This window comes from Chlorocebus sabaeus, chromosome 12, assembly GCF_047675955.1.
Source record: "Chlorocebus sabaeus isolate Y175 chromosome 12, mChlSab1.0.hap1, whole genome shotgun sequence".
Classification (NCBI taxonomy): domain Eukaryota; kingdom Metazoa; phylum Chordata; class Mammalia; order Primates; family Cercopithecidae; genus Chlorocebus; species Chlorocebus sabaeus.
The window spans coordinates 31,981,941-32,038,667 of NC_132915.1; the positions used below are offsets into that span (position 1 = coordinate 31,981,941).

Below are 56,727 nucleotides of genomic sequence, written 5' to 3' on the forward strand. Positions count from 1 at the left end.
GATACTCAAATTCTTAACAGGATCATCTGTACACAGAACAACCCCCCTTCCCCATAAGTTTCTCATGAGCCTCAAAACCTCATTATATGAAGAAGTTCTGGATCTTGTTCTCTTACTAGAGAACTCTGCCCTTAAATGGTAGTGTCTGTATTACAAAAATCACTTATCAATGTTTCTGCAACTCTTGCAAAATAACTTAATGGTACCTTAAGTTCTCTTCAACTGATAAAATCTGAAATGAGCAGTTTAGTCTCAGCAGTGCAGATGCTCCCCAACCTATAATCGGGCTACATATGGATAAGGCCATCATAAGTAAAAAAAAAATCTTAAGTTGACAGCACATTCTAGACTTGTATTTTTAATTTACCATGGGCTTATTGGGACATAATCCCATCTTAAGTCAAGGAGACTAGTGAAAACATATCTCTTTTGCACCATCATTAAGTTGAAAAATCATGAGTCCAACCATCATAGGTTGAGGACCTTCTGTACTTCAAAACAGAAAAGTTCTTGATACCCTAAGTATTCAACAAGGAAGAGTTTGTGCACTTATTGGAGAAAAATGCTGTTTTTATGTCCATAAACAAGGAATTGTACCCCCAGAATCTGCAGACCTAAAAGATAAAATCCAAGTATTCCACCTAATTGGGAAAGCCCAATCAGTTTATCTGTTAATGGTTAAAACTTGACTCTGCGGGACCTTGGCTTTGGGGTATTTCTCAAACTCCTGGTATTACCCTCCTATTAGTCATACTAACAATATCCTCTGTATTCTTTCAAGAGGCTTACATGCTTGTCAGCAGCCACTACATCATTGGATGATCTCCATGAGAATTGAAGGACAGAAACTGTATGCACTCAAATCATAAGAAAATAACCTATAATTTCAGTATGCAATCTTTAGATGATCATGGGAGAAGAAAGCAATATGTGGTGATTGAGAGTAACACTTAATAGTTGGCCACACTCCCAGTTAACTGAGAGCACGACCAAAGAGGCAAAAATGTTAAAGATATATATTTTTAGAGGCCACAGTTTGATTATCCACCTAAAGCAGACATCCATAGCCACTTGCGTGAAAACTAAAACTGTCCTGATTCCCCTGTAATACTAGCTGTAACCATAAACACAATTCAAGCTTTCCCAGGTCAGCGTGACCTTACAATTTCCAGCCAATTAGCTATCAACAGGTAAGCTAACAGAGCACAGCAGTCTGAAGTTTCAAGTAGCCCACCATGATAGGGAATAACGTTCTTCCTCATTCACACTTTATAAACTGTGCTGTAACTGCTGTGGGCTGAGCTTCTTAATGCTTTCAGTTTGAAGTTCACCAGATCCTGGCCTGTACTTCAAAAGCTTTTAAATTGTTCCAATTTGATCTGGTTTTATTTGCCAAACTGAAAAGTACAGGTTAGAGCCAGGTTTAGGCACAAGGAAGCTGGACTCAAATGATGTCACAAAGACTTTCTCCCCGGGTTACTCGGTTCTGCTTTCCTCCATGTTGGCTTCCTTCAGTAGTAATTCAAGGCTTTTATCATATCAACAGTTGCAACCCCAATAGCTTAAGCAAAAGATCCAGTCACTTTGGTGACAGGGGACTAGAACACTGATTGTTTAGTCCTGGGTTATTATTTCTATCTCTGGGTATAGAGACTGAGGGTAGAAAAGTGCTGGCCAAGGAAAAACCATGATGCAGTTACCAGGAGAAAGAGAAATCAATGCTGGGCACCCAAAGACAACACACACCCACTAACACACACCCAAGTGCATTACCTGATCTGTGAAAGACAGTGAGGAATTCTAATTCACATCAAAAAAGTGTAATCTTAGGATCACTGAATTAATGAACATCGAATATCAAATTATGAAATGTACGGCTAAAACAGTTTAACTACTCTTGTAGTATTGTATACGGTACTTGACATTTTACTTTACAGGGGACATTAAATATTCAAGAGAAAGCAGAGGAGGTTTTCCTAAAAACATCTATGTAGAAAGATTTACAAAACATAGTTGAAGAAACCAGGAAATGTTTGTTTTGGAGAAAAGAAGGCTTAGGGGATACAGGATCTCTGTCTCCAAACATTTAAAGCCCTTACTTCTGACAGAGGATGTCCTGTGTGGTTCTAGAGGGTACAATCACAGGATCAGGTGGAAGATTTAGGTTCCAGATAAGAAACCACCCTCTAACAATGAAGGCTGCCCAACAATAAGATGGGTTGACTCTTAAATCTGGGAGGACTTCTTGTCATTAGAAATGTTCAAACAGGGTTTGGATAATCAAACTTCTGGAAGGCTATTAAAGTCTGCTGGGGATATTGCATAGTGGAACAGCATTTTACTTCAAAGTTAGGCTCTAAAGTCAGTGAGGCAAAAATCATATATGCCAAAACTGCCTTGAAAATTACCTGTAAAGTATGGTATATGAATCATGGTTTTAGGACATGTGATATAGATGTCCAAATGTATTATATATTTAATAATGCACAATATGATAAATAATGCAATTTTTTAAACACTGGCATCACAAAACCCTGTGAGAGGTTTTACAGATGTGTGGGAACTAAATAAAACAACCACTGCAATCACTGATTCAAGTATCCTATTTCACATTCACTTTAGGGCACACACTGATGGGGTATACAGTAGGTGCATTGCTGTAAACACCTCACTCTTTGCTCTCACTAACAAACAAGCATATTTAGTTGAATCATCCTCTTGTATAATAAAGAATTTGGCTAGCTTTTGTCCCTGGTTCCTGGGAGGGAGACTAAATCCTTAGAGTTTCCCAATTAATAGCAGTGTCTTTGTTATTCATGAATCTCTTGGATCACACCTGAGTTTTTGGTAAGAGATGAGATGACTCAGGATGGGGGTTGGTCACCAGAAAAACCTACTGTATGAGGAGAGCTTTGGGACTTTGAGCCAGCTTGACCTCCAGAGGGGCTAGAGATCAAGCCAATCCACGGTCAGTGATTCAATCAATCATGCCTACACAGTGAGACCCCAACAAAAACTCTGAACATTGAGCTGAGTGGGGGAAACTTCCCGGTTTTTGAGCCCATCAGTGGCCCAGAGGGTGGTGCACGCTGGTTCTACAGGAATAGGACACAGAAGCTTTGCATTCAGGACCCTCCCAGACCTTGCCCTATCATCTATTTGGCTGGTTTATATCTTTTATAAAACTGTAATTGTACATACAGTGCTTTCCCGAGTTTTGTAAGTTGTTTTAGTGAATTATCAAACTTAAGGGTGTTGGAATCTCTGAATTTGTAGCTAGTGGTCATAAGTGTGGGTGGGCTGGGGACCCCTGAGGTATGGCTGGCATTTGAAGTAAAAGCAGTCTTGTTGGTGACTATGCCCTTAAACCTGCAAATTCTGACACCAACTCTGGGTGATTAGCATCGAAATTGCTTGGCAGTACATCAGTTGGTGTCAGAGCATGTCTTAAAGAAATACAGAAGGTGGTTGCACAGTACCTCCAAAGAGCCTTGTCATTCTAAGATTCTATTTTTTTTTAAGGCAAAGAACCAAACAAAATTAATAATTTTATTCTGGTCCATATAGAAGTGATTAGGCAATTGTCTGTTTCACTATCTTGCTTTATGAAATTTGTGTTCAAAAAACACAAGAAAAATGGAATGTAGGAGTCTTTAACTCATGAAATCTTAGCTTAAAGAAGATAAGGTCTAATGATAGAACAACAGCTTGTCCACAGTGAGGCTACGCCAATCAGGAAGAGAAGGCAGAGCCCATTTCTAAATCAGAATATGGCCTGGAAGACACTAACATTCTAATAACAAGATGAGCATTCCCACAGCCTAATGGCTTACGGGTTGCCAAGATTTTTATTTTCTTCTCTTTCAGAGAAATGTGAGTCAAAAATACCTACGGCTAATATTAATGTAGGGGGAGGGAAAATCTATTTGCAAGGTCTTTTGGGGCCAGAAGGACAATGCATTATTTTCCCAGTCCCTTTAGTCAGAGACTAACAGCAGCAGTATTCATCTCAAACACATCTATTCAAATCCCTTATGATGAGCCAGAGACGCTGCCCTGTTCCCTTGGCACAGAAGGGCAGAGAACGAATTCCCAGAGAGCAGAATTGGGAACAAGGGTGGAAGTTACAGGGGACCTTCTCAGCTGACTGTAAAGAACTTTCTGGTGGAGGAGTATCCTCAGGAGATAGAGAACAAACACCGTGTTGCCAGCAGGGTCTAAACTTAGGGCCACAGCCGTATCCTGGGGACGAGTGGATGAGGATGCACACAGAGAAGGAGCAAAGACACCAAATGATATCTAGATCCCTGTAGTTCTGACAGTCTAGTTCTAACCTGACTGCAGATTCAAAGAAAAACCAGGGAAAATATTCTCATAAGGAGTTTTCTCAGCTGTGTTCTTACCACAAATATTCTTCAATAATAAATCCCACTAGAATACCTAGTGGCACATTATTTAGTGCAGTTAAGGGAGATTTTAGAATTACTGCAATGCTGTTTAAATTATCAAATGCTAATTAAAATGATCTGTTTTGCTGTCACCAAGGAAAATCTTGTTAGGGAAACTGATGAGGTGCAGCGAGCTCTCTGGTACTGACAGCAGATGTGTGCTTAACAACATCATACATCTTGTGCCATTGACAATTAAGACAGAGAGAGAATTAACCTGGCAGTACACCCTGCCTCAGGCAGGTTTGGGGGCCAGCCAGGCATCTAAAGAGCACTCGACTACACAGCAGACCCGCCTGTGACCCTCTCTGCCAGTCACCTTGGGGCAGTCACCTCACCTCTTTGGGTTGGGTTAGATCAGTGGTTTTAAATCCTGATGCACTTTAGAATCGCCGAGGGAATTTTTAATCCAGATTCCCCACCTAAACCAATTAAATAAGAATCCCTGGAGGTAGGACCCAGGCATAAGGATTTTAAAGCTCCTCAGGTGATTCCAATGTGAAGGTGGGGTCGATTACTACTGCATTTGATGGTCCCTAAGAACCATGCCCATTTCCAGACTAATTGAGAGATGAAAAATCTTTGGCTTACTTCAACACTCCCTTGCAGACATTGGTTATTAGGAGTTTGACTCAACTTAGTATTCCACGTGGGTATCAGCTAGGCAGTAACCGCTGTTAAACCATGGTCCATGTCTTGGTTATTTTTGTAAATGCCTAGCATATCCTAGGCGCTCAGTACTCATTTGATAAATGAATAGTTCAGAGGGCAACAATTCAATTTTCAGTTCACCCTTTTGGCTTCATTTTGGGTGGCAAAATGAGTTACAAGAGTTACAAATTTTAAATAACGTATTAAATTCATCTTTAATAACAGAACAGCACAAAACAGCAGTAGCTTAAACAAAAGTTTATTTCTCTAACACATAAAACACTGGCTTTCAAAATATGGTCCTTGAACCAGGATGATCCAAATCACCTGGGAAGTTAGAAATGTAAACTCTTGGGCTCCAAACCAGACCTACTAAAATAAAAACTGTGGGGTGTGGCACAGAAATCTGTTTTAATAAGCCCTCCAGGTGATTTAAGAACCACTGCCATAAAAGAATTTGAGAGGTAGGCAGTGCAAGGCTAGTATACCAATTCCATGAAGTTGGGACCTACACTCTCTGCTCACCATTCCTTCACTCCTAAGGCACAAACCTTGTCCACATGATATGATATGGCTGCTGGAGTTCCAGCCATCATATCCAAGCTCAAAGGAGAAGGATGGAGAAAAACCTAGAGAAGAGCACTCACTCTTCTTTCACATGAGTTCCTGTCTGAGAGGATTTCTTGTCCTCTTAGATCTCATTGGCACAAAAACTTTTCTGTGAAGAAAACTAGAAAATGTTATCTTTTAGCTGGGCACATGACCACCGACTAAAAATTAAGGTTCTATTACTGAGGTGCTAAGACAGTAATCTAGTTGTTTCTGCTTTAAATAATTACTCAACAGCGGTAATAAAATTAAAACTTAAGTGCTAATACGTCCAGGTATTGTGTTAAATTCCTTATGACAGTATCTTATTTAACCTTCATAACTCTATGTGGAATTGTTTTTCTCATCTTGTACAGTAAAAAAACAAACAGAAAACAAACAAATGGGTTTTTGGAGATTGGTTAATGTGTTTGATGTCACATAACTAGGAAGTGATAAAGCAGAATTTCAACCTAGGTGGTTTATCTGCAAAGCATGCATTCTTAGCTTCTAAGATATGCTACTCTGATAAAAAGTTTTGGTGGAGATGAAAAATGAGTAATAAATGACATTTTATATGTGTTCCTCATTAGCAGGAATAATATAACATTGGTTTTGCCATCATTTGATTAGGTTGAGCTTACAAAGCAACTCCCATCCCCACTCCAAATGGCTGATATGTTCTAAGACTATGTTTTCAGGTCACTTAGGACAGGTCTGCAGTGGTGTCTGCACATTAAGCATTGGGGCTAACACTAGGGAGAATCCAGGGCTCATGGGACCTGAGGCTTGTACAACTTAGGATCCCCTATTAAGAAAAAAACCATTAAATTGTGAATACACAATTAGGTAGTGGGCTTTGGAATGCCCAGCAAGTGAGGGGCAGTGATACTTAAGCCTCATTGACTTCATGGGAAATCTACCTCCAGCCTAATATTTCCTTTCCCAGCACTGCTTGCCTGTAGCACGGAGGATACAACGCAGATCACTGCAATCAAGCAATCACCAACTGTAGAAGAAATACTGGAGATGACATTGATCAGTGGTCTTCTAACTTTGGTTTGTTTGTTATTAATGGCAGAACCCTGTTACAAAAAGAAATCTCACTCTGAATCTGAACACATTGAACAGATACAAGTGTGGCTGCTCTGGCTGGAGACCAGGTGGTAGTAGGTTAAAAGTCCCATCTGTTCTTGCCCATAGTGTAATCTCCCAGTGAGTTAGTCTTCCTCCTGAACAGATAAATCCAATTCACTGAGAGAGCATTATGGCAGTAAAGAAGGAGTTTAATTAATGCAAGGCCGGCCAAGAGGAAGGACTGGAGTTATTACTCAAATCAGTCTCCCTGAGAATTTGGAGGCAAGGGTTTTATAGATAATTTGACGGGCAAGGGGCTAGGGAATGGGTGCTGCTGATTGGTTGGGGATGAAATCATGTGGGAAATGGCCCTTGTGTGCTGAGTCCACCTCGGGGTGGAGGCCACATGACTGGTTGAGTCATGTTTCATGGGTCCAGGTGGGGTCAGTTAATTGCCAGGATGCAAAAATCTGAAAAACATCTCAAACGACCACTCTTACTTAGGTTCTACAATAGTGATGTTATCTACTGGAGCACTTGGGGGAAGTCACAAACCTTGTGTGACCTCTGGCCACATAACTGCTGAGCAGTAAGGAGTTATAGAAAGTACAACTACGTTTTAGCAGAATTCAGGCCCCTTCCATAATCCTAATCTTACGGCCTTTCATTAGTTTTACACAGACAGTTTCAGTCCCTGAATAAGGAGGAGGGGGCCGTTTTAGGGAGGGACTATTATCATCCTTGCTTTAAAGCTAAACTATAAACTAAATTCCTCCCATAGTTAGTGTGATGGTTAATAATGAGTATCAACTTGATTGAAGGATACAAAGTACTGATCCTGTGTGTGTCTGTGAGGGTGTTGTCAAAGGAGATTAACATTTGAGTCAGCGGGCTAAGAAAGGCAAACCCACCCTTAATCTGAGTGGGCACAATTTAATCAGCTGTCAGCACAGCTAGAATATAAGCAGGCAGAAAAATGTTAAAGGAGACTCTGGCCTAGCTTCCCAGACTGTATCTTTCTCCTGTGCTGGATGCTTCCTGCCCTTGAACATTGGACTCCAATTTCTTCAGTTGTGTGACTCAGACTGCCTCTCCTTGCTCCTCAGGCTACAGATGGCCTATTGTGTGACCTTGTGATCATGTGAGTTAATATTGAATAAACTCCCCTTTATATATATACACACACACGTATATATACACACATGTATATACGTATATATACGTATATGTGTGTATGTATATATACGTATATACATATATACGTATATATGTGTATAATATGTATATATACGTGTGTGTATATATATACTAAATTCCTCCCATGGTTAGTGTGATGGTTAATGAGTATCAGCTTGATTGAAGGACACAAAGTATATATATATAACTCATTCATGAGAAAACTATATATATATAATTTGGGGTGCCCTGGGGCCTCAAGGAACCTATCTGAAAAATCACCTGATGTATTCTAAGCCCCTCTTCTTATGGGGGAGAGAACAAAGACCCAGGAAGACTAAATAACTCAGCCTAGGTCATCACCTGGTTACTGGCAGGGTGGGAACCACAACTGTTATCTATCCACAGATCTTTTCACTATACCATAATAATCCTTTGATTTCTAGGCCAGCCTTCAAAAGCCTTTTATTGAGCTGTCTCTTGCCCTATCCCAAATGTAGTATTTGTAGTATATGACAGAATCAAACCACAAGGTATTATCCATTTCTATGGGAAAAGTCAGAAAATGTCTCCCCAGCTGCAGCACTAGTAGAGAAGGGGTGGGTACTCGCTCAGCTTAAGTCACTAGAGGTTATTCCCCTGAACTGCTGTTCTTCTTTCACCCTGCATCACTAGCCAAGTCCCTGGCACACCCCAGGGAAGGCAAGAGGCAGAGAATGGAATCAGTGGGTAGCATTTGTACCACTGACAGGGAAAAAGCAAGAATCCCCTGGGTCACAGGGACATAAAATTTATAAGTTGTGTATAGAGAGAAGCTACCTTCTTGTATAAAAAAAGGAAACCAACATGCAATGAAATATTACACATAGGCACATGGCTATTTTCTTTTCCATCTTTGATTTTGATTGCTGACTGACTTAAATATGGGCTGCAAATTTAATCCTCCTCACTTGCTGGAATTTCATTTTTTTTTCTGACTATGCTTCTGGTCCTGGCAAAACTTTGCCTTACGGAATCTCTCCAGAGATATTTTAACTTGATGCTCATTTTCATGGAAGTATCACTGATTTTTGCCCACCTAGGTCTTACAATCAACTTTCTCATCGGGTTGTTTGCTTTTTCTTCTTTTCACAGCTTTCTTTTTCACAGCTTTCCTTGATTCAAACAATTCTCAAGTTGTTAGTGGGCAAAATTACTTCATTTAGGTCTTCTAATTAGAAAGGAAAAATTCTTCCATCAGTCCCATGCTTTCCTCAATTATAAAATTTCACTTAAAAATCTCAAACTGGTAAGAAGGCTTAATGTTATTCACTAACTAAAATTATAAATCTCTAAAGCTTTCTTTAAAACAAAAGAAACCTAAAATGCAATCTGAATGTAACAGAATCGTTTCCACAGAATAGTCACATCATGACCACAGCTGACAATAAATGGTAACTGGAAACAGTTTGTTCTTCTAGTTGGGAAGTGGGCATCAACGGGCCAACTTTTAAAAGAAGTGAATATATCTCTTAGGTTTTGTTTTGTATCAGTCCGTTTTTACACCGCTGTAAAGACAGTACCTAAGACTAGGTGATTTATAAAGGAAAGAGGTTTGACTCACAGTTCTGCATGGCTCGGGAGGCCTCAGGAAACTTATAATCATGGCAGAAGGGGAAGTAGGCATGTCTTACACAGCGGTAGGAGAGAGAGAAGAAAGCAAAAGGGGAAGAGCCGCTTATAAAACCATCAGATCTCATGAGAATTCACTCACTATCGTAAGAACAGCATGGGGGAAACCACCCCCATGATCCAATCCCTCCTTCAACACGTGGGGACCACAGGTCCCCTACTCCACACGTGAGGATTACAATTTGAGCTGAGATGTGGGTGGGGACACAAAGCCAAACCATATCAGTTGTACAAAAAGGCGGCAAAATAACAATTACCTCTAAAGTGAAATAAAGAAACAAACGGCTACTTTGTGATGTTAGAATATTAAAAACATGGTTCTCACAAAAATATATGTCAAATATTTACGTAACTCATTCATGAGAAAACAAGCAGGTAAAACTAGTTCAAAGGAGGATACAGTGGACTGTGTTATATATGTACATTTTTCTGTATGTCCATTTCAAGAAAAGTCTACTGGAATAAGATTGCAGTTAGATTAACACCAGGTAATAAATAGGGCAATACTGTAATTTCTGGTGTTGTCTCTACTATTGGGCAGAAATCATTTGCAATTTACTGATATTCTACTCAGCATTATCCTCCTTCCCAGAGTCTGGGCCCTAACAGAATAGCAAGTCAAACAAAATCACACCCCTCCAGAAAGTCAAACAGCCCTGTGGTTTTGCAGACCATGCCTTAGCATGTCTTTAAATGGGACACATCTTTTTGCTTTATTTCTAGGCTTTGGTTTACTTAATGGTAGTAGAGCTTTTTTGTTTTTGTCTGTTTTTTTTTTTTTTTTTTCCTTTATAATCTGTAAACTACAACCCCGTGACTTGGGAACCAAAAAAGGCAAGGAATATTTGGATCTATCTGGGGAGTCATAAACAGTGTTTTTACAAGGCATCTTCACATACGGTCTTATTTGATTCTGACCCCAGCCTCCTGAGATGTTCAGGTATCATCCCTATTTTCACAAATAAGAAAATAGAGGTTCCTAAAGATTGTGACCAGCCCACATTCCTGGTCAGAACCAGGGTCAATCTGCAAAGCCAGATCTTCTGATAACAAACACCAAGGGCTTTCACTGTGGTGCTGCTCTCAACAACCCCTCACACTGTAGAGAAGCTTATGGTTTAAAAAACTCTTGGCAAACTGAGGGCGCACGAAGCAGGTGGTTTTGTTTCATAGATGGGGAAACTGAGGACCATGATCAGCTGCCTAGCAAGTGACAGAAGCCAAATCATGTCCAAGTTGCCCCAAACAAGTCAAAGGCTAGTTCCTCCACAAAACGATCACCTGGAGTTAATCCACTTTGTCCCTTGGCGCTGACCCAAATTTCATCTCTGGATGCCAAGACCACCAAACAACTTGAAGCCCCCATTTCTCTGCTGTACCTTCACCTAATAGGCCAGGTATGTGAGTTCAGTTCACCCCTTTCTCCTGCCCCAAGAACCAAACTCCCTTGTTAACCTCTCTGCCATCTACCTCAGCAAGTTGACAGACTTCACAGGAAGGCGTTAATGACAGGCAACAGCTAGTGGTGCTATTCCACCAGGGTTATTTGTATTTTAAAAGAAGCCCATTTTGGTTTAAGTACTTTCCCCTTTTGCTTCCTAATCTATATTGGCAGAAATGATTACAAGGAGCCTGCAAACCCAACTTTAGCCCAAGCACCAGCTGCCAAGGGAATGAAGGCTCATGTTTTGACTACTTTTCAAATGTATAGTGCTGATGTTTAAAATTGTAAATAATATATTTTAAAGTGGTAATGAATTTGTGGGTATTCTTATATGACTTCTTAGCAAATATATGTTTAAAAATATAACTGTAACTATGTGTAGGGGCAGAAGCTGCTGAAATGTTTTACAGGAAAAACTCGAGGGGAACCTAACCCTCACAAAGACACAGCGAAGTGTGATTATCTTCATTTTAAAAATGATGAAAATGAAGCAGCGCGGGTATGTAACTTACAAAGATCACCCAGCTATAGAGCCAGGCTTCAAATGTGGTTCCAGGCCTGTGCTCCCAGCCACTACTTTATATTGCCTTTAATTTTACCTGATTTTCATTTTCCAAAAGGGTGTGACCTACGTGGCAGAAATCACCTCATCCTAACGCTGATCATCTGTCGGAGGGTCCAGCAATAAAGAAAACTTTTGAGGGGTGAAAAGCTACTACAGAAAAGCAAACTAGGCTTGTGGAGACTGAGAAACATTTGAGAGAGGAAAAGATGGAACTGTATTTTACCAACTGTAACACTTTGACTCTAAGACGTAACACTATTTTGTCACTCAGAAAAAAAGCTGCCTATCAATGGTCATGCGAATATGCCACTGACTGTAAGTGACGTCCTGAAAGATTTGTTAAACGCAAAATAAAAATGTAGAATTGATGAAATATAGTAACACGCAAGCAGCCCAGGTCATAGTCTAAGTTTGAGATCCCAGAATAAAGGAGAGCATCTTTCACATTTTTCTTCCAGAAACTGACTTGATTCAACAGTGTTTTAGCCAGAGAACTGTAAGTGCTCTGGTTTTAGTCTCATGCCAGATCCTGATATGGTGCTACTGTTAGTATTAAGAGTACAGGCTGTCCCTGATTTATAATAGATCAACTTACGATTTTGTTTTCTTCTGAGACAGAGTCTTGTTCTGTCACCCAGGCTGAAGTGCAGGGGTGCGATCTCAGCTCACTGCAACCTCTGCCTCCCAGGTTCAAGCGATTCTCCTGCCTCAGCCTCCTGAGTAGCTGAGACTATGGGTGCTTGCCACCACGCCCAGCTGATTTTTGTATTTTTGGTAGAGATGGGATTTCACTGTGTTCGCCAGATTGGTTTTGAACTCCTGACCTCAAATGATCCGCCCACCTCGGGCTCCCAAAGTGCTGGGATTACAGGTGTGAGCCGCTGTGCCTGGCCTACTTACGACTTTTCAACTGTGCAGAAGTCAAAATGATGAAGCAAAGTGATACAAATTCAGAATGCTCTTCAACTTACCATGGGACACGTATACTTCATTAATTAATCACGGTGGCCAAGGGAGTGTTGTGGTTCAGAGGCCAGAGTCACATGCCACTGGTCGAGGCAAATCATAATTCCACTCCAACCAAAAAGGCCACTGAAATGTAGGAGGAGGGGAACCTCCAGAAAGGTGCCAGGCAGGGTATTATCACCAAAAGAGCAGATTCCAAGATATTTAGAACTAGACTTAGATATCGAGTAAATACAATGGGGCCAAATAATTGATCTGGTAAGAACAACCGAACCCATGTCTTGTCTGTTTCTTCAAAAGGATATTCCTGCTATTACAGGTCTTTAAGATTCACAGTTTTTCTATCACTGCCTACTGCTAAATGTGATAACATCAAGTCAGTACGTGCTTACTGGTAGATATAGCAGTAAGAACCTAAGTTTTAAATGCAAGAAGATTTTCAGCTAAAAGGAAAGTCTGTTGTCAAGCATCTGGAAGTCATTTTAAGATATCTAAATTAGTAATTATGTTTAATTATAGTCATCAGGAGCGTAAAGTCAGATGATTCCCATGACCTTACCAGACTCCTCTCACCTTTCCCTCAAGTAGTTATCACATATCAAGCACAACGAAGAGCTAATCATTTCCTCCCAAGGTACAATTAACTCCCTAAAAACAAGGGCGCATAGACCAAAATGTCTCATTCCCACAATTTTGCAGCTTTATCTGTTCACTTACATTCAGCCATGGGCATGAGCCCATGTTTAAAAACTGGATAAAACATTTTGATGAAAAATATTCCAAACACTGTTCTTTTATAGGGTGTTATCCATGGTGCATCCAGGGCACTGTCATGGGTACAAACATGCATAGCAACCAGTGTTTGTCTGCACACTCTGGAATGCAGAGCAGCCATTTAGTTACTATTCATAAAAGACACTCAATCCAAAGAGCATACTGTATCTCTTGGTTAAGGCCATTCATTAAAAAATTTACTAACGCATTTGGGGAAGTAAGGAGACTTGGGGCACTTTGGTGGTGGTGTTTTTAGGTTTAGAAAAGATGAGGACGATCATAAACTCAGTTTCCTTAGGTTAAGCACTATCAAAAGGTAAGACAAGAGCTCAAGTCTCAAATTTTTATGTTTGTTTAGGTCATTAATTTTGGCCTAGAAATAGTTTGATTACGGGCTCCATACTAACTGCTGCTGCTTTGTGATCTTGCGTTCTCTTAACCATTATTCTAAATACATATATCCATAAATTTGCCAGACTTAATCTTACAAGTGATTAATCTGCTAAAACTAATATGTAACTTTTTCAGATTTTCACTGAAATAGGAATAGAAGTGCCATCTCATGTTTTCAAGAGCCAGTCCTTTGAGTTTGGTCAGGTAGGAAGCCATTTCCTCTAAGAGGCCTTTATTCTGTTATGCAAATGCTTATTACACCAGACTTCAAGGGAAAATGGGGTTCTCCTTCCTTCTAACAGCAGCTGATTCCTAGGAAAAGCAAGGTTTGATGCAAACTGAAAATACAATAAGCTGACATTCTCAGATCTGCTAAGTTCATCCATGGAAAAGAAGACCACCATGAAGCCAGGTAGGTTGTTTTCAATCTGTTTAAAGCCATTTGTGGATTTCTGCTTAAAAATGGTGCATTGTTGAGTTTATCTCTGTTCCTTCCAGAAAGAGTAAGATAAGACTAGAAAAATAAAATTGTATAAACTCACAGGAACAAAGTAAACAGAGGAGAAGCCACAGTGGGTGAGAGATAGCACCAAGTATCTGGAAGAACAGGAAGCAGCAGAGAAGGCAGCAGAACCATGGACGTGGAATACCTAGCGCATGGAGAGGAGTGAGTCCATTCTCACCAAGATAGACCAGAAAATTCCAGTAGCACATTTCCTCCTATGAGCTGAACTTACCTGAGTGGCTTTCAAACAAAATCTAGCATGGAACCTAATCCATAAGACAGCTAGGAAGGCAGCTGTGGACCCCCCACTTCCCCGGTACTCATTAAATTCCACTTTACCGTGCCCACGACTCCCCCTGGCTCTTCTTTTCCACATCCTGCCTTCCTTTGACAAGATGAACGTCTTCTCAAGTCCCACCTTCTCCAGGAAGCCTTCTGAGACTATGCTCACTGAAGATGTCTTCTCCCCTGAATCAACTCGCTCAACTACACTTTATATATTTGGTTGGTCCCACCACATATGATTGGTAAACCTTCCACATTAATTGCCTCACACATTGATATGCTTACTACTCGATGTAACAGAGGAGACAGCTGAGATTTTTGAAAAAGACCATTTTAAAAAACAATTTATATAAATAGATTCGTATACAAAGAAGAAACACATATACAGAGCACCCCAATTACCAGTATGGTGGATCCTACCCCTTCTTTTCTGCATTGGGAAACAGAACAGAGAACAGAAAAAAATGATTCCATCTTGCTTTTAACTCTTTCCACCTATGTGCTCAGTTTTTCAAGTAGAGTTTCTATTCCTTTGCTGGTGCTTTTGTTTTTTTCCAATGTAGGAATCAAGCTTTTCAGTGCAGCGCTGACTTTGTTTGCAACTTCTAGGTCACAACTCTGAAGGAGGCTGAAGAGAGGAAAAAAATTAAATTTCATAAGAACTCCTACATCATCTCCAATACTACCTGTACCAATAGTATAAAAGACTTGGTTAACTGTGAGACAAGCCTTGTAACTATATACACATTATTTTTCATTCAAAGGATGAATGATGAGGACCAGTAGCTTATATTATAAAACCATGGAAAAAAATGTTTTAGAATCTTGCTGGTGGAGTCACCCAAGCAAAGACATTTGCAGGACCAACAGCATTCCATACAGAGTTGGCTCTACCTTCACATTATCTTAGGACTTACTTACATCCGTCTTAAAATGATTCTACATGTATTCTATCTTCCCTTCCCCATCTCAGGATTATAAGCTCAAGAGCAGGAACCATATTTTATTTACTTCATGATGCTACATTTATAGAGCAGACAGCCAAAAAATGCCCACCACATGGCTGAATGAAAATGTGTGAAGAGAGGCACAGAGAGGTCAGAGTTAGCAGCCTTCTCACTGAACTCCACAGCACTAACGTTTAGTGAAGGGGCGAAGAGCTTCATTGTGGAGCTTCACTGCTTGGGTGTGAAACCTGCCTCTACCACTCAGTAACTGTACAACCAAGAGCACGCTATTTAAACTCTCTTAAGACTCAGTTTCCCGACTGTAGAATGGGATTCACAGCAGAGTCCGCCTTCTACCTCACAGAGTTGTTTTCTGAGGTTCAAATGGCCTTGTATCTAAAGCTCCCAGCCAGAGCCTGACACTTAGTAAGCACTCAATAAACGTTAGCCATTCAACAAAATAACCCCAGCCTCTGCTTTCTGAAACCCTGCCAGAGTACCCTATGAAAAGTGAAGGGAGCCCTAGACGCTGGTAACAGCAGGCCCATTTCTCTGTGAATAGGACGTACAGCTCTGACTGCAGAGCACCAGGCCTGAATTTCCTGTTCTCTTCTTTTTCAGGACCATATGTAAATACGGACCTCTGAAACACATTCTAGAAATGAGGTACTTGGTATTTTCCAAAGTCCCTGCTCCCAGTAACTTCCATTATGTCAATAAAGAGGAGGATAAATGATCAGCACCAAGCAGTATTCTACTGCTTCTGGAAGACAAGCAACAAATTCAGCTTGCCACCTATGACGCTAAAAAGTAAAGTTCCCTTGTAATGAATTTGTGACTCACTAGGTGTTTTAATTTCATGCATCTTGGCTAAACACACAGTTATATAACACATAATAGTTATTGCTTACTAAGTATATGCCACATATTAGACATAATACTAGGCATTTTATATGCATCATTCCAATCTAGTTTTCATAACCACTATAGGGTTATGATTAATCTCATTTTTTTGCCACCAAGAAAATTAAGGCCCAGGAAAGCGAAAGCTGAATTTTCCCAAGGCTATGCACTAAGCTGGAACCCAGGCAGTCTGTCAAGAGCCAGTACTCCCAAATGTTAGAGAATTCTGCTTCTCTGAATTACTTTTCAGCCAACATACAAGGCTGATTTTCTTTTCACCTAAAATTTACAAAAACAATTTTTTGTATTATTGTTATATATAGCTCAACTTCCATCTAGAACTTCAAATATTTCCTGTGCTCCTGTTCCAATTCTAAGTAGTGCTCCATAATAAACCTATAGTATCCTTCCTATGTTTGAAATTCACCTAATGGGAGTTCTGATTGATGAACATCCTTTATAAATTAATTTCATGGCATTGCTGAAATTTCCAGATAATTGAGTGTAAAGAAAGAATGTGTCAGTAGATGTTAATACTCCAAATGCCTGGTAAAAGAATGTGTAACAAAAAAGTTCATGTATCAGCTAATGAATTCTGACCATTTGACATCAACTGGAAAATTAACTAATTTTAAGCAGAAATGAACAAAATGATCTGTAACACTTACATATTGGGAGACACTGACATACCTGAAGATATGAACGCTCCTGCGTGTGTTTGTGAGTATATGTGTACCAGATCAGGTATATGTTAAAGAAACATTTAAAATAACACTTGCAAACAATATAAATTAAGTTGCATAGCATGTTGCAAGTGAAATATCTTGAGAAATTCAAACTAGAGTTGGTATCTGTTTTCCCAAACCTTAATAACACAGAAGGGGAAAAATCAACAGTAATTGCTTCAAGGCAACATACAAATCTTTTTTTAAATGAACGCTCTTAACAGAAGGTTTTCATCTGCACATGGAATGTTTGGAAAATTTCAATGACTTGTGGATTGATTATAAACTCAACTAAGTTCAGTGAATAATACAAAACAGGCCACAGTTCATCACTGTTTTTTTCTCATTTTAAGTCAGATATCAACAATTAGCATACAGACTTCAGTAGCAAATGCTCTTCCAATCCTTTTAGAATCTTTTAAAACAATGAAGGAAATTACATGTAGAATTAGGCATGACTTAAGAACCAACATTGTCACAGTTTTCACAGAGACATAAGTTATTCATTAAAAAAAATACAAGCTGGGCATGGTGGCTCACGCCTATAATCCCAGCACTTTGGGAGGCCAAGGTGGGCGGATCACGAGGTCAGGAGATTGAGACCATCCTGGCTAACACAGGGAAACCATGTCTCTACTAAAAATATAAAAAATTAGCCTGGCATAGTGGCGGGCACCTGCAGTGCCAGCTACTTGGGAGGCTGAGGCAAGAGAATGGCATGAACCCAGGAGGCAGAGCTGGTAGTGAGCCGAGATCGCACCACTGCACTCCAGCTTGGGCGACAGTGCGAGACTCCGTCTCAAAAAAAAAAAAAAATTATGTTTTTGTCAAAACCATAAACATGGTGAAGCCACCTGATATCTTGTGAATGTTATAATTTGTCAAAAAGATGGTAGTTAAAAAATCCTAAGGGCCAGGCACAATGGCTCATGCCTGTAATCCCAGCACTTTGGAAGATGAAAATGGGAGGATTGCTTGAGCCTAAGAGTCTGAGATCAGCCCAGGCAACATGGGGAGATCCCCATCTCTACAAAAAATAAAAAAATAAAAAAATAGCTGGGTGTGGTGGCATGCGCCTGTAGTCTCAGCTACACAGGAGGCTGAGGTGGGAGGAAAACTTGAGCCCAGGAGGTTGAGGCTGCAGTGAGCTGAGATTGTGACATTGTACTCCAGCCTGGGTGACAGAGTGAGATGGCGTCTCAAAAAAAAAAAAAAAAAAAAAAAAAAAAAAAAAAAAAAAAATTCTAAGGACTGACTGAAAGAGTTACATTTGCTTTCTAATATTTGGTATGCTTGTCTAGACCATGACTGACTGGAAGTAATACTAGACAACTGAGAACAAATATTAGAACTGAGAAATCAATGTGAAGGAAGTATGTCTTCTGCATGACCAGGCCCTGCTCAGAGAAGGGCACACGATATACATACCTAGAAAGAATAATGGCACCTCGATTTACACTAGCCCAGGACTTCAGGTTCTTCATACCAACATGCTCTACAAGAGTTTTTGCAAAACAACCTGTAAAATATAGTGAAACTTAGTGAACATCATATAATAAGATTTATACTCCCTAACCCCTTCTCTACTGCCCTCAAACCTGCAAATATTTTTAAATAAAAAAGCTAATAAAAGTAGCTTTCACCCAGTCTCCCTTTCAACACTAAAAATTCCAGTGCAGGTTTATCTAACGCATTTTCAAAAGAGCGATTTCTTTTAACTCTGATCCAAAACCTAGGCTATGTTTAGCAGTAATTACTCAAGATAAACAATGAATTCTAATAAAACACTGAGTTATGTCCGCATTTCTTTGTTCTATTTAACGATTTAACTTTGACCTGAAAGCTATTCAGTAAATAAATGTTTCACAGTAGCACCTCATGGTTGGTTGAAATCAAGTTCTTCCTCGTGGAGAAATGCTTCACTCAGAAGGTGCCATAAACATAACACAGTGTTCACGTGTTCAACAGTGGTTGATAAATGATGGTTCTAGCTTACACTTGGCATTTCTCTTTACAAAGCTTACATACTCACAAACCAAAAATACCATTTGTCTCCTGTTATTCTGGTACTTCTGATTCCCAAGGTCTTGGTATTATCTTTTTCACTGTGCAATTAATGCTTGGACACAGGAGAAATTCTGATAGCTAAGATTTAGTGTAGATGGAGGTAGGGACAACCTATCTTGACGGCAAACATCATAGTCAGGTAGCATGTACTACATAATTCATTCAGATACCTAAATGTAAGGACTCTTTAAAAGTCAAGAGGCCTATGGCTATTCAGCCTTTCATGGTACCTGCTAAGAGGGACAGAGTTCACCTAGTGAGGCAAACTGTTTTCCAAAGCTGACAACAATAATATCTCCTGTCCTGTGTGCTCTTCTAGAATGCAGCCACTCCCCCATCTACAGGGGGAATCCATGTCTTCTTTTGAATCACGGGGGCCCTCTGTGATTGACTTGACCAAAACAGTATGATGAAAGTGGCATTAAATAACTGCTAAGGATAAATCATGGAAGTGCCAGGCATTTACTTTGTTCTCTCAGGATGCTCACTCTTAAAAAAGCAACCACTATCTCGTGAAGGAGCCCAAGCAGCCTAGGAAGGGAAACTGAAGCTGTTGGTCCCCAGTCAACAGTCAGTACTCACTTGCCAGTCATGTGATTCAGTTTCCAAAAAGTGGACACTCCAGCCACAAACCGAGCAGCCTTAGATGACTGACTCTGAGCACAGAGGAGGCAAGCTCCACCAGACCCTGATCAAGTCATTGTTTTGAAAACTACTACGTTTTAAGGTGGCTACTATACAGTAAAAGAGAATCAAAATAGCTAGACATGCAGGAGGACAAACTCATTTGGTGCTATAGGAATACAACATGACAAACACATTAGACCCAAACAGGCAGATTTTAGGGTTCTCAGCACATTTTAATTAAGAGGGAGAAAAACCATTGGACATTAAGCCAGACTACTTTTCTGGCATAAACTCAACTATACATTAACTTTTTAATAATGAAAAAGATGATTCCATATGTTATTTTTTTCTTTAATATTCATCACAAGGCTTCTCTTTTACCAAAAAAATTTTCAGTGAAAAATAGCCCCAGGTCCCCATTCTTAAAGGTAAAGTGAGAAGAGACAGCTCTACTGCTATACTGATTGCCTCACTAGCCATTAGAGCTGCCACTTGCCGTAAGACATGAATTCACGATCTGTCACTTTTTTTTCAGTCATTGTAATGAAAAGCCCAAACTGTTTTCATTCACTAGGGGAAAAACATCTCTCCAGTGGTTTAAATACCAGATGCAATTTGGATTTCCTAAGTGAAGGTCTGGTTGGAGATAGGACTGAGAGGGGAATGGCATGCAAATGCTAATGCTGTCCTTCTCTAGAGAGCTGAGTTTCTACAGAGCAGCTGTAAGGCTTACAAAAAAACAGAAAGCGCCAAAGACTGGCTTACTCTTTGGTCACATGTATTTCAATACCAAATAAACAGGCACTAGTCCAAAATTCTCTTACGAGGATAATCTTCCTCTGCTTATTCTTTCTTCAAACACAGAGATAAATATCATGCCTTTCTACTGAGGTAATGATACTCAACAATTGGGGCCCCCTGCCCCCCTCACCATCCTCCTTAGAATGGCATTTTAAGGCAGTGACCAAGCCAGGTTAGAAGCCTGCAGCAGCAGAGGAAGGAGAACAAGGGGGGGAGGGGGGGGGGGTGGAAAAAAGAAAGAAAATTAAAGAGTTCTCGGGAACAAATTTCTAGGGGAAAAAGCATTACCAGCAACCACTGAATAATTTCTTATTCACAGACATCATTTCTAAACACTCAACAAACTTCATTTGAGCCTAAATGGCCGGTATAAAGTTCAGGGATGCCAGGAATTACTGGAATTCCACATAAGATACAAGAAAAGGTCAAATTTCATAGCCTACCTTCTCTCCCATTGTCTTTCATCTTTTTATCTTGCTCTATTAACCACTTCAGAACTAGATGTCCTGCAGGATGTTCTGCAATGTGAAGCTATGAGGGGTCAAGAACAGTTAATCTTAAAAGCTGTTTTCATTCATGCAAATACATTTGAATGAACACATACAATTTATGTCACCACATACTAATAAGGACTCAGCCACTTTTAAAGTTCCACAGGCTTAAGAGGTCTTTATCTAGAACAACCATCATACTTGGGGGGACCAGAGATCTATTCTAATCCCCAGACCAAAAGACGGTTATGTCAGATAACACAGCCACTGCACAGCACTTTAGTCTCAGCTTCATGAAATGTGCTCTGAACAGTAGCAGCACAAGGCTCATCTTAATGCCAATCATGTCTTAGACTGAAATATGCCATTCTCAGACACAAATAAACCTACAGGACAGAACACTAGAGCAGAAACATCAAAACCCAATGCTGCATGCTGTTTAAGTACACCTGACTAACGATTATCTGATGAGCAACTCAAGAAAGCATCTCTTCAGCTCAACCTTACTCCTTTTCAAGAGCAATAGCAATCGTTCCCAGTTACTTGGGTTTCTCCTTAGCAAGTATGGGAGGCAACCGGCTCAGTCTCCTTATAGCGAAACTTTCAAGCTGCATTCATCTTTCCCATTTGTTAATATGGTCAGGAGGAGCCAGGGCTTCTCTAAGATCCATGGCCCACTTCTCTTCCCCAATCTCAGGTGTCAGAAGCACCTTGGGCATTCAATACTTGGCAATGATTTCATTCATAACCAAATACACGTCTGCAAAACATTCCCAAGTGCCAAGCTTTGACCCAGATGGTTATAGAAAATTAAAGATGAATGTAATTGCTGCTGTGGGAGGTTCTTTGTTTGTTTATTCAACAGGCATCTCCCTCCCCAGTTTCCTTACTGACACCCCGCATCCTCCAAAAATGAAGTTTTTGTGGCCTTTGCAGCTTTCCTGCCTGGCCTTTAACGGCACATTACCTCACCGTCCTTGCCACCAGGATGTAGTTCTGTTGCTGCCAAGCTGGCAATGGCATTCATGGCAGGCTGAACGTCTCCAGTGGCAGATCCCAGAATGTCAGACACCAACACACACGCAGACTTATCTAACACCACTTCTTGGGCGTGTTCTTGCAGGTAGCTTAACAAAGCTGGAGAAATGGATTCTAGGAGCTCCCGTCTGCGGACCTCTGTATCTTTCTTACTGTTGAATATGGTATTAAGGTAAGATAAATCACAAAGGAAATGTGATCTTATTATCACAAAAACCTCTAAGAGCTTATCACAGACTGTATCACACTCTATTATTATTGTCTATCTTTCTGTTAAGCATGTAGACAATGAGTGATTTGAGTATGTGTTCTGTTTTTAAAAATATTTCTGTCCCGCGATCTGAATAATGCCTGCCACAGAACAAGCACTCAATAAAGGGAGTCTGGCTTGTGTAATACCAAAAAAAAAAAAAAAATCCAAAAACCAAACAACATACCCACAAAACAACACGTTTACACTGCTGTATGGACACCATACTCTAGGGTAGTCAAATATGTGGTATCGGTAGCTTTGAAAAGAAAGCAAAACAAAAGTCAAACCACACACCTGAATGCCTACTACGTGCCAAGGGCTCAGAGGTATTCTTTTGGCATGACACTTTTGTTTCCTTTTCAAGATAAAAGCTTTAAGAATCTGTCAAAAATACAGGCTTGAAAATGGAATTCACCTTTTCAGCAATTTTAGAGAGAGGGTATGGATGCGTAAGTGGATTTCTGGATGCATGCACTATTCAACATTAGCAGACAACCAGAGCAGAAGAATAAAGAAGTCAAGCCATTCTACTTGTTTTTACCTGTGTGCATTTCCATCTCCTTTTTGCAGAACTTCAATGATTTCTCGTACTGTATGTGCAGGATCTCTGGGGCTTAGTAAGTACAATAGGACCTTCCTTCCATATTTGTCATTTACTATGCCAGGCAACGAACTGATAATTTCCTATAACATTATAAACAAAAAGAATAATCAATATCTGCATTCTTAAAAAAGTACCACAGGACCTTCCTTCCATATTTGTCATTTACTATGCTAAACAAGGAACTGATAATTTCCTATAAAATTATGGTGTATGTGCCGCCGAAGTGAGCACAATGTCCTATAAAATTATAAACAACAACAACAACAACAAAAAGAATTGATATCTACAGTCTTAAAGTCTGCCTGGAATTTCAATGGTGAAGGACATACTTAACTATTTTTCCCAGCGTACTTCATGGAAAATGTGGAGCTAGTTCTGAAATTGTCTCATTAAAGCACACAGAGATTTACACTTAGAACACAGAATCAATTCTCTTTTGTGACTAGCATTACTGAACAACTCATTTATATTAACTGACCAAGCCCAAGGACTTAAAAAATATTTAAAGGTGTTATCTTCATTCATTATGGCCAGTATTTCTTGGGCCACTATTACGAGGGACATCACTTGCTGAGGTCACTGAGTAGAGACAGTTAATTTGCAGCTGCATTTAAATGTAGCATCGGCATGAATGAAGAACATTTCTATTAGAATTTCCCTGCTGGGATGTATGTGAAAGGAGATAAAGAAACTCTGTTAAATCGAACAAGTGGATAAAGGCTTTTAAAGTTAGGTTGCTTATTCATGGCAAATGAAGGCTGTTTAGCTACTGCAATGAAAAACAAAAACAGAGGAGGAGGGGAAACCAAATCCAGAAAGCCTCAACTAAGCAGTTACAAAGTTACACTGTATGACATTTCCAATCAACATACCCAAGAACAGTAACCTCCTTTTCTAGTTGTTCGAATTTAAGGGACAAAAGCAATGTCATCCCCACCCTAACTAAACTCCTGTGTAAATCTGATGCTTTCAAAGACAGAGAAGTCACTTGAAAATTTTTAAAAATTCCTTTATTCTTAACAGAGAAGATGCAACAGAAGAGTCATCAATTTGTTTCCCCACCTCTGACACTCCTATTTCTTGTAACAAACTTTACAAGTATTCAATGCATGTTTGAGCACCCCATATTCTTTAGAACTGGCTGGGCCTCGGAAAGAGTTCTGTCCAACTGGCCAGGTTTACAGATGAGGCATCCAGAAAGAGGAGAGGAGCTGCCAGAGGACTCACAGTGGCAGTGTCCTGGTTCTCCAACTCCAAATCCAGTCTCTTTCAAACATAAAACCTCCTCTTAAGGAAAGGGATTCTCTCTGAGATGACACATTCAGATCTGCTCTTCCTAAAAGGGCCTATTTATTATGATGAGATTAGCAATTTCAGTGTAAGGAACCGAGCTCAAAATCAAGTCAGCCATCAACCATGGGACCATGAATCTCGCTGTGTCATGATCCTAGTGCTGATGATGCTGCTCCAGGTTCCAAACACCATGTTTCTCTTTTTAAAATCCCAACCTTCCCTCATTTTTTGCACAAAAGTATAGCATGCTTCTGATAACAGTAGCTAACACTCGTTAAGTGCTTACTAGGAGTCAAGCACTACTGAGAGCTGTGCAGTGAGCATCTAACATAATCTTCTGACCACTATGTCCTGTTTCTAGCAGTCCGATCCTCATTATGCTCTCCTAATTACTTCTGAAGTCTAAGATTACAGTATAAAGATTTCCATGTAAAACATAAAAGTTTTCAGAGAACTGAAAATTCAATAGGTCTAACCACCTCAAAATGAATATATAATTTCAAGCACCCAGGGAAAATGAACATAAAATTTCAGTAATAAATGGGAAAACACACACAAAAAAAATACACAGAACTTGTTACAAGGTAGGGAACTCTTTCAAGGCAAACAAGCTCCAATGTGAATTCAATCTATGTTTTTTTTTTTTGAGACGGAATCTCACTGTTGTCCAGGCTGGAGTGCAGTGGTGTGATCTTGGCTCACTGCCACCTCTGCCTCCTGGGTTCAAGCAATTCTCCTGCCTCAGCCTCCGGAGTAGCTGGGACTACAGGATGCACCATGACACTCAGCTAAGTTTTGTGTTTTTAGTAGAGACGGGGTTTCACCATGTTGGCCAGGCTGGTCTCAAACTCCTGACCTTAGGTGATCCACCCACCTCAGCCTCCCAAACTGCTGGGATTACAGGCATGAGCCACCGCACCCGGACAATCTATGTGTTGTTGATAACGAAGTGTTTAGCGCCCCAAATATGGCGTAACTTGAGTGTGCCTTTAGTGTGCCTTAAGTGTGCCTTGAGTGTGCCTTAAGCTTTAACCAACTCATAAAAGAGGACAAACGCTTTAATTTCTTATATATTTTGTTAATTTGTTGAAAGAAAGAGGTGAGAATAATACATAGGCTGGGCCAATTTCTACAGTTAAAAAAAAAAAAAAAATTAAACAAAACTTCGCGGCCCTTAACAAAATGATTCTGAAATATAACATTGTTAAAAATGTTTTTGTTTTTTTTTTTGAGAAAAAACAAAAACTGTATGTAGTGAACAACTATAATGGCTACTCTTCACTTTTATTTAACATTTTTTTCCCTTGGTATAGGGAGGAGGCATGATGCTGGCAATGTATTCCTCAATATAGCGAGCTTTCTCCACAGCTTCCACGCTTAGGGACTAATCTGACACATATGGCTTGGGCAGAAATTGTTTTATAAAATGAGAGACTGGGACTTCATGATACGCATAAAACCTGTGCTCAAATACTACTCAGACCAGTCCTCAAATTCATTGAACTTCACTCCCTTTTGGTTTGTAATTAAGGAATTTAGAATCTAAATTCATATTTAATTAAGGCTTTTAAAAGAATGCCAATGTTTATAAATAGCAATTTTACAAAAAACTAAAAAACATTTACTTCAAAATGTAATATTTTTCAACCCACCTTATTCATCAGAAAAAAAAAAAAAAATGTAGTATCATTTAATCCTTCCCCAGATCACCCTCATTCCAGCTTTCCCCTACCATCAAAAACACACATCTTTGAAAGAGTACTTATACACTTCACTTCTCTTTAACTTGGGTTACAGAGAAAATGGGGAAGTTCTGGATTATCACACAGTGTGTACTAACAATTCCAGTAACATGTATAAATAGGTAAGAGACAGCTAAGGCATAGTTAATTTTGTGCAGAATTTAGTCTCTCGGGTCTTGAGTTCAAGCTGTGTAGCCTTTGGCAAATCCATTAACCTCTTTGCATATTAATTCCCTTATATTTAAAAGGAAATGATAGACCTGCCTAACGCATGGGCTATTACTAGGAGCAAATCAGAAAAAGTCACACTGCAAAGTGAAAGCTGTCACAAAATAATTATTTCATATGAAGAACATACCTCTCAATATGTATATCCTCCTTAACTATGGAGATTAAATAAAGCTAGCTGAGTCATGAGTTTTCACTCTCAAGAGAAAGAATAGCAAAAATTGTTTAATTTGAAAGGTTCTGGCTTAGCTTACTCCTAACAAGAGTTAACTTACAGAAAATTCACAAAGGCCCATTTATTGTGACTTCTTCTTAAGCTCTAAAGTAGGTAAGTAAACAAAGAAAGCATGGGAATTACAAAGACTTTCCTTCTGAAGACATCTTTGGCCAGTTCTGACCGCCTTGTGCTGACCTCTAGCTAGATACCTTGGCACTCTTGTTTTGCCAATGCTCTTTTAAAGAGGAAGGGTAAAGGTCAAAATAAAAGATGCACACATGTGTATGCATTTTTGGCCAAGGTTAGAAATGTAAAAATCAACCCATCCATGGAGCTGAAAACTGAGCCTGTGGTGTCCTCTTACGGTAGTTTGCTGTGGGGACAAAAAGAAATGCAGACTACTGTATGGAACCTAAAATCTAGTGAAGAGGGAAGACAGTTAATAAAAAGTTAAAACTAAGAGATTTAACTAATGGCTAACAGAACTATAGAGGGCAGGTTAGATCATCAGGCAGCTCCCCGAGTGTTTTGTTCTGAAAACAGGGTGACTATTTGCAAAAGTCTACCTTTTCAGCTGCACTAAAAAAACTGGAAGGTCTAGTTTAGTGGGTACAGTGCCTCATTCAGTTTGCAAAATAAAAAATGTCCTGGAGATTGCCTAACAATGAGCATATTTAATACTACTTAACTGTAAACTTCAAAATGGTTAACATGGTAAATTTTGTTATGTGTAGTTTACCTCAATTAAAAAGAAAACAAATGTGAAGATCTATTGCCATGGAGCTCACATGCCAGGGACTGGAGCTGAATGGCGCCCACCACCTTCGAGAGGGCGTGTGCTCTCGCCATTTCCTACAGTCCCTCCCACATCTCCTTGTCTCACACCTGGCCTGGCCACTCATTTACCTATCTGGTCAATGAAGGTTTTGCAGGTTTGGGAGCCCTGGGTGAGATCATGATTAACTGCTCAAGGAAAGGATGGCAAAGAAAAAGACTACAGTAGTTGAGTGGGTGGGGAGACCACATCTGACTAGAAGATCACTATCTGGTGATTACATTAGAGCTTAGTCTTAACAGAAAACAAGCAGTGATTATCGGGCTATGATTTCAACTTGACATTTTGGGAAATCTAGTTACTCTAAATGGAATGCTTAGCAACACACTAAGCTTTCTTGGCTATTTTAAAAAGCAATGCGTAATGCAATGGTTTTGTAGTGGCTGAGTGGGAAATAGGAACACATGACTCTCTATATAAACACATGCAGCAAAACTGGCAGTCCAGAGATTCTGCTAAGTGCCTTAGAGAAACTTAACATGTCCCAAGGAGACATACACAAGAATGTTCATGGATGTGGATTAGCAAAAATTAAGAATTAAAGTTAGTTTTTAAAATTGTAAACAATCTAAACATCCATCACCAGAAAAACAGAAAATAAATTGCAGTATAGTCACATGTAATAGAATACTATTTGGCAGCGAAAAATAAATGATTTAGAATATGGATGGGTAAACTATGGCACATTGGTCAAATCCAGCCTATAGCCTGTTTTTGTCCATCTTGCAAGCTAATAATGGTTTTTACATTTCAAAAGGGTTTTAAAAAACAAAAACAAAATGAACAAGAATACGTGATAGGACCATATAGACCCCACAAAGGCTAAAATAATTATTAACTGGTCCTTTATAAAAAAGGCATGCTGACTCGATGCTAAATCTCACAAACATGACAAAAGAAAAAAAAGCAAGATGCAGAAGAATACATGTAAGACATCATTTATACAGAACTTGTAAACATGTGAAATAAAATTAGATACGTTTTACAAAATAAAAAACGTCTACATATAGTGAAAGGATAAGGAAATGCATATGAATAATAAATACCAAATTTATCACAGTAGATACGGGGCGATGACAGGATACCAGGGATAGGTACACAAAGGGCTTAAATTTGAACTGTATTTGTCAAGTTCTATTTTATGCCAGGTGGTGGGAGGCTAGGTGTTCACTGTATTATTCATACCTTTCTGTATATTTTAAAGACAATGCCTTTAAAAATATGCATCAATATTTATTCACCCTCAAACAGCAATTAGCTAGTGTACTTATTTACTTTCCAACGAACATTGCTGTCAAACCGCCTGTGTATCAATGACTACAAAAGTAAACTGGATGAAACTTTATGTTTATTTAGGAAAGTAAAGTAGTTAGAAAGAGCTCGTATCCATTTTGAAAGGTGAAAGGCTCAGCTGACCAGGCTGTGATTTCAACCTGACATTTTTGGGAAGTCTGGGTGCCCTGAACAGAGTGCTTAGCAACACTAAGCTTTCCTGTTTATTTTTTAAAAGCACTGCATACTGCAACTGTTTTTGTCGTAGATGAGGGGTGGGAAAAATTCAAGGGCAATTAGCATTCCAGAATTTTATCACAAGCTACACAGTTTAATAATACACAGAACCTGTTGAACATTTGTCAGTTACAGACAAGAGATCGGCAAATCAGGCCATGCGGGGAAAGCTGCCCTCAGTATGATAAAGTCATTAAGAATGTGGGTTAAGCAGTTGTGGGAATCAAAGTGATATAAGGAATTAAAACTGTTTCAACAGCAACTTTAAGTGGCATACATCTTTGGAAAAAAATTAACAGACAATTCTGGCAAATTGTGAAGGAAATTTGGTTTCTCTTGAAATCCATTTGGAACAGTTATGCAAATTTTAGTTGTCGTGAAAATATTAAACAAAAGCAAACTTTCAATATCCCAGCCTGTTTCCATTTCTGTGAAACGACTTTATTCATTAGCCAATTCTATGGCCTCACATCTCTGTCACAGGAATGAAAAACAATCATTATTGATTGGAGTCAAAAGGGTAATAAAGTCACAAGGAACATGTCAAAATACTCAGTTCGTAACGTTGAAGTCTTGCCAACTTGTTTCTTCCCACAATCCTATCCCAAAGAAAGTCATCACAATCTTAAAATAGTCAAGGGTAAAGTTGGAAAATGACAGCAAGGGCATGAGAAATTCACACACACTGGGACCTACAGCTGGCATCTAAGAAAACAATCTTCCCCTCCACTAGCTGGTATACTTTTTCTACTACACTCAGCTCTACTGATCCCGAGGGGCTACAAAGAGAGACCACAGCACCACCACCTGACAACAGGTAAATTCTCTTTTTGAATCATCCACATTCTTCTTTCTCGCAGATGTGAAAGTACCACTGGTCATCACTAAGATTTCTCTAAGGGTCCCATTCATGTATATCAAACAGAAAGGCTTGTGTAATTTTCAGACAAATAACCTATGTCTATACAGATTATGTGGTTTTCAAGACGTTTCCAAGTTTGGTCACTACTATTAAGCTAGTATTTTCTTATCCCCACCCTGCTGCAACCTCTACCATATACTCAACACCACTCATACAATAAAAATAGAAGAAAAGACAATCGTAGAATCAGAAAAAGAGGCTATTGATACAGAATGAAGAAAACAAATAGTTTAGAATGCAATTTTTACTTTGGAGTACTTCCCCTAAGAGGACAATTAGTTTTTCTGAAGGCAAGTTTAGGGACAAATACACTACATACATGTATTACCACTTTATGGTCATTACACTGGACTAGAAGGAATTGCTGAAATATAAAAAGGAAGCTAGAGTTTTAATTTTAGTAATAACTTTTAATTTGACCCTCCAAAAGCTCTAAGAAGCATCACAACTGAGTGAGTGTTGTACATTTTTCTTCTCCATCAGCTCAATCCAGCACAGATGTAATGATTAACTTGGTAACTGTGCAGAGGTAATTATTTCTCCACAGGGAGAGAGAGAATTTAATAGGTCACAGATATTCTCTGCTTGTATTTGAGTTCTGGAATAACTGAGGAATTACTATGCTAATTTCTGATCATATCTAAATATTACGTTGTTAACTTTCCATAGTTTAGAATCGCATATAGTCTAAAGTACCATGTTATCCTAATCCAAAATAAAAGTGTTAAATCTTAATTTGACCAGTCTTAAATATTTAAAACAGTATTAATATCAAGTTACAAGGTTAGGATTTATACAGGAATAAAACCTCCAAAATAAAACATAATTAACTTAAAAGTAAGCAAAAATATTGATAGAAGGCACAGCTGCAAGTCTTTATACATGCATGGTGAAATCAAGCTTACACATCCACAACTGGTTTATCGATGCAACTTAAATTCAAGACCATCAGAATTACTTACTGATATGATTATCTGCTTCACAAGCTTAGTATCATCAATACAATCAAATGCCGCCAGTAAAACCAAATGGGAGTATTGGCCCTGCAAGAATTGGAAGCCAGTAAAGGTTAAAAACGAGTGCATAGATTTTCCCTCTTATTCCACACACAGAATATCTTCATAAAGGTTACCTACATTGACAACTTGTCTAACATAATATAAACAAGATGAATAAAAGCCATTCTACTGAACTTTCTCTCTTATCACGACCTCATTAATTATATTCTAGAGGTAAGGTTGATTTTTTTTAAAGCACATTATTCATTACCAAATAGTCTAAAACTAATACCTACGTAAACAGGTATACTGTTAATGAATAGCTACTTGAAAATTATACTTAAAAGTTCAAGTTATACGATTAGGTTCAAAAAACCTACATATATAAACACATATATAAGATACTCCAATCATGAAAAAGAAAATACAAACTCACACAATTTTACACACACACAAACACACGATATACATAATACACGTACACAGAAAATCCTGGAAGGCAAGGTATTGTAATAGTCATCTCTGGGTTATACAAATAATTTTTAATTTTCTTTTCTATATTGCTCAATTTCTTTAACGTGATCTCACAAAATTAGAATATAAACATGAAAAAAATAAACTAGAAGAGTATAATTATACACTGCATGAGAATGATATAAAAATCATTACTTTAAAAAAGTATAGCTGCATGAGATCACAGAAATACACATGTGGCTTTCACAACACTTATCTTTTGAAATAAAATTATTTCCATGATGCTAATACTGTTCCAAACATTTAAAGAACACCTACTTTATGTTAAGAACAAAAACAAAACTAAACTAAAACCTGTTTCCAGAGCTTGTCACACGAGTATCCTGGATGTTGATATAATTGTTTTAAACTTTGATAGGAATTTGATTTTTGATAACAGTCCACAATCATTCAGAGCCAGATCTGATGAATATCACAGATAATAATACAATTTCAATCAGAAACAATAACGGAGTTGCTAATTGTAAAGTCAAAAAGACAAACTGAAGATAAACAACAAAGGTCTAACACCCTTACTATACAAAGACCAACAACCAACTAAAAATGGGCAAAGAACATGAAGAGTCAGATCACAAAAAACAGAAGTACAAATGTCTTTAAATGTATGAAATAATGCTTTAGGAACTAATTAAGGACAATAATTAAAACAATGAAATGCCATTTATCCTATAAGCGATGGTGAAAACCTCTGACAATAGACTAATTTATCAAAGGTTTAGGAAAAAGCAGGCACACTTTTATGTTGATGAGAATGTAAAGTCGTTCAACTTCTTTGAAGAGCAACTGACAACACCTATACAAATTTAAAATGCAAGTATGACCTGATCCAGCAATTCTAGTTCTAGGGATTTATCTTGCAGACGTGCTTCCATGTAAGTACAAAGACTTACATACGAGTATATTCACGGAAATACTAATTGTAATTTTAAAAATTCTAGAAACTAACAAAATGCCCTTCAGTAGGGGCTGGTTAAATAAATTATGGTACAGGCATATGATGAAATGTTATAGTCACTAAGAAAAGTGAGGTAGACAGATGTATGTATGTTGAAATAAAATGACCCGTAATATGAATTAAGTGAAGGAAACAAAATGGAGAACAATGTGCCTACTACAAAATCACTGGTTTCAGTTCTCTTAACTCAGACACACATAAGCATAACAAAGCATAAAATATTTCTGGATGAATACAACAGAAGCTGGTACAGAATTGAATATAAGTGAGAAATAGACAAATCCAAAAGTATAGTTAGAAATTTTTTTTTTTTTTTTTTTTTTTTTTTGAGACGGAGTCTCGCTCTGTCGCCCAGGCTGGAGTGCAGTGGCGCGATCTCGGCTCACTGCAAGCTCCGCCTCCCGGGTTCACGCCATTCTCCTGCCTCAGCCTCCCGAGTAGCTGGGACTACAGGCGCCCGCCACTGCGCCCGGCTAATTTTTTTCTATTTTTTAGTAGAGACGGGGTTTCACCATGGTCTCGATCTCCTGACCTTGTGATCCGCCCGCCTCGGCCTCCCAAAGTGCTGGGATTACAGGCGTGAGCCACCGCGCCCGGCTAGTTAGAAATTTTAACATGTTTCTCTCAGCAACTGATAGAACTAGAAAATAAAAAGCCAGTAAAAACATTGATGGTATGAACACTATCAACTACTTTGATCTAATTGACAAATATAGAATACCCCACCAAACAACTCTACAATATATTATTTTCAAAATACGTAGACCATATGTTAGGCCATAAAATAGGTCTCAATAAATTTAAAAGGAACAAAATATAGAGTATATCAAGAAACCCCCAATATTTGGAAATTAATAATTCTAAATAGCCCATGGATCAAATCCATGGGTAATGTTAGTTTATCATCCCTTTAGAAGTAACTCTTAGAGATTTAAAAAGACATGTATTGCTAATTTCTGTTACCATCATGATGCCATGCTGGGATTAGGTTCTCCAAAAACTTAGTGTTGAATTACCTGACATAACCGAACTATAGAACTAAAACAATCTAATTATTTAAAAATGTCGTACTATTAATACCTTTGTGAATTTTCTATTAACATTCTAGTTTTTATTCATTTTAATGTAAAGTATTCAAATTAGAATGCCATGCATAAAAATTTACTTAACATTGAATTATGAATCATAAAAAAATCACATACACTGGAAAGAACTCATCAGAGAATTCCATATTTCACTTTGTTATAGGAATGTTAGCTGCCTTCTGAATTCTTCTAATCTCTAGCCCAACAGAAGATAACAGTCAAGTATATAATCACACAGCATTAATTTTAACTTGTTTGACTTACTATTTCAAACAAGTTGAAGTATTCACCAGATGCTAGTAGTTCTCACTGGATTTTTTTCAAAGGATAAAGTAGTTGATTACTACATAATTTTAGTTCACCAATACATTAGAACTTTACTGATGAACTGTTATCCATCAAATATATAAAATATAACTCAAAAATTAAAATTGTATTTACTACATATTTTCTAGTTATAGTACTCCATAGTAACAGCATGAAAAATTATTTAATATCTAAAAACATATAAACACTATTTTTGAAGCAACAAATTCCCCAGAAAAAAATTAGGAAAATTGTTACTGCATTTCTAAAGAACTATAAAATTTCACAACTAAAAATTTCCATAACCACACTGCAAATTTATTTTTAAAAAATAAAAAGATACATTTTAATTTCTTTTATGGTTTTGGTCCTAAGGAAAACTAATATCAAGTTTCTGAAGTGCAATCTGGCATCATTCACCCAGAGACTAAAATACGGACATACCGTATCCAGGCAGTAATTCCCATGTTTAATTAACACGACTGGACAAATTCACCAAAAAAGCTACTAAATATCAGGTTTTCAAAGAATATCTAATAAAAGTAGAGAACTATCACAATACAATGTTAAATTAAAAAAGAATGCATGCGGCATGATTTCCATTTTGTGTAGATAAAATATGAAAATACATGTATATGCACAGAAAAATATAATAAAACAATAATTTTCTTCTTGGTAATTTTCTGAATTTTTCCAAATTTTCTGTAATATACATGAATACATCTATTAAAAATAATTTGAAGAAATATGTAGTTTTATTATACTTACATTAGCCACCTTTTCAACGTAAGTCTTCATTGTTTTCACAATCACTTTCCTGTCCTTAAAAAGGAAAGATTGTCTCACTGAACTTTCAGTTATGTAGTAAGGGTATTTTGTAGTTAAACATTTTAATATGATATTTATTAAGTTTTCATTTGAGTGGCATATTTTTTCATTAGTAAAAATAGTTATGCAGCCAGAATGAAAAAACTGTAATATACCAAAGAAGTTCTCTTAGAACTATTACAAGCTTAGATGTGTATGTGACAATCCATTCAGACATAAATATGGAACCATTGAATTGCAAATTGCAAGGCAAACCTAGTGAAGCCACCTTTCACAGTGAGACCAGACAGACCCTTCTTCCAAGGTCTGAACGGTCCTCAAATGCAGAGTCTAGCAAACAGTTAGTACTCATCTACATTTGTTGAACAAAATTAAATCTGCGTTAAAAAAGTAGATATAGTACAACTATCTTTTAAAGGCAGAATTATGCTGACCGAGAAAATAATGATCATTTTTGTTAAACTTTTGTGCCTAACAAGAATCTTTACCTTTTCCCTCAAGTACTTAACACCTATGGGAGCAAATATGTGTGGCCAGCTGTTTGTTAGCCCTTCTCACTTCCCTCTGCCATAGTATGATCATTAAGTGAGGAGGTACCAAAACCTCTATAAACTAAAGCTTAAACACATATTATGTTTACTTGCTTGATAGATCTCTTCCCATCCTTTAACGAAACTTCAAGGTTTCTACTACAGCAGAGAAAAGAAGAAACACTAGGCCTAAAGAAGATGGCCCATTCCCATCAGGCCCTGAGGCACAACTTTTGGAAGATAATGTTGCTATGCACAACAGGGAAAAGACCAAAGGAGATTAAAAGTCTAAGGACAGCTAAGTCAAGCCTGCAGACAAAGCATGGCCCTGACTTGTACAGTTTAAATGCACAAGTGCTGTCACACTTACCTTGGGCGTGCCATGCCACAGGCAGTGCATGGCCACTCTGGCGCCATCGTGTGTGTGTGCCAGGTAGACCACTGCTTCGCGGATGGCTTCAATCATTTCCTAGGGAACAAATGCTGTCAGGAACAGGGCTTTGCTTTATTTTCTTCTTTCTGCTGTTTTACCTGTCTGTCTACAGGGGGCAGTTATGCAGAGAGAAGGAAAGGAAGAGAGTGCCGGGTAGCAAACAATTTCAATTTGTAGGCAATCAAACAGAAACACAACCTCTTTCTAGAAACGTTCTTTTCCGTCAAGAGCAGTAAATACTGCTGGCAGACAATTTCTGTTAAACACAATATCTGACTTTTACCAACGTCCGTTAGAAAAAAAAGTCACAAACTATATGCGTACTATAATATATTCTAATAATTTTCCAAGGAAAAGAAGCCTAGGAGGTGGTGGTGATAAGAAGGGAGCTTTTAACAGAATAAGTGAGATAAAGAAAATGCTCCTCCCTAAAAGAGACCTGTATGTAATAAACAGAATCAAAACACTCATTTTGACTGCAAAAGTTCCCTTTTTAGTTCATAACAGGATTATCTCCAAAAATCATATTCTTTACCATAAACATGCTTATATAATATTTCCTTATGAAAAATTTCTGTACTAACATTTAGACTAAGACCTCACCTACAAATGACCCTTTAGTAAAAAACATTTAATTTCTCACTACGTAGCTTAGCTTAATTTAACCCTTAGCCTTCATTTTCCATGTACACAATTTCTTATTTACATTTTCTTTCTTTTTTTTTTTTGGAGACAGAGTCTCGCTCCGTCACCCAGCTGGAGTGCAATGGTGCGAGCTCGGCTTACTGCAACCTCCACCTCCCGGGTTCAAGCAATTCTCCTGCCTCACCCTCCCGAGTAGCTGGGACTACAGCCGCCCGCCACCACCCCCGGCTAATTTTTGTATTTTTAGTAGAGACAGGGTTTCACCATACTGGCCAGGCTGGTGTTGAACTCCTGACCTTGTGATCTGCCTGCCTCGGGCTCCCAAAGTGCTGGGATTACAGGTGTGAGTCACCGTGCCCAGCCCTATATTTTCAAAGTCTAAGCACATAGAATGTAAATGAGTTCTGGCAACAAACAGCTTCAGAGCCCCATTTTAGTCTATTCCCAATTTAAAAATTTACATTAAATAAATAAATACAAAGCCTCATGCCAGGAAAGAGAGGGTAGGTGCCTAATTTCATTAAGGAACAAACAATTTCACCCTCAAGTATCTTACATCGCTTCCCAAGATGACTCTCAAAAGCAGTTTCAACTAATATACCTGAACTTAGGAATCTCTTCAGAGCTACCCAGATGGAAAGCCAGGCATATATCCCAATTATGCTTCCATTTTCCCCAAAGGTTTTTTTTTTTTTTTAAGTCTCTTTTGAAAATGCCCCCAGTACCAGAAAAGACAATTTGTCTCATTACTTTACATGCATGCTAAGTTACAAAAGATTTTTTGCTGTTACTGAAACATTCAACACTAAAAAGATACTTTCTACCACTGAATATATTCAAATAATCATTGTGTCATTTCTACGCATACAGTCCTGCCTCAGAACCGTGGGATACTGTGTTTTGTAGGAAATAAGAGAAATCTCCGAAAGAGAAGGTGCTGCTATGGTCATCGAACCATAAGCTTAGGTGGGTGGCTACCGTTGGGAAATTATTTTGCATGCCAATTTTAAGAAAGTCAAAACTCCAATGAATGTATAGTCTGGCATATTTGTTAAGTCAGTCTCATTATTTTCATTATCCCTTGTGATTGGAAAATGAGGACAAATGGACAATGAGCTCACTGTACAATGAGGCAAGCAAAGTTCAGGGAAATAAATGATGAATTCTCATTTGTATTCCCATGACTGACTTGAAGGGCAGTGCAATTTACCTTCACTCTCTGTTCTTCTATCATTTAAAGTCCAGGTTTTCATGGTCCATTTAGTTTTACAAACGTATCCTCCTCTAACCTTTTAATGCCAAGCTAATTTTTTTTTTTTTTTTTTGGCACAGTTGAATTTAAAAGTACCCGAATGCTTGATTTCATCCATAATAAGCTCTAATTTTTCTGAGTAGGCTAGTTAGCGGATACTCTACGGATTATAATTAAGGTATAAACATTCAATATGACTAGTAAAGCTAGGGTCAATTCTATTGTTTACTGGAATATCTAAATGGAAATTGCAAACATGTTCAAAGGGAGGTGAGTAAATTATCTTCCCTAAATAGGGAAGCAACTCTAAAATTTCCAAAAGACAATGTACATCAAAGCAGTTTTTCAAATTTCTACACCACTCCTTCTCCATGTTTTAGTTTAAAAACAAAAACCAAGAACTTACTGATCGGAGTTTGGGGGGTGCATAGGTAAAAAAGTCCAAGAATACTTTATGTACCAGTGAGTGCTTAATCACAGCTTCCCTGAAAACAGAAAAAAAAGCAGAAAGACTCATCAGATCTGGCACTAGTCATACCAAGATAGGTAATCTCAGAAGTCCTAAAGTAATCTAAACAAGTGAAATGGTTTTAGTGAATATAATTTGTCATAAAATAGACCACATCTTTCAGAAAAACTAAAACTTAAACAAAAACTTAGATGGTAAAATTGATTTAGTGCCATCTACAACCAAGATCAGTACAAATGTCTAGTATCTACTCAGCAAACATAAAATTAACATTTGAAATATGCTCTGCTCTGTTAAATAAAGACATCTTCATATTTTTCCCCAGCACTGGACATGATGATTAGAAATCCACACGTGGACCTATTTTTTAATAGTTGTTTTATTTCTGTCAACACCCTTCACAATCCATCTGTTTCACAAAATAATTTTAGCAAAATTAAAACTTGAATGAACCAAACATTGTCAGCAATTGCAACAACACCTACTTAATCCAAACCCCCTAGTGTGACACTTGGTGGATCTAGGTGTACAGTGGAGGGTGATGGTCAGGCATCAAAGACCTAAGTTCACAGGCGATATCCAAGTATACGGCAAAAACTAACACTGCCTTTATGGGTAAAACACTGTTCTGAATGTTTTGGAACAACTAACCCATTTAATCTTCATAAAATTCCTATGAAGTCTGTACTATTATTATCCCAGTTTTACAGATATGGTAACTGAGGCACAGACAGGTTAAGTTGCTGAAGGTTACACAGTTAGTGGGGGGAGTGGGGAACCAGGAGTTGTACCCAGGCAATCGGGTCCCAAAAGCTATGCTCAGCCACTCCACTACGGGACAGATGCCATGAAGGACACAGGCACAGGCTTCTGAGTCTTACAATCCATTTGAAAAAAATTGTTTTTTTTTTTTTAGGCAAGGTCTCAATCTGTTGCCTAGGCTGGAATGCGCTGGCACAACCATGGCTCACTGCAGCCTTCACCTCCTGGGCTCAAGTGAGCCTCCTGCCTCTCAGCCTCCCGAGTAGCCAAGACTATAGACACATGCCACAAAGCCTGGCTAATTTTCTTATTTTTTCATAGAGATGGGGTCTTACTATTGCCTCAGCTGGTGTTGAACTCTTGGCCTCAAGTGATACTCCCACCTTGGTCCCTCAAAGTGCTAGGATTATAGGCGTGAGCCACTGCACCTTGCCTACAACCAAATTTGAGTAACAAATCATATCTGTGAAACTGTTTAGTATACATGGCTTCCATGTAACATTTTATTTGGGGAAGAATGTTTCATTGCTTAAAAAAGCTCATAAATCACGAATGCATGCTAGTTCTCATTTTATAGGGTACAATATCAGAAAAAGAAATCTCCTTTTGCACCAAGAATGGTTTCAAACCAATACTTTTGCACTCTTACTTAGGACAGATTAACACTTGTAAGTAGGAAATATCTACCTCTTCTGGGCACCAGTTATGTAAAACCTTCCTCCTTTGAATGTCATTTGTTAAGAAAAAAACAAAAACAACTTTCTTACTTTTGGGCCATTGGAGTTAGAATCTGCTTCATTTCATCCATAATAAGCTCTAATTTTTCTGGCTGTACCTCTAACACTTTGTCCAGAGTTGGGTGATCTGCTGACTGCAACAAAAGAAAAAATCAAACTCCTCTAAATTTAATCCATTTTTTCACTTCAGGACAAAGAAAAGCAATTACAGTCATTTTAAAGTAAGTTTTAACAAATTTAAGATTTCCCACATTTACATAATGAAAGCTCTGCTGTATATCCTTGTGGAGTAACCTGATTAGCTGATTCTCAGTCTGTATATCTATCAATGCATTTAAAGAGCCAGGCTAAACACCAACTAAGTTAACCAGTCAATAGTTACTTGCCAAGCACTTAGCTCTCACCTAATTATGAGATTAAGTAGTCAAGTCACAAATTCTTGCCACCATGTGTTTTCTAATTAGTTGGCTATTCCTATTAAATAAAATGAACTGTTAACAAAATTAGTACAGCAACAAATTCAACCAAAGAATTGAACCTGACTAATGGAGGCAACCCAGGAATCAATCCATATCCCTTCAGAAAAATGTGAGCATTTACGTTCCAAGGTTTGAAATAGATTCTTTAACCAGCTAGTCCCACTGCTCACTATTCTCAAATTCAATCCCTGCACTCTATCCAAGGTTAGGTCTCTCTACTCCCCTTCATCTCTAGATACAATCCAAAGAAGGGCAATGCATGTACATGAGAACACACAGGAGAAGCTAGCAACCAGAGCCCAACACACTTCAGCCAGAGCTGGTTGGGGGTGCTTACACAACTTTGATAACTATTGGGAGTCTTCTCCCTCACTCTGACAGTAAAAATAGAAGTACTGAAGCGCTACACACAGAGCACTTAGGAGAGGAACAAAAGTTGATTTGAAGTGGATTTAAAGCCAATGTTCTGGAGAAAGAGAAGCGTAAGTATGATCACTTGCTTACTACACCAGAGACAAACTAAAGCATGAGGGAAAATCAAGGGCATAAGATGGTCTCTTAAAGAACCAGCCAAGGTAAAAAATAATACATTCTAAAAATAGGGCACTGGAAGTTAAGGAAGAGCATATAGAAAAAGTAAAAATACTAGAAAAAGACTTCTGGAGATGTCACCTTGTAAAGTTGAAATGTGTTCCCATAAAGCTCTTCCGTCAGCATGTTCCTCTGCTCCAAAATGGCTTTGTCATTGTATGCATACTCCACGATGGCTGATGCTTCTGCATGCCGCAGCATCTTCCTCACGTGGCCTTTAAAACTTCTGATTATCTCTGCAATCTGTGGTTTACTTCTAAACGCAACACAATCATGGAAAAAATAAATGATAGAAAGGGAAAGCTGGGTGACAATAAAACACAGCTTACTTCCTCCAAGACCAACTCATCAACCGGTGTTGCTCTGAGGAGTAAATGAGCAAGCATGCACTGAGAAGCTGGGGCTAGCACACAGTAAATGCTCGATAAATGTCAGTTCCTATTAAACTGTTCTGCTTGGAAAAAAAAAAAAGTATGGCAGGAAAAAAGATAAAAGTAAAAGATTCAGGGAAATAGAAAATCATATTCTAAGATTCTTTTTGAAGATGGGACTTAATCACAAGTATTTTAACTATATCCTAAAAGAATCAAATAGCTGGTAACTATAGCTAGGAATATGTTTTTGAAAATTTTGTCAACTGCATATATTACACTTTTTGTTGTTGATTATCATATTCTAGCACATTGTTACACTCAAAAAGATTGGTCAAGACAAGTACTAATTCCACTTAATTTAGGAAATTCTCCCACGTTGACATTTTCTAACCCACTAACCTTGTATCAGTCTACTCACCCACCACCCCCTCCCCACTCTCTACCCTCTTAATACTGGTGGCTAATTACAAGCTAATTATTCTCTCTTCTTCCAGAGGATCAAGATAAACATTCACAAGTCATCCATCATGCAATATTATTTTTACTATGCTACAGTACCAGTCTACTTCAAAAGTGCTTATTTGTTGCTCACTCTGTCTTTGTGACAGAACTGCCTCTTCTTTTGATGGAAGTCCCCACTTGAACTCCCCCTGCATATACTGTGTTTACTGGATGACAAGAAGACAGACATATAGACAGGAACACAGATGGAGAAACAGCCAAAAAGATGGAAACGTGGAGGGGGAGGACTTAGAATGGGGCCCAGCATCTTTTGAATGCCAACAAATCAGAAGGTGAGGGTATACCTTCATCAAAGTCATACATTTCAAGGAGATTTGCAAGACATCTCTCATGTATCTTTTTAGGAATGAAGGCAGTACCATAATTCTACATTAATTTCAATAATTGTATTTAAGATGATACTCTCTAGAAACAACACAAGCATCTGCTGAGAGCCATTACTATTACTTATAAAGACCACAGACTTCCTATTTCACATCTGAGCACAGTTGGAAACTATGCCTTCAAAAGACAAACAAAAAACGTATTTTATAAATAAAACAACTTACCCATACATGAGAAATTTCTTAACAATATTTCTGGAATATTTGGCTTTACTTAATTCAACCAAATCATCTGAAAAACAAAAATACATTACAATGACTTGAGATCTCATTTCAGTTCTCTGGAAACAAAGGGAGGAACTAAATAAATGCACAATCCTGGAAACACAAATAATTCTCAATTTATCCCAGGCAAGGAAAAAATAAAAACAAAAAAGGATCTGGAGAAGACACACCTAAACAAAAATTGTTTTCTAGACAGTCTTGGGTATTTTAAGAGAAAACAAGTGACTTATTGCAAATGATAACATAATCTTCAGTATGTAATAAATACCTCGCAATTCTTCAAAAGCCTGTTTTCTCTGTTCTTCATTACCATACTGAATGTAACACTGGATCACACGAGTTGAATCATGTGCAAATGCCATCTGTAGGAAAAAGTCTGAGTTAGACTAATTCTCTTTTGAAAGTCATGCTTTTCATTAATTTATTGTGACCTCTTCTAGAATTTCTTGTTAGAAAAAAGGTAGTCTTCATGGATAAAATCAAACCTAGATTACTGAGAACTACTTGTTTTAATTACCCAGAACATCATTCTTTTGTTTTGAGGCCTACCATATTTGATAGGTACATTAATAATGACATGGAGGCAAGGATAAATTAAACCATTCTGTAATACTCCTCTCATTATAATTAAAACCAAACCAATCCAACCTATCTGATGATTATACAGACTATAACTTCTCATTTCTTTGATAGTCACTGTCCCTAAAAGGGAAATATTTGTTTAAAAGGTCTATTACCCTATGACTTTTATATAAGTGATCTAAGAATGTTTGGCTTTGACAACCAGAAGTATATCTGTAAGATGAATCTAAACGTCTTCCTAAAGAAATAAATATAACTATATCCATACACACTGGCAATTATAAGCTAATCATTCGTCACATTTTCATGATAATTCCTGCACATATATCCAGTTATATTTCCAGAAGAGTTGCTGTGTTTCGAACCTGATTCTCTAACCCATTCCTCCTCACGACTGCTGGAAGGACCCACTGGTCAATTTTCTAGAGCACCCTCCACAAATCATCCATCACGCAAAATTATTTTTACTATGTTACAGTACCAGTCTACTTCAACAGTGCTTATTTGTTGCTCACTCTGTCTTTAAAAGTTTTTTAATTCCAACAAATCAGAAGGTGAGTGTATACTTCCATCAAAGTCATAAATTTCAAGATTTGTAAGACATCTCTGAATATCTTTTAAAAAATTAAGGCTGTTTTTGTGTATATATTGAGCATCTATTATATAACCAACATAACTGCCTTAAACATAGTGGTCTTATTTATATCTCAAAGCAACCATAAAAATGAGCTGTCATTATTCCCACTTTAGAGATAAGGGGAGCAAAGTTACGAGAAGGAACTCGCTACCTCTGTTACCCCAAGGAAGAATCTTCACTTCTCTGAGTCCCAAATACATCAAATATATAACAGGGATGATGACATATGGTAAATGACACAATGCATGTCCTGGTTAACACAATTCCTAACCTATAGTAAATAATAAATAGGTTATTGTTATTGTTCAAAGGCACACATATTTTAAGCAGCCCAGCCAGGATTTGAACACCAAACTCACTTCTAAGACCATGGTCACACAGCTGTGACCTCAGGGTAGTTGAGAAAGAATCCTGAGTGAAATATTTATAAACTGCTGGAGCTGAGGGGCCAGTTCTATTGTAAAAAGATCCTGCTGAATTTATAAGAGAGCAGCAGCTGATGACTTGCTATTTTCCTTCAAGAGGTAATATAGCATCTGGTTAGACCTATACATCTGACTTGGCAAACGCTGCCCCCCTAGGTGCCGTAAAACTATGAGAATCTGTTGTCTTCCAAGCCATTATGTATTAATCCAAATGCACAAGAGTCACTGGAAATTTATTACAAAACCGGATTAAGCATCAACAATGAAAACTACTTTAGAATTCTCAAATGATTATATTTTAGTTAAAGATCTTTGCAAGATGTTTACAAAAGCATGGAGGAAAAGAAAGAAGTAATATGTTCACATCACAAATATAAAACAGTTGGCAACTGAGAACATACTAAATTATATGGAGTTTAGAACAAGACATTTAAACAAATACTACTGAACTAATAACTTCTCAACATAACTTTAAGAGAACACCGGCTTATTTTAAGAATTATTAAAAAATCACACAGCCAACTAATAATCTTTGCAAAACTCTCCAGCAGTAAGGTCTCTCACTTTTAAATTTTTATGTAGTTCAGTGTTATGGAAGGTATTTAAAACTTTTGGTCAAATACACCAGAAACAACGACAGGATCACCTGTCATGAATGGTCAGCTACTCCTGAGAGAGGCAATTTCAATCGTTTAAAACTGCAACAGTGACTATGTCCTACTTACAGTTTTAATTTTCCCTTGAATCAACTTCTGCAAATCACTCATTAACTTTACTCTTTTTTCTTTGTCACAGTCTTTTCTACAAATGAGAAAAGGAAACAGTTTAAGTAAAGAAGTTATTTTAAACACACAAAATTAAAAACCATACCAGTATATGTTCTCCAAGTTCAGCATGATTTTCTTTTCTACAGCAGCAAACCTCTGACATTAAAATTACTATTCCAGAGCTGCCAGACAAAAGTAATTTTCTCAAAGGCAGAAACTCATCTCAAAAGGTGTAATTTTATGTATCAATCCAAATCTTAACAGCCAGAACTTCAGAAGTAAAAAAAAAATAATGAAACAAATCTAAGATAACAAATACTGAAATATCTCAAAACCTAGCTGATAAGAAATTATCCTTCGTTTTCTCAGAAATCTCTCAGGAAGAATGTCAAATTTATTTCAACCTCATACATTTTCATAAGCATATCCGATGCCATCGTAATGATTCTACACACTTCTGCAATGGGCAGACATCCAAGTACTGATGTCTCTACTGGGGTGTCATGAGGACTCCCTCAATAACCCAAGTGCTACGTCATTTATTTTAGGACATCTCACTATTTACAAGGTACACTGACTTCTCCACTGTCGCAAAGGGACTAACAAAGACATCTTTAAGTAGAATTACCTTCTTAAAATCTCCCAAATCTGCTTTGCCCGAACAACAGTGTCATAGTTGGTTTTATCACTGAGTTGTCTGCTTTGCTTCAGTTCTTTCTTCTTCTTTTTGAAGTCATCCCATTTAGGTTTCTTGGCTGCTGATTCTAGTTATTATAGAAATTATTTTCAATTACATTTAACATTCTAAGTGTCATAAACCAACACAAATTAGGTATAAAGGGCAATCACTAATCAGGATCAATGCTCATTCTGGAAGCTAGAAAGGGGAACACACCATTCCCCATATATACTTTGCTTTCTGAGCAGTTTGTACATTTTACATTTGGTTACATTGAAATCGTTAATTCTTCTAACAGGATACCTATTAAGAGAAAAGGACATTAAAAGAATTACAAAAGTAAAATATTTTAAATATCTTTTTCAATTGTGAAATAAAATTCTACTTTTTAAGATTAAGATCATTGAACTTAGGGTATAATCAACTTTCAATGAAAACAAAAATTAGTCCAAATGAAAACAGGAAAAACAACTTCGAAAATTCACTGTTCTGAGTGCTGTTGTATATTAAGTCACTTATTTCTTAAAACAACTCCAAGAGGTAGGTATTAATATTACCCTCCCTTCCATGGTGGGGAAAAAGAACCAAGCAGTTGAGTTCTCTATCTGAGGCCACACAACCTGCTAGAATTAGGATTCAAACCTAGAAACAGCGCTCTGCTATCTTACTCATGACAATAAACAACCAAAATTTCCAAGTTCGCCACAAACAGTGATACTATTAAAGTCGAATATCTTTCTATCACCACTTTTTTGTCTTCAAAATCCAAGTAACTTACCAATGGAACCAATGATGCCAAACAAAGAATAACTTATTAAAATGGGTATTATTTACATGAGTATCCTGCACGGAATCCTTTGGGGGAATTAGTCACTTCTAACTATCTCCCTTTCTCTTAAAAAACTGGGAAAAATGCAAAAAAGAAAAGAAAAAGCCCTATAAAATCAAAACCTTGTTATAACCACTGATTATTTTCCTCTTACTTTTTCTCCATGCATGTTTTAATCTTTAAAAACTCAGAATGTGGCCGGGCTCATGCCTGTAATCCCAGCACTTTGGAAGGCTGAGGAAGAAGAATCACTTGAGGCCAGGAGTTTGAGACCAGCCTGGGCGAAATAGTGAGACCCCGTCTTCACGAAAAAAATTAAATTAAAAAATTAGCCGATGTGGTGGTACACGCCTGCAGTTCCAGCTACTTGGGAGGCTGAGGCAGGAGGATCACTTGAGTCCAGGAGGTTGAGGACGCAGTGAGCCATCATCATGCCATTGCACTTCACAGTCTGGGCAACAAAATAAGACCCTATCTCAAAAAAGAAAAAAATTCAGAATCTGCCTTCACTTAACATGATTATGTTTTCTCATGAAATTAACATTCCTCAATAACATAATTTCTAATGGCTATCCAATATACTACAATGTATTTATTATTCCCTTATTGTTTACTTATATATTCCCTGCCTGGTAATACAAAAGATTATAGGCAACAGAGGGCGTATTTACCATTATATTAACATGATATCCTCTACTATACAATAGAGGATATTCTGATCCAGGGCTAATTTAATTCCATAAATATTTGAGTACCCTTAACATATGTCATGTTAGGCTGCAATACATTTATCAATGTGGGGGTTGTCTAGTATCCAATCTCTCATCTTATTCTATCAGTCTAGTTACTGATACAAAAATATGAGAAAATGAAATCAAAGAGTCCCATTTTGAGATATCAGGAACATATCTCCCAGAGCAAAAGAAATCACGGCTTTTCTCACATCAATGTGAGAAATTACTGTATATGTGTTTAAAATGCAGGCATCAAAAACTCCACTAGAGAGAAGTAAGATTTGGGATCTGTTAGAGAGGCTAGGTAAGAGAAAGTATAAAAGAGAGCTAGAAGAGAAACTACTGGCAATGGGGGAGGAGGAAGAGAAGGGAGAAAGAAAAAATGAAAAGAGAAGAGCGAGACTGGAGCATGAAAAGATCTTACAGCCCTAATGGCAAACAACGGCACTTCCCCTCCTTCCTCTCTCCCTACCTCCGTCTTAAGGCTGCTGTCCCTCTGGTAAGCAGCCCTTAGGCAGGGTAAAAAGCAAGCACCAGGACTAGGGGATGGCACTGAGAAAACCATCCCCAGTGGTCTCAGCTGGCAACAAAGGAGCAGTGTTAAGACATGCTGTGCTTGAGAAAAAGAGAATAAAAGGCACCAGAAAAATTCTCAGGATGTTGCAAAGGAAGTAATAATATGACAATCCACAAAACCTAGAAACTGCTAGTTTGAGATCAATGCAGGACAATGCACAACAGAGGAATGTTATACAATAGAGAGCAAAGCTCTGGGTTAGAAATGAACACTGAACATCGTCACAGAGACGGGCAGTTTGTTTCAACAGACAAGCAGGAGACCTGCCAATACCTCCAATCAGTGAGCAACGTGTGCTGAACCAATTAAAATCAAATCTGTCATGTGTGCACGACACCTTCTCCGGAACTACTATGGATCTGTGCGATCAGATGGCTTATTGTATTAGTATGGCCTAAGCTCTGTGAAGGCAGGGTCTGTATGTTTCTTGCTCACCAAAGCATCCTTAATCAAGGATGACACTTAGCTGGGGACAGACTGATTCTTTAAAGCCAGATTCTATGATGATTAGTTGGGGCCTGTATCCTTACTGATTGATTTTGTGTGCGTGCGTGTGTGTGTGTGTGTGTGTGTGTTTTGCCCTATCTTCTGGTGCAATGCATAGAAAACTCAAATACTCGTTGAATGAATGAATCAATTTTAGCTTATAGAAAGAAACATTTTATTGAGGTTCCACTGTACAAAGCCATTATAATTCAGCTTAACTTCATGGCTAAGGTAATTCAGAAAAGGGCTAAGAAATAAAAAACTCCAAGCACCAGAGGGAAATTCTGAGCATGAAAGATGCTCTGTTGTTTAAGCCATCTACCTGTCCCAAAACGTTACCTGCCAAGGAATAAGAATGTGAGGTCTCTAATGCACCTCCAGAGTCCCTGTGCACAATGAATGGTTCAGGCACTAGGTCAGGCAGGGCAAGGATCTGCAAAGACCATGCTGAACAAATCAGTACTTACCATCGCTTTTACCATCTGGCTGGAATTTTCTCTTCTTGTTGAATTTATTTGCCTGCTGGAATTTGTTCTTTGGTGATTTGTCCCCTTGCTGCTTATTCTTGAACTGCTTCACACCCTTTTTCCCAGGTTTTGTGATACTTTTCTCAAAGTTCCTAGATGTAATTTTAGGTCCACCTTCTTTAGCAACTTTTCTTGGAAATGTCTTTGAAGAACCAGAATCTAGTGACAATAATAATTACAAGTTCAATGATTCTGGGCCCAAATCTCTTGTATCCATGGGATTATATTCATTACAGAAAATTACACTCTTTAATCCTAATACCTTGTCTTACTCTCAGATATGCGACATGCAGCCTTTTGAGTAGAACTGGATTTAAATAATCAAAACAAAATTTAAAAATTATTTCCTTGATTATAAAACTAATACAGGTTCATGACAAAAAACAAAAACAAAAACAAAAACAAAAAAACCCTAGCGAGTACAGAAATGTAAAACAAAAGCTACCCATGATTCTGCCACTAGAGATAAACACTGGTGTCACTTTGGTATGTTTCTCTAGTTTTAAGCATATAGCAGAGCTATTATTTATATTCTTTTGTATTCTGCTTTAATGATGGTCTACACAGAATTTTCAAGAGTTCAATAACATAAAAGAAGTCTAAGAATAAAATGAACATTCTTGAAACTTGGAAAGCATAACATAAGGACATCTAAAATGTTAATTTTAAAATTTTCTAGTTTTAAGAAAATAAAATTTTAAAGCCTACAATAAAATTATTTAATAAAAACTTTTAGTCAAGAAGGTTTACAAATTAGTACCTTACAAATGAGATACAAACAGCAATGGCTATATTTTAAGGAAATAGTCATTTGTATAGTTCCCTGACTTTTCTATTTTACAATACTGACACCTGATGGAATAATAAAGACATCACCATTATAAATTCTGAACCTAAAAGTATTTGGCTTACGAGCAGTATGTATTAAACAGTCCTAATTTATCAAATGTTAAAATAAAACGTATGGTGAACTAGTGTGAATGACGCAACAGCAGTAACAACTGAGATAAGGAGTCTTTCATGAGTAAGGCATTCCTCAATTATTCTGGCAATTTCTTAAGTGTCTAAATGTCATGAGCAACATGTTAACTCATACACAATAACACATACTTCTTCCTACTATTTTAATCCTAATCCTAGCCAATGAATACAGATTGAAATTTACTACCTGCCCTCCCATCCCCCAATCATAATAGCCAAACACCCACATGGGAAGCATATCTTACCACTATTTTTATGAAATCTGTTTTTTTCTTGTGATGTCTTTGTACTCTTTCCTGTAAATTGCTTTTTCCCTTTGACTTCCATTGTAGCAACTCTAGAAAACCAAAACGAAAACAATCACTGCAGTTCTCTTCATCAAATAAGAGCTGTTACATAGTCATTGCCGCATTTAGTCCTTCAGTCTACAAATACAATACAAATCACCCAGATATAGAATGGGCAACTACTTAAATCCAGCAATTATGCAATCACTGCCTCAGATTTTAAAACTGAAAATGAACAAGGTATCAATAAAAAAACTGGGAACAATACACACCCTGGCCAGTGTTTGATATATCTGGAGGCAACACTTCACTTCCACAATAGTACTGGCTAAAAATAGACCACGATTGTCACTAAGCATAATAAGCATCAGAGTTTGCATTTTGTAACCTGAGAAGACTAGAGGATGAGTAACTGACAAAATTATCTCTTGATTTCTTGGAGCCTAAAAGCCAGGAACAAACAATAGGCTGCATATACCACTACATGCATTTAATATAAGAAAATAAAGGATTATCTGAAAGATTCCTATGTGATCCAACATAGCTAAAACAAAGATTGGCATCCAGTGTTTAATTTGTGATTGTTTTAGAGGCAGCCAAATAATTGGCAGTGAACTCCAAAATAAGATCATGTTGAAATAGTTAATATTTCATTGAAAGGAATCTGTCTAATAGGCGCTTTACAGGCTACTGAGACACCATGGTGCACAGGATAAACAAGTTATAACCCCTCACCTACCCAAGGTCCCTGAAAGCAGCAGAACAGATCAAGAGCAAAAGCCATTTGGCTCATTTCTCCATTTTCCAAAGTTGGACGATCAACTCATTTGAAAGCTGACTCTAAACAACAGATGTTAGCGATCCCCAGACAACACTAGATATTTCTAGATTAGAATTGCCCATTCAATAACTAATTTCTCAGGATATTAGCATAATAGAAAAGAAGGGTTCAGGGATAAAATATATTTGGGAAACAGTAACTTACATGACAACAATCAGTCTGTAAGAAAAGGCTTTTCAGATTCTTTAATTTGCTAACATAAACGATCAATTGTCAAGCAAAGGCTAAAAGGATGCAGGATTTTCCAACTCCAGTTGAACCACTTTTTCCTGGAACATCACAAGGGAACAGCAGAGTTCCAAAGAGTATTCTGGAAAGCGCTGTTCTAACCTAGACTTTTCTAACGATTTTGAAAAATGGACAGCCCTCGAATTACTCGGCTTCCTTGGGGCATTTAGAACTGAAGGGTCACATTATTACTTAGCTATGACCATAATAACGTGTCCGGAATTGGTGGGTCCTTGGCCTCACTGACTTCAAGAATGAAGCCTCAGACCCTTGTGGTGTTACAGTTCTTAAAGATGGTGTGTCCTGAGTTTGTTCCTTCAGACGTTCAGATGTGTCTGGAGCGTATTCCTTCTGGTGGGTGGTCTGGCTGTCAGGAGTGAAGCTTCGTGGTGGGTGTTACAGCTCTTAAAGGCAGCGCGTCTGGAGTTGTTCATTCTTCCCAGTGGTCTGGCTGGCTTCAGGAGTGAAGCTGTAGACCTTCGCAGTCAGTGTTATAGCTCATAAAGGCAGCGTGGACCCAAAGAGTGAGCAGCAGCAAGATTTATTGCAAAGAGCCAAAGAACAAAGCTACCACAGTGTATAAAAAGACCCCAGCGGGTTGCCGCTGGCTGGGGCAGAAGGCTTTTATTCCCTTATCTGGCCCCACCCACATCCTGCTGAATGGTCCATTTTACAGAAAGCTGATTGGTCTATTTTACAGAGAGCTAATTGGTTCCTTTTGACAGAGTGCTGATTGGTACGTTTACAATCCTTGAGCTAGACAGAGTCACAGAGTGCTAGTTAGCTAGATACAGAGTTAGCTAGATACAGAGTACCAATTGGTGTATTTACAAACCTTGAGCTAGACACGAGTGCTGATTGGTGTATTTACAAACCCTGAGCTAGACAAAGAGTGCTGATTGGTGCATTTACAATCCTTGAGCTAGACACAGAGTCACAGAGCGCTAGTTCTCCAAGTCTCCACTAGGTTATCTAGAGTACCAATTGGTGGATTCACAAACCCTGAGCTAGACACAGAGTGCTGACTGGTGCATTTACAACCCTTGAGCTGGGCACAGAGTCACAGAGTGCTAGTCCTCCAAGTCTCCACTAGGTTAGCTAGACACAGAGTACCAACTGTTGTGTTCACAAATCCTGAGCCAGACAGAGAGTGCTGATTGGTGTATTCACAAACCCTAAGCTAGACACAGAGTGCTAATTGGTGCACACACGATCGATCCTCCGGCTAGATATAGAAGTTCTCCAAGTTCCCATCCAGTTCAGGAGCCCAGCTGGCTTCACCCAGTGGATCCTGCATGGGGGACGGGGACGGGGGCGGGGGGGGCTGCAGGCAGACCTGTCCACCAATCCCTAGCCGCACTTGCACTCCTCAGCCCTTGGGCTGTCGAAGGGACCGGGCGCTAGGGAGCAGGGGGTGGCGCCCATCGGGGAGGCTCCGGCCGCGCGGGAGTCCACCGCGGTGGGGTCGGGGGCTCAGACACAATGGGCTGCAGGTCCCGAGCCCTGCCCCGTGGGGAAGCAGCTAAATCCTGCGAGAATTTGAGTGCAGCGCCGACCGGTCACACTGCTGAGGGACCCGGCGCAACTTCCTCCACAGCTGCTGGCCCGGGTGCTAAGCCCCTCACTGCCCTGGGCTGGTGGAGCCGGCCGGCCGCTCCATGTGCGGGGCCGCTAAGCCTGCGCCGGCGCCCACCGGAACTCGTGCTGGCTGGCTAGCATGCAGTGCGCAGCCCCGGTTCCCGCCCACGCCTCTCCCTCCACACCTCCCAGCAAGCAGAGGGAGGCGGCTCTGGCCTCAGCCAGCCCAGAGGGGGGGCTCCCACGGTGCCGTGGCAGGCTGAAGGGCTCCTCAAGCGCAGCCAGAGTGGACGCCAAGGCCCAGGAGGCGCTGAGAGTGGGGGCTGCTAGCACATTATCACTTCTCAATAACAATACCTGCATCTCTTAGCTCTTCTATGCCATGTAGTTTTCTAAGAATCCATTCATTTACATGTTTTCTCTATATGTTTGTTCTAATTTTTATATTGAAATAATTTTAGCTTTACAAAAGAGTTGAAAAGATACACAGTTCACATATACCCCTTTCCCAGCTTCCCCTAATGTTAACATACAATACTATTAACTAAGCTACAGAGTTGAGTTGGAGTTTACCAGTTTTTCCACTAACATCCTCTTTCTGTACCAGGATACACTGATTCTGGCCATCGACTTTCCTTTGTATTTTGTAGAATATTCCTCATTTGGGGTTTGCCTGATGTTTTCTCATAATTAGGCTAAGGCTACACATTTTTTGGAAGACTACCAGAGATCAAGCTTTCTTCTGGTAGTACTCTACCAGGAGGTACATGACATTAATATGACTTATTACTGTTTATGTTAACCATGTTCACTCGGTCAAAGTAGTGTTTTCCAGGTTTCTCCACTGTAAAGTTGCCACTTTAACCTTTCCATCTTTATTAGATCCAAGCCACCAAGTCCAGCCCAAACTCAGAGGAAAATTAAGCTCCACTTCCCAGAAGGAGGGGTACTAAAGAATCCAGGCATATGTTAAACTACCACAGCAATTAATAAATATTTTAGACAAGATGTTTGGAGAACATGTAGACATCCTACGTCCTCATAAGTTTTACTTGCTAACTTTAGCATTTGTCGGTGGATTTTGGCTGCAGCAATTACTGCGTTTAAATGGTGATCTTCTGTTTCCCTTATTACTTTTACCTTTGTTATTCTGCACTTTTCTGTAGGGAAGACTTGTCCCATCTTTTCTGTTTACTTATATAGTCTCAGATATTTATTTCATTCCTTGGTTATAATCCACTACCATTGTTATTTTGTTGCTCAAATAATTCTAGCTCCAGCCAGTGGGAAGTTTTTCAGGTTGCTTCTGTGTCCTCTTGACATGGCCTATCTGTTTTGTTTTGTTTTTTAAAGCACACCCTTATTTCGTGGCATTAGCTCCAGGTTCATTCTGTATTTTCCTTAAACTAGACCTGAAATTAGCCACTTCTCCAAGGAATCCTGGTTCCTTTCATTAAGAATGGTATTTAAAAGCCAAGATCTGAGTGCTAGGTGTGCTTGTCACTGAGGTGTCCCTGTTTCTACGTCCCTTCAGCAGACAAATTCAGGAAACACACACATGTACATTAACCTATGCATATGCACATACCTATATTTATTTTTATATCTATTAAAATAACATGAAGCTCATACTAATGTTTCCAAATCTAATCAAGCACCACAGATTTTATTCTAGGCATCTCCTCTTGCTCATTTGTAAGTTCTTTCTCTGACAGTGAGCAACCTGCTTCCCATCATCTACAATTTATTTATACTTATGTTCAACCCTACTATACATGTATACTTTCAGAACTGCTAACCTGTACCCCATGAGAAATAAATTTACAATGACGGTACAGTGTTGATGTACAATTCTTTTTTGTATCCATTCGAAACACTTTTCCAGAGTTACTTAGAGGCTTGCATGGTGGCTCACACCTGTAATCCCAGCACTTTGGGAGGCTGAGGCCAGTGGATTACATCTGAGGTCAGGAGTTCAAGACCAAACTCTGTCTCTACTAAAAATAAAAAAAATTAGCTGGGCGTGGTGGTGGTGCACGCATGTAATCCCAGCTACTGGGGGCCGAGGCAGGAGAATCACCTGAACCCAGGAGGTGGAGGCTGCAGCGAGCTGAGATTGTGCCACTACACTCCAGCCAGGGCAACAGAGTGAGACTCTGTTTCAAATGTTAAACTACCATAGCAATTAATAAACATTTTAGACAAGATGTTTGGAGAATATGTAGACATCCTACCTCCTCTTAAGTTTTACCTGCTAACTTTAGCACTCAAGTCAGTGGATTCTGCCTGTAGCAATTACTGCTGCAGGCAAAAAAAAAGCTACTTAGATCAGCCCTTCAGTCCCTCACTCTCTTTAGTGAAGTTACATGTTTATAATATAGCTTAATTGATTTGTCACAGTCTGCATTCCATCCCCAGAAATGCTGGCAGATTTATTAAATGTGCATACAGTCAAGTTTACTCTTTCTAGTGTATAATTCTATGGGCTTCAACAAATGGCTAAGAGTCATGCATCTTCTACCACAGTATCTTACAGAAAAGTCTTGTCACTCTAGAAAGTCCCTTGGTACACCTCCTTCGTAATCAACTCCTTCCCTCTTCCCTGACTGCCAATGATTAGGTTTTCATGCCTATTTTGTCTTTTCCAGAATGTCATTCATATACATGGAATCATACAATATATCTTTTTGGGTCTTGCTTCTTGCACTCGGCAAAATGCAATTTGCTTTGCTCAGGGACGCTGTATCTTCATAATCAATCATCACATTCCACAGTGTCTCTCAGAATTGGCCCCTCTTTTTCCTTTCCCTCTATTGCCCCATTCTGGTTCCTGTTAGCTCTTGCTCAGTTTTATTTAGATCCAATCTGCTTTGATCCACTTTCTGCTGCCTGATTAACCTTCCACTAGCACACCTATTTCATGTCATTTCCATGCTCCAATAGCTTCCAAGCTTTCCCACTGCCTTCAGGAAAAAGTTCCAACTCAGGCATTCACAGCCATTCAAAATGTGGTCTTAATTCACTCCACTCATCAACACCACACAGGAGTCAATCTTTCTCATTATTCTTTATCTGAATAGTGAAGTATAAAGCCATTCTCTCTGCCAGCACAATTCCTATCCATCCTTCAAAGTCAGTTGAAATGACATTTTCTTATAGACCAACCTCTAAATGTCAGCATTCCTCAAATCTTTGTCCTAGGGAACGTCCCTTCTCTCTCCACACTTCTCCCTAGATGGTCTTATCCAATCTCCTGGCTTTTTATGCTGAGTTCTCCCAAATCATGTCTCCATTATGAACTTCTCCTTGGGCTCCAAACTTGTGTATAACTGCTTATCTGATACCTCTAATTATGTGTCTAACACGCACCTTACCCTTAATATGTCCAAAACATAATTCTCCTATGTTGTTCTCTATGTTACTGCTGTCTGTCCCACAGACAACAAGATACTATTTTTCTCTGCCCCACTGTCCCCCATCTCAGCCAATGGCACATCATCTATTTTACTGCTCAAGTAAGAAACGAGTTACCCTTGACATTTTCCTCTCTCGTTTGCCACACTGAACCATAAGTTAGTTCTCTTAAATGCCCCTTAAGTCACCACCCTAATGTAAACTATTATCAATACAATCTCTTGAGCTTCCAAATTAAATACATCTTCTAAAGAGAACCAGGGCCTATTCATTATTCTCACTTGCTTATAAGCCTTCAATGTTTTCTACACATGGTAATAGCAACGGAAATGTTTTCCTACTGTATAGAAAAAAAAAAATCCCCATCATGGCCTTCAAGGCCCTACAGAACCTAGTTCCACACTATCCCTCTAACTTTATCTTGTACTCTAACTGTACTCCTTCCTAGCTCCCACCTCAGGGACTTAGCCCATTATTGCCTCTGCTTGAAGTACTCCCTGAGCTTCCAGATCTCCGGGTGGCCTCCCGCCATGCTTTAGATCTCCGCTTAAAGATCACTTCTTCAGATTCCACTATCTCTCAACTCAGCTTCCAGTTCGTTTCCTCCCAGCACTTATAATCTGCGTACACTCCGGCACACCACCTAGCACTGGAGTTGGTGTTTGTGAAACAGCACAGACAGGCTGATCAGGGCGAGCACGGGCTGGGATTCTGGAGTGAAGCTAGTCCAATCAAACCCAGCACGCAAGGCAACGTGGCGGGAGAGAGGTCGGAGCTCCGCCCTCCTTGCCAGGTTCCAATCAGTCCCAAACTCCTAACCCAGAAAGAGGCCACAGGAGACTGCCCAGTGGACAACAGCCCCGAGAGACCTTTCCGACTTCCAGCGCCCGGCAGGGTGCGAACCCCTCCTAGAAGCAACGGCTGAGCCTGCCACACTCACCGCACACGTGGGACACAGGAAGCTGGCGCAGCGGATCCCGACCGCGGCTCCGCTTCCGCTTCCTTGCCTTGCTCCGCCCCCGGGCCGCTTTTTTTCATCTTCCGCGGCGGATCAGTGACTAAGAGGTGGAGCTTACCAGACAATACAAAAATTCGGAGTTTCTATTGGTCCGCTGCTGTTATGCCGCCTCTTGAGGAGCGAGGATTTTGGCCCTTGAAAGGATCCGTCGGGCAGAGGACGCGACAACGGTCACGGGAAAATGACGTCATTAACCCTGTCGCTTCCGTGCTGGAAAGAAAGGGAGATCTCTGGCGAGGTCGAACAGGCTGCTTAAGGAGAGACTTGGCCGGCGCGGTTAATAG

At 38.8% G+C, this 56,727-nt stretch overlaps 1 protein-coding gene across 1 annotated transcript; it reads right to left on the minus strand.

Moving 5' to 3' along the window:
- Window positions 1–14,858: 14,858 nt before the first annotated feature.
- PUM3 (pumilio RNA binding family member 3) lies at window positions 14,859–56,468 on the minus strand. Its single transcript, XM_007969373.3, has 18 exons — window positions 56,366–56,468; window positions 49,323–49,414; window positions 48,037–48,255; window positions 44,893–45,028; window positions 44,223–44,298; window positions 42,122–42,215; window positions 41,794–41,860; window positions 40,431–40,605; window positions 39,310–39,413; window positions 37,718–37,796; window positions 35,352–35,450; window positions 34,392–34,445; window positions 30,708–30,788; window positions 22,937–23,079; window positions 22,072–22,294; window positions 21,057–21,144; window positions 18,547–18,637; window positions 14,859–15,171 (listed from the first exon to the last, which is right to left on the minus strand). Exons 1-18 carry the CDS (start codon window positions 56,461–56,463, stop codon window positions 15,039–15,041), a joined length of 2,052 nt encoding a protein of 683 aa, XP_007967564.2. The 5' UTR covers window positions 56,464–56,468; the 3' UTR covers window positions 14,859–15,038.
- Between the last annotated feature and the right edge of the window lie 259 nt (window positions 56,469–56,727).

Excerpts from the sequence above, each read along its gene's own strand:
- PUM3 (XM_007969373.3), bottom strand. The coding sequence starts at position 56,463 with ATGAAAAAAAGCGGCCCGGGGGCGGAGCAAGGCAAGGAAGCGGAAGCG. Across the intron at positions 40,606-41,793 it reads AAGAAATTTCTCATGTATGG|AAGTAAACCACAGATTGCAG; the intron begins GTAAGTTGTTTT and ends TGTTGCGTTTAG. Across the intron at positions 30,789-34,391 it reads ACGTTGAAAAGGTGGCTAAT|GGCCAATACTCCCATTTGGT; the intron begins GTAAGTATAATA and ends CAATTCTTGCAG.